At 44.7% G+C, this 71,809-nt stretch overlaps 3 protein-coding genes across 4 annotated transcripts; 2 read left to right on the top strand and 1 right to left on the bottom strand.

Moving 5' to 3' along the window:
- Positions 1-3,306: 3,306 nt before the first annotated feature.
- On the bottom strand, positions 3,307-3,759 carry LOC142013518 (late histone H2A.2.2-like). Its single transcript, XM_074995046.1, has one exon. It carries the CDS (start codon positions 3,757-3,759, stop codon positions 3,307-3,309), a length of 453 nt encoding a protein of 150 aa, XP_074851147.1.
- Positions 3,760-16,096: 12,337 nt separating this feature from the next.
- Positions 16,097-50,827, top strand: LOC142007097 (C-type lectin domain family 12 member B-like). Of its 2 annotated transcripts, none has more exons than XM_074983632.1 (7): positions 16,097-16,187; positions 25,274-25,372; positions 25,982-26,128; positions 29,406-29,560; positions 35,144-35,259; positions 36,077-36,193; positions 50,709-50,827. In XM_074983632.1, exons 1-7 carry the CDS (start codon positions 16,097-16,099, stop codon positions 50,725-50,727), a joined length of 744 nt encoding a protein of 247 aa, XP_074839733.1. In that variant the 3' UTR covers positions 50,728-50,827. The 2 variants fall into 2 exon arrangements, with proteins under 2 accessions (XP_074839733.1, XP_074839732.1); XM_074983631.1 differs by lacking the exon at positions 50,709-50,827 and adding an exon at positions 37,489-38,042.
- A 3,434-nt stretch (positions 50,828-54,261) lies between these two features.
- On the top strand, positions 54,262-58,671 carry TMEM52B (transmembrane protein 52B). Its single transcript, XM_075002247.1, has 5 exons — positions 54,262-54,807; positions 55,451-55,494; positions 56,295-56,333; positions 56,776-56,939; positions 57,490-58,671. The coding sequence occupies exons 1-5, from the start codon at positions 54,754-54,756 to the stop codon at positions 57,732-57,734; spliced, it is 546 nt and encodes a 181-aa protein (XP_074858348.1). The 5' UTR covers positions 54,262-54,753; the 3' UTR covers positions 57,735-58,671.
- Positions 58,672-71,809: the final 13,138 nt, after the last annotated feature.

The raw sequence follows: 71,809 nt of genomic DNA, 5'->3' as shown, positions 1-71,809 counted from the left end.
ATTAAGCCAGTGGGTCCATCTGACAGCCCAGCAGGAACCTGGGCAGAGCTCTCTGTCTGTCTCACCCCCACACACCACTCAGCATGACCATCTGAGGGATTATATGCTTCACTGAGGTCAGCCATGGTGGGGTGAGGAAAGAGGCTTTATGCCTTGCCCCCACCCCAGCACAGTCTCACAGCTCCCAATGGCCCATTTTTGCCTGAGCTGTGTTTGCCGGGCAGGCAGCCACACAACCCCGCCCCCTAACCCCACATACATATGCCTCCCAGGGCTCATGACCCTCAAAGAAGCACATGGCCCCTGCAGTCAGCTTCTTTGAGCAACATGTGGGGACATGGAAGGCAGGGACCTAAGCAAGTGCCTCCTGGCCAGAGCCTGCCTCTGGTACCCCTGCCTCTCACTTCCCTCAACACTGCACACACCCCCTCCTGCACCCTACCCCATGTAACCAAAACCCTCTGCACTTACACTCCTAAACTCATACCCCCTACCAGATCCTGAACACCAATCCTCTGCCTCAGCTTATAAGCCCCACCTCAGCCCCATCTCTTGTAATCACTGCCAGATCCTGCATCTCCTCCTAAGCCCCTTCTGCAGGTCAAAAATCCTCTCCTGCACCCATAATCCCTCATGGACACTGAGCCCCTTCCCATATCCCAATCTCCTGCCCCAGGTCACAAACCCCTCCTTCACCCAAATTCCCTCAGAGACCCCCATGCCCTCTCCTTTACCCCAATCCCTTCCCCTGATATTCTTTCTTCACCCAAGCTCCATCCCAGACCCCGCACCTCCTCCATTAATATCATGGAAGAGTGCAGCCCTTGACCACTTCACAAATTCTTGGAGTGTCCCTCCATCAAAAATGTTTGTTCATCATTCCTTTAAAAGGGTGATCAAAATGTATGTGAACCTCCCAGGGATTTAATAATTTCATATCGTCTGGGTCTAATATAATTTATTCTGGTATAAATCTGATTTTCTTGTAAAGAAATCAATGGTTTTATAATGGGGCAGCTAAAAAAAAGCAAAAGACAAAGAGCAAAAGTAACAACCAATCTCATAGGCTGTATCCTGTGCATGTAGTAGATTAACTTTTTCTATCATGAGTTTATTCTTTTCCTCTTTTCATTAAATATTCAATACAACACAACTTGACTATGAGGAGAATGTTTCTAATGTTCAGTCTGTTGGGGAACTGTATGAACAAACACAGAATCATCCCCCAGAACCTACACCATGTAGATAATTAGCATGATGCACCCCTAGTCAAGGTTTATGGGAAATGGGCTGTAAGTATAAATATGCATAACTCAGAAATGCCGTGGACGCCATGTGGCTTGTGACCTATCATTTTAATGGTATAATTCGCTGGATCTATAAATCCTACTTTTGAGTGTGCGCATCATTTTGTAGTTCAAGTTAGAGGCATTATCAACATATTTGCGTTCCAAATGTTTGTCTCAAAGGGAGGTATGGCTGTGCTGCTGTGGGAGCATGGCGTGTGAGGGGAATAGCAATACTTGGCCAACTTAATGTGTGTGAAGCCACATCTAAAGAACTTGGCTGTAAGCATCCAATACAAAAGGCAGGCAATGGCTGATTGCCTTAAAAGGACATGGACAAGTGAACAGCTCATGTCTCCATCTTGGAGTATACTCTCACAATGGAATTCCCTCCATGGGGAAAGATATAAATAGCACCCTGAGGTTCCTCCATCTTTGTCCTCAGCCTGCCTTGGAAACTGCCTGACACACCTTAAGAAATACACAGAACTATACTGGAGACCCAAGTCAGGATCAGATCAATACCGATATAATATATTGGTATATTATATATATGATATAAGCCGTGTCTACACGTGCACGCTACTTCGAAGTAGCGGCACTAACTTCGAAATAGCGCCCGTCACGGCTACATGCGCCGGGCGCTATTTCGAAGTTAACTTCGACGTTAGGCGGCGAGACGTCGAAGTCGCTAACCCCATGAGGGATAGGAATAGCGCCCTACTTCGACGTTCAACGTCAAAGTATGGACCGTGTAGTCGTTGCGCGTCCTGCAACTTCGAAATAGCGGGGTCCGCCATGGCGACCATCAGCTGAGGGGTTGAGAGACGCTCTCTCTCGAGCCCCTGCGGGGCTCTATGGTCACCATGGGCAGCAGCCCTTAGCCCAGGGCTTCTGGCTGCTGCTGCGGCAGCTGGGGATCCATGCTGCAGGCACAGGGTCTGCAACCAGTTGTCAGCTCTGTGTATTTTGTGTTGTTTAGTGCAACTGTGTCTGGGAGGGGCCCTTTAAGGGAGCGGCTTGCTGTTGAGTCCGCCCTGTGACCCTGTCTGCAGCTGTGCCTGGCACCCTTATTTCGATGTGCGCTACTTTGGCTTGTAGACGTTCCCTCGCAGCGCCTATTTCGATGTGGTGCCGTGCAACGTCGAAGTTGAACATCGACGTTGCCAGCCCTGGAGGACGTGTAGAAATAAGCTATTTCGATGTAGGCTTCACGTGTAGACGTAGTCATAAAGGCCTCTGTTTAGAGTAAGCACTCAGAATCCACCAAATTTTTAGGAGAACAGAATTAGCAACTCATTTGCTCTTTTGTTTGATTTGGTAACTCATTTTGATCTACTTGTTCTTGTTTATAACCACTTAAATCCTGCTGTTTTGCTTAATAAAAACTCTGTTAATTATAATCAAACTTCATATAAATTGCTATTACCTGGCAAGAGCTACTACCGTGCACATTTATCTCCCTTTCATTGATAAAGGAGGCTTACCTAGTGAGCCTTCCATATGAAAATCTTTTGCACAGAGAGAGACAAATGTATTTGGGATTCGGTCCCTTCTGTGGTTTAACAGCGTCTGCATTGCTCTGCAGGAGGGAGGTTACTCCAGCTCTGTGTTTGGCTGGAAAAGACCAGAGGATATGGCCTTAGAGGAGAGTGTGATGGGGCAGCTACAGGGAGCAAGGTGGGGGCTAGTGGCTTTATCAGCACACCAGGGAACATTCCAAGGGGTCTTCCGTGACCACAACCCATCACAATTTGATACAAACTTCTTAATGAAATGACTGAGTTCTGTCTTCCTGTGTTTTCATATTGCCTTGCCAATGCAACTACCTGATCCACCCCAAAACTGAAAGATACCTTACCACTGGAGGAGTGCAAAAGATGAAATGAACTCAGAAACCAACATTGGGCATTTTAACTGCTTTTATTAGACCATACTGGGGCATTTGAAGAGAGCCTTGCAATCAAGTTTTTGTCATTTCACCCAAATCTGGGGCAGCAGTCTCCCTTTTGTTCTGTTCTCACTTAACGGGCACAGAGGCAGGGGCGACTCTTGTCTTGGTGGCTCTCCTGCCATTCCTCTTCTTGGAAGGTAAAGCCGCAGGCTGATTTAAGGGCAGGGCCCCACCCTGGGAGATGGTGACGCCTCCCAGCAGTTTCTTGAGCTCCGAATCGCTGTGGAAGGCCAGCTGCAAGTGCCGTGGGGAAATCCGACGCTTCTTGCTGCGTGCAGCCACTTCCCCAGCAATATCCATAATCTCGTGTGTCAGGTATTGAAGCACCGCAGCCATATAGACTGGAGCTCCAGCTCCAACACGGTCTGCAAATTGCCCTCTGCGGAGTAGCCTGTCTATGCGACTGACAGAGAACAGCAGCCCAGCCCGGGAAGAACGGGTGACTTTGGCTTTAGCCACCTTGGGGTTTGAAGTCTCACCAGAGTGCTCGGATTCAGCCTCAGACTCCATCTCAGACATGTTGCACACTTCTCCTCTAGCAACACTTGTGTAGCTTGTCTGAATTATTACTTCCTTGGCTTGCCTTGCCTGGTTTTCTTTCCTTTCTTGATTGGTTTGTCAAAATATTTCTTTCCTTGTCTTGTTTGGCTTTGTAAACTTACTTGCCTATGTTCACCTGATCTTTCCTTCCTTGTTTTGCCTCCTTTGCTCACTTCCTTATCTGGCTTGGTGAAGTGTAGCTTGGGTAAGCCAACTCTTGAAAAGCAGGCAGATTATCTACTGACCTTGTCTGAGCTCAGGACCTTTTATAACCTTGGCAGAAGTGAAAACCTACTTTCTGATTGGTTGGTAGTGAGCCAATGGGAAGCTTGATTCTTTATTATCCAAGCAGGTGGAAACATGTCATCCTTTATGATATCATTGACTCTCCCTTTAACTGAAGCTTTAACCAACTACTTAAGATATTTATGTCCAAAACAGGCTGTGAAGAGCTACAAAATATCTCACAAGACTGGGTTACTGGGCAGCAAATGACAGATAAAACTCAATGTTGATCAATGCAGAGTAATGCACCCTGGACATCACAAACCCATCTATACAATACAATTATTGCATTGCTAAATTATCTGTTACCACTTATGAAAAAGATCTTGGAGTCCTTGTGGATAACTCTCTGAAAAAAATTCACTCAATGTTCAGCAGCAATCAAAAAAGTCAACAGAATGTTGGGAATCACTGGGAGAGGGATAACTAAAACAAAAGATCTCATATTGCACTCTGTAAATTCATAGTACACCCACAACCTGAACACTGTGTGCAGAGATAATAGATATGAAAGATATATTGGATTTGTCCAAGGCTTAGAAAGGAAAAAAGGTATTAGGGATATTCAACAGAAGGTCATCAAGTCCAGCCCTCTGCCCTCTTGGGAGAGCCAAGCATGATCCCTTTTTTTTTCAATCTATTTGCCCCAGATCCCTAAATGGGCCCCTCAAGGACTGAGCTCACAACCCTGGATTTAGCAGGCCAATACTCAAACCCCTTTCAGCTCTGTGAGAGGTGTAATGGTTGCCATATAAGAAGTGATTAATCATACTGTGACTTTTCATCTTAAGGGATATGATGAAGATATATAAAATCATGATGAGTGGAAAAATAAAAAAGGATTTTTTTATTTCAACAAAAGGACTAGAGGGTCGCCAAATGAAATTAATAGGCAGTGGGTTTAAAACAAAAGAAAGTATATTTTTCACACACCATGAAGTCAGCTCCTTGCCAGAGGACACTGTGAAAACCAAGACCATAACAGAGTTCAAAAAAGGACTAGATAATTTCTGGGAAGATAGATCTAGGGGTATTAGACAGGATGGGCTGGGATGCTAGCCCTACACTCTGTTTGCAAGAACCTGGAAATAAGCAACCAGATGGATGACTTAATCATTGCCTGTTTTGTCCCCTCTCTCAGGAACACTTAACATTGGCCACTGTTGGAAGACAGGATACTGAGCTAAATGAACCTTTGGTCTGACTCAGTATAGTATGGACCTTCTTATGCTCATCACATCCACTCCTAGACACATTCATTTGTAATTTTTTTTTAATTTCCTAAATTACCAATGTGGTTTAACGCTTTAATATTATTAAACAGACCAGGGTGGATAAAAATGAATGGCCACATCTACACTTGGGCAAAACTTCAAAATGGCCATACTAATGGTCAAATCGGAGAATGCTAACGGGGCGCTGAAATGCATATTCAGCACCTCATTGACATGCCACTGGCTGTGGCACTTAGAAAGTGTCACGTTTCGCTTGCGTGCGGCTCATCTACACGGGGGTCCTTTTCAAAAGGACCCTGAAAATGTCAAAATCCTCTTATTCCTATCAGCTGGCCACAGCAGGGTGCCCTGGGGGCCTGGAGGCCCTTTAACTCAAAATAACCCTTATTCCCTGGATAAACATAGATGTCTATTTTGAACTAAGTGCTATTCCTTGTGGAATGAAGGTTAAAGAGTTCAAAATAATGTACCTGCTATTTCAAAGTTATTTCAAAATAGAGCATGCATAGTCTAGATGACCGCAAAGTTATTCTGAGATAACAAGCATGCTCTGAGTGCCTCTGTGTAACTGCCACTCTGATCCAGCAACTCTGATCCTAGCTGCCTTTCTCACTGCAACCTCCACAGCTCTGGACTTTTCACCACTTTTCACCTCCACTAGGTCATCTGGGTAACCATCTGGTTGGGTTCCTTCATGCCCTGTTGAATAAAAAGGAATCTCTCTCTCTGACCCCTGGCTTGGAGAAGGGGCACATCCTGCTATATGGCCTATGATTGCAGCATGGTTATTATCTCTAACATCTTCTGAACTGCTGCTGAGAGACCTCACTCGGCACAAAACTCCTCCCACTGATTTTTGGTAAGCTCAGCATCTGGTTCTTTGCCTCTTCTGCCACTTACTGATCTGTACGCTTCCCTTTGTTATTATGTCTCTGTCCTGAAATAAACAAATAGAAAATATTAAAACTCTAGCTTTTCACAGGCTGTTCCTTGCCTTTCTGCTTGAGAACCACCTAAAGCTATTTTAAAACAAAAAAGCAGTAAAGTAGCACTTTAACAAAATAATTTATTAGGTGAGCTTTCGTGGGACAGACCCACTTCTTCAGACCATAGCCATACCAGAACAGACTCAATATTTAAGGCACAAATAACCAAAAATAGTAATCAAGGTTGACAAATCAGAAAAAAAAATATCAAGGTGAGCAAATCAGAGAGTGGGAGGCGGAGGGCAGGGGAGTCAAGAATTAGATTAAGCCAAGTATACAAAAGAGCCCCTATAATGACCCAGAAAATTTCCATCCTGGTTCAAACCATGTGTTAATGTGTCAAATTTGAATATAAAAGAGAGTTCAGCAGCTTTTCTTTCCAAAGTAGTATGAAAATTCCTCTTCAGTAAGATGCAAACTCTTAAGTCATTAACAGAATGGCCCACTCCATTAAAATGTTGGCTGACCAGTTTGTGGATCAGGAGTGTTTTATGTATGTTTTGTGCCCATTAACTCTTTGTCTAAGAGAGTTTGAAGTCTGTTCAATATACAAAGCATCTGAGCATTGTTGGCACATGATGGCATATATGATATTAGTTGAGGAACATGAGAATGTGCCTGTGATTCTGTGACAAACCTGGTTAGATCCAGTGAGGGTATCCCCAGAATAGATACGTGGACACAGCTGGCAGCGACCTTTGTTGCAAGAAAAAGTCCCAGGACTAGTGTGCCTGTGGTATAGACTGTGTCTGTTGGTGAGAATCCTCATAAGGTTGGGAGGTTGTCTGTAGGAGAAAACAGACCTGTCATCTAGGGTCTTCTGGAGTGTGGCGTCCTGATTAAGGATAGGTTGTAGGTCTTTAATAATGCGTTGCAGTGGTTTGAGTTGGGGGCTGTAGGTAATGACCAGTGGTGTTCTGTTCTTGGCTTTTTTGGGCCTATCTTGGAGTAGCTGGTCTCTGGGTATTCGTCTGGCCCTGTTGGTTTGCCCTGTAGTGCCCAGGAAATGTATTTTTTGTGTGGAGTAATTGAGGCATAAATTGATGGTGGGGTGCAGATTGTTAAAGTCTCTATGGAATTCTTCTAGAGTCTCTATACCATGAGTCCAAATCATAAAGATGTCATCAATATATCTTAAGTAGAGGAGGGATAATAGGGGACAAGAACAGAATGCTAATGGTCATTACCTACAGCCCCCAACTCAAACCACTGCAATGCATTATTAAAGACCTACAACCTATCCTTAATCAAGATGTCACACTCCAGAAGGCCTGAGGTGACAGGCCTGTTCTCTCCAACAGACAACCTCCCAGCCTTATGAGGATTCTCACCAACAATCACAGTCTGTACGTCAGGAACACCAGTCCTGGGACTTTTCCTTGCAACAAAGGTCACTGCCAGCTGTGTCCACATATCTATTCTGGGGATATCCTCACTGGACCTAACCAGATTAGTCACAGAATCATGGGCACATTCTCATGTTCCTCATCTAACATCATATATGCCAACAATGCCCAGATGCGTCATATATTGGACAGACTTCAAACTCTCTTAGACAAAGAGTTAAAGGGCACAAAACAGACATAAAAACACTCCTGATCCACAAACCAGTCAGCCAACATTTTAATGGAGTGGCCATTCTGTTAATGACCTGAAAGTTTGCATCTTACTGAAGAGGAATTTTCACAACACTTTGGAAAGAGAGGCTGCTGAATTCTCTTTTATATTCAAATTCGACACATTAACACATGGTTTGAACCAGGATGGGAATTTTCGAGGTCATTATAGGGGCTCTTATGCATACGTGGCTTTATCTAATTCTTGACTTCCTCCGCCCCCTCCTTCCCCTCTACTCTCTGATTTGCTCACCTTGAAAATATTTTTCTGATTTGTCAACCTTGATTACTATTTTTGGTTCTCTGTGCCTCAAATGTTGAACCTGTTCTGGTACGGCTATGGTCTGAAGAAGTGGGTCTGTCCCACGAAAGCTCACCTAATAAATTATTTTGTTAGTCTTTAAAGCGCTGCTTGACTGCTTTTTTGTTTTGATAGTATATAGACTAGCATGGCTTTCTCTCTGTTACTAAATCTATTTTAGCAGTACTTGGCCTCCATTAAAATAGCAAATGGTGTGTAAATCATGTGTTAATCTAGATAGAACTGGAGGCCAGGTGTCTGGGCCAGAAAGCAGAGCTGCAGTAGCTGAAGTTTGCTAACCATGACAAACACAGGCAGCCTGTGCAGAAGAGGATTGACAAATCACTCCCATGACTGGGAATTGGCAGACTACCACCTGTGGATATGGTGGATCCCAGCATTCTTTCTGTAGTTTGAGGAAGTGTGTGAAAGGTTGTTCTGGGCTTAAGTGGGAAGTGCTTTGTTTTTTCCTTCAGGTGTTACCTGCTGTAATTTGTGTAAGGGTTGAGGCTGAGGATCGTGGTACTGGTCTGCCATAGAGATTCAGTTAACCATCACCAGGAAAACTGAGTGTTGAATATGACTCTTGCATACCAACTAAAGCTGTGGGTCAGAAACTGAGTCACAGATGGATGGTACTCTGATACAAAAGCTGTGGAGTGCAGAGAGACAGTGTCACAGTTGATGATAGTTGTGGAGACAACTGTGCTGGAAGCAGGGCCAACTCAGATTGGCAAGGGGTCTGGTTTCATGTGTTAGGGGTTGACAACACTTCACTGCTATAGGTGAAGGAAACTGAGCCAAAGCTGGAGAAGCTCTGATTCAGGTTCTGCTAGGACCACCGCAAGTCCTCAACAGCTTGATAATAGCTATGCACCAGAACTCCACAAAGAGCATGGCAAACTGCCAGTAGCGAGTCTCTGGAACAGCGAGGAAAGTTGTGGGCCAGAATTCCACTGAAAGCAGGGGAGACTCAGAGTGGTAAGCAAGCTGAGTAAACTCTCAGGAGGGACAGAACTCCTTATTGGCCTGGGTGACTCTGACAGCCTCTACTCCAGTGTTCGCTACATTGGCTTTGTGTGATATAATTTGAAAACTCATAATCCGCTGACCATTATTATTCTGGTAAAATGTTTGTGGTAACATTGTGCATAAAATTATAAGATTCTACTCTAGAGTATTAAGGAAGGTGGAGGTGTAACACTGGAAAGAGACATGATAGAATTTCCATCCTTAAAGGCTTGACAATGTCCTGGCTGGAATGATTTAGTTAGCGTTGATCCTGCGTCGAGAAGGGAGCTGAAATAGATAGCCTCCCAAGATCTCTTCCAATCCTAATCATGTATGATTCTGTGATTTAAAAGACACATTCAAAGTCTGGTAGGCAGTCATAGACCACTGACCTGGAGACAAAAAATAAGCTTAGGCCTCAAATAGATCATCACCTGCTTAAGTGGCTGTTCTTTGGTAGAAAAGAGAGTGTGGATGAAAATATACTTATTGACAAAGAAAAATTTTGGTGTTCCCATCCACAAACATTTTCTGTCAAATGTGCCTCAGCTAGAGATGATTCAAGAAGGGAAATAACTAAGATTAGGGAAAGCAGATGCCATTAAATGATTCCTCTCTTTCACTCTACCCAAGGCACCTCCACCAACTGAAGAACAAAAGAAGTGAGACTGGACTGAGGGAGGGATCCTATATCAAAGAAGTTCAGCCAGTAAAACTGCTGAAACGTGGTAAGAGCGATTATGCTTTGAATTACTGACCTTGAAAAGTTAGGGGAGATTTGTTATCATGTCCCCTCTCTCTTCTCTTTTCCATACTGAGCACATCCCCTTCTCTTTCAATCTCACTGATGGGCTGCATCTACACGTGCACGCTACTTTGAAGTAGCGGCGCCAACTTCGAAATAGTGCCCGTCATAGCTACACGTGCTGGGCGCTATTTAGAAGTTGAAATTGACGTTAGGCGGTGAGACATCGAAGTCACTAACCCCATGAGGGGATGGGAATAGCGCCCTACTTCGAAGTTGAACGTCGAAGTAGGGCACGTGTAGACGATCCGCGTCCCGCAAGATCGAAATAGTGGGGTCCGCCATGGCGGCCATCAGCTGAGGTGTTGAGAGACGCTCTCTCTCCAGCCCCTGCGGGGCTCTATGGTCACCGTGTGCAGCAGCCCTTAGCCCAGGGCTTCTGGCTGCTGCTGAGGCAGCTGGGGATCCATGCTGCATGCACAGGGTCTGCAACCAGTTGTCGGCTCTGTGGATCTTGTGGTGTTTAGTGCAACTGTGTCTGGGAGGGGCCCTTTAAGGGAGCGACTTGCTGTTGAGTCCACCCTGTGACCCTTTCTGCAGCTGTTCCTGGCACCCTTATTTCGATGTGTGCTACTTTGGCATGTAGACGTTCCCTCGCAGCGCCTATTTCGATGTGGTGCTGCCCAACGTCGAAGTTGAACGTCGATGTTGCCAGCCCTGGAGGATGTGTAGACATTATTCATCGAAATAGACTATTTCGATGTAGCGTGCATGTGTAGACGTAGCCATGGAGAGACGGCCGCCATCCATATCCACTGCAGTCTGAAGCAGGCCTGCCCCCTCAGCCCTACAATGTTCACCTGGCCATGGAACCACTCCTGCATACCATCTTGCAAAACCCAAACAGGCTCAATCTCCAGAGCAAGACGGTCGATGTCTTGGCCTATGTGGATCAGTGATAGGTTGAGAAGGGTCTGTGGGAATGACCTGCTGCTGTACTTGGTCCTGCTCACCAACATCATGGAGGACCTTCAGCAGATGTTGGACATTGCCAGATGGGCCGCCAAATGGATGGACCTCCGTTTCACTGCCAGGAAGTGCATCTCCCTTCATGTGGATGGTGGCATCAGGAACCTGGTGAATCCCAGGGAGTTCCAGATCTACACAAAGCTTGTGAGTGCACATGGGACTCCAGTAATGAAGCAGTGCTGGAAGTCTGCTGCATTGGTCAGCACTATACCTGTCTCCAACACCATCAGGTGGTCACAGGACATCTAGATAGAGCATGTCACAGGCCACCACCAGTAACAGAAGTGACAGACACTGCCCACCAGAGACCCAGCTGAGGAGCTGCCCAACTCTTCTAACATCACAGACCTCTCACCCTGCCATATTAGACCCACCATACGACCTACCTATCCCAGACACACCCAGGACTTTTCCCTTTCCTGACATAGACTACATAAGACAAGCAGGATTGCCCACCAAAGAGGGACATGGTCAGATACGTCACCTGCTTTCTCCCCTACACACTGCCTCCCCCTACAGATGCTGGATGAGACTACCAATGAGGGATACCGATGAGCCACAGAGACTATTGCCAAGGAATACATTCAGGGAATGCTCCCACTGCCTTCCCTGAAGGACTATGGACTCTGCTATTAAAGACTCATGCATGGTCACCCACCAAGGAGGATGCAGCCAGGGCATTGCCCACTTCTTCTCTCTGCCCCCAGGCTTTGCTTCTCTCCACAGGTGCCAGAGGAAACCATCTGCTTCCTTTTCCGATGGACTATGCTTTTACTGTTGCAGGAAGACCACCAGACCAAAGAGGACCCAATGCATCATGGGGCACAATCCATGAACTTTGCTAGAGACTAGCACTCTTTGCTTTATGGGTGGCACCCCCCAGGACATTTAATGACTGAGTTTGAAATACCCACTCTCCTTCACCCAGGACAAGGAGGGTTACACTTATTGTTTTTAATGCATGTTATGCTTCTTGTTTTCCCCTTAATCCCCCCTTGACTCCCACCCCCGATCCACTTTGCCGTTTATTGTAAACTCAAATATGCCTTAACTTTGTTTCAAACATTCATTTCAATAAAACTTTTCTACCCATATCATTCTTGACATGTGTTTATCTAAGCTTCTCAAACTCCAAAGAGAGGGATTCCACACCCTGCAGAAGCAACCTGTTCAAGTGTCTGACTATCCACTTAGGTGACTCCAGAGAACTTGTGAGCTGGTTTGTGTAGCTCTGACCACACTGAACTAAAAGATAACACTAAGAGATTTTCCAAGCTTTTCATGGAGGACCTGAAAAGCATATCCACAAAAGAGTTATATTTGTTTCCCTGTCCTGTCCTTCCCTACCACAGACAGACAACATTACGCAGGCAGAGAAGAAAATGTTAAAAACAGATGAGGAAGGCTGCAACAGCACGCAATAATAGTTTTGAAGAAATGTTAAACTTCAGTCCCTTTAGGGCATGCAGTTAAGTCCTCCCCACAGCAGATGCAGCCAGATGAGAAGTGCCTCTCCATGGCTGCTGCAGCTCCAGAGCAGTGTCTACACGTGCACGCTACTTCGAAGTAGCGGCACTAACTTCGACGTTAGGCGGTGAGACGTCGAAGTCGCTAACCTCATGAGGGGATCGGAATAGCACCCTACTTTGACGTTCAACGTCGAAGTAGGGACCGTGTAGACGATCCGCGTCCCGCAACGTCGAAATTGCCGGGTCCTCCATGGCGGCCATCAGCTGGGGGGTTGAGAGATGCTCTTTCTCCAGCCCCTGCGGGGCTCTGTGGTCACCGTGGGCAGCAGCCCTTAGCCCAGGGCTTCTGGCTGCTGCTGAGGCAGCTGGGGATCCATGCTGCATGCACAGGGTCTGCAACCAGTTGTCGGCTCTGTGGATCTTGTGTTGTTTAGTGCAACTGTGTCTGGGAGGGGCCCTTTAAGGGAGCGGCTTGCTGTTGAGTCCGCCCTGTGACCCTTTTTGCAGCTGTGCCTGGCACCCTTATTTCGATGTGTGCTACTTTGGCGTGTAGACGTACCCTCGCAGCGCCTATTTCGATGTGGTGCTGCGCAACTTCGAAGTTGAACATCGACGTTGCCAGCCCTGGAGGACGTGTAGACGTTATTCATCGAAATAGCCTATTTTGATGTTGCTACATCGAAATAAGCTATTTCGATGTTGGCTTCACGTGTAGACGTAGCCCAGTAGGCACAGACAGGGGAGAGGTGCATGTCCCCTAGCTGGGACAGGTCCAGGTTCTGCTGCCCCCTGCACCTCTGGGCCAAAGTAAGGAATGCAGCAAATTGTGCAGCTTCCCTTCACTCCCTGATGAAGGGGAACAGACAGCAATGTTCCCACAGAAATTAGGGGGAGCTTCAGCCTTTCCCCATCCTCCCTAATGGGCACCTGGGATTTGGGTGGCTTGAGGCTGAGGCAGTCCTGGGGGGAGCATCCCCCAGCCAACCCCTTGTAGCTGGTGACTCTTGTCCACATGGTTTTACGAAAAGCAATCTCATCCCAGGCACATCACATTTTCCTGGTACACCGAAACCCCGATCTTGCTTAAGTACACCGAATTTGGGCTCTTCCTTCTTACTGTATGAGGAGTTTTTGAACAAACAGACCAACACAAACAGACTAACTTCCTCAAATATTTAGTAAATAACTTCAATGAATTACATTTAGGTAGTTACAAACCCAGACTTCGCCAAAGAAGGAACTGTAGATCCATGCATCATACTGTTCCTGTTCATATCAGGGCAAGAAAACATATTGATTTTCCAGATTCACCCAGGAGCATCTTCCCAGCGTTTATGATGAGCATTTGCAAATAGCAAGAAAAGCTGGCGATCTGCAAGACCTTCACAACACGTTAGGACTCGCCATTTTTGATATACAGCACACCTATAATTTTTCATTCTCTGTGTTACAAATAACTTAGATTATGAAAGCTCAGTATTTTAGACAATATCTTCCTTCCATTAAACACACTATTGGTTTCTTTTGTGAACTAATATAAATGTTAATGTTTATAATTTTTTTTTCAGTTTACTGGGAATAAGATAGAAACTCCACGTTAGGACTTGATTCTGAGGTTTTGTCTATGTTACTGTGAGCTGTTGACCTAAGTTACGAACATTCAGGCATGTGAATTATATGGCTGGAGTTCACATAGTTAGGTCTGCTTACCATGATATCTTTTCCATGGTAAACTGACAGATGATTCTCTCTCATCAACTCTGCATACTCTGGACAGATTGCTCCCAACTGACCCAAGCCATAAGGAAAGCAAGCCCTCATTCACGTGAAGGCTTGTTTGTACCACCCTGGCAGTGCAATTGAGAATAAATTGCTTTACATTAGCAATTCAAATTTTAAAACCTATGTGCAATCCACATCATGTGACACTTAGTTCATTTCACAACGGTGTAAGGCACACAGGAAACCTGCACGTCAGACATGCAATCTCCATTGTGTGTGGTTTGGGTTTCAAAAAAAAAAAAGTTGTGTGTGTCAGCAGAGTTTGAGGGTGACACAAAATCATGAAATATCTGGGCTTAAAAGATCCATAGGTCATCTGGTCTGATCTCCTGCCCCCCTGTACCTAGGGTGACCATCTGTCCCGGGACAGTCTTTTATTTAAGCTGTTTCATAGGTGTTCCGACGTTTTTAAGGAAATGGGCAAATTGTCCCATATTTTGTGGGGCTCCTGTTCCCTGGTATTCGCTCTTTAGAGGTGGCATCACTGCTGCCAGGTAGCTCCTCTGCTGGGTGGCTGCCCCATTCCCTGGCACCTCACAGGGGCAGTCCCCACTGCTGGTGAGCTCTGTCAAGGGGTTGCCTCTTCATTCACTGGTGACCCCCTGCTGGGAGGTTGTGGAGCCCCCATCCTCCACTTCTCCTCATCAAGAGGCTGTGGTGCCCCCATCCCTGCTGCCTCACTGTGGGACATCCACCCCTACCACTGAGAAGCCCTGACATGGAACAGCAGCCCTGGAGGCCAGTGTCCCATATTTGCTGTGGGGCAATGTGGTCACCCTACCTGTACGTCACAGGACTATGCCTGCTTGGAGTCCCACGTCTCATCCAAACTCTCTGGAATCTCTCTGCATCTCCAGCCCATTGTTTCAGGAGCTCTGGCTATTACAAAGTTTGTTTGCATATTGGAAGACAGGGGTGAAGAATGAGCCAGACATGGTTCTCAAGTCAGCCCTTGACAGGCCAACAGCACTTTATTTACCTGAAGGTACAGCTGCTTGCAGCTTCTGTTGTCCATATTACCATTCCTGGCCAATGGGAGTTGCAGGATATGGTACAGACTGGGATTCTGCCTCCTGCAGCTCCCATTGGTTGGGAACAGCAACCTGTTCCTCCTGGTGTTCAAAGATGAAGCTAAAGAGGCTCCATTAGCATCAGCTCAAATGAGAGCTGAACTCACTGGAGATGGAGCAGTGTTTCTGCCCAGCTTGAAAAAAAGCTGAAAATCACTATGAGGCTGATAGGCAGAGGTCACAGCAAAGAGGCAGGTGGCAGAAGGTGACTGATAGCTGGTGAGGGAACAAGTGGAAGGAGTGACCAGGTGGCAGGGAACTGTGGCTAGCAGGGCGGCCAGCCAAAGCAAGTGCTCAGCTGGCAGAGGAAACAAGGTGCTGTCTCACCCGGGTGGGAAACGAACTCAAACAGATACACCTCTGAACCCTGTGTCCTCACTGACAAGGACAACCACTGTGAATAGGACATGGTGAGGGAACACAGAAGGGCACAGTAAGGGAGACAGCAGTGGGTGTCCTGATCATAGTTTTATGATTGTGAACCTGCTGGTGGACTTTTCTCTCTAATTAATGATGCGTGACTTCCCTGCTTTCATTAAAAGAAAACTGAGGAAGCAAGAGAGAGGGACAAATCCTCAGTCAAAAGGGAACATTTCTCTGTTGTAACATTTAAGAGGAAGTTTCAGGCCCCTTTGCTCTGACATCTGAATTGCATCATTTGTATCTACCATGGCATTAAAAGGAGCCCTCTGTAAAACAGCAGCTCTTGTTCCTTATTCATTTGCTACAGAACCTCAAATGTCCCTTAACTTTTTGACTTGAAATAAAGCTTCCTTCTTCATCAGATATGACAGAGGAAATAACATATGCAGAACTGGAATTTAATACATCATATGCACTGGAAAATATGCCAAGGCCTGCCACTTCTGAGGAAAAAGGTAAAATTTCTATGGGCCTTTATTTAGTTATTGTGGTTAAATTAGCTGGGCTGGGAAGTGCTCTCAGCCTGATCTTAGGCTGACTGAGCCAAATCACTCCTGTATCGCCACCCTTCTCAGAAGAGTCACACCCGTGGTGAATTTGATCTGTTTTACTGGGATTAGTGTAGAAGCATGCACAGTGGTTTCAAAACGTGACATGAGATGGCTAGCCAAGTATGATTTTATTATGTAGAGACCCAGTCCTGCGAGCACTGACTCCTGAGACCTGTATTCACTACCATGAATAATACTATTAAATTCATTAGGATAGCCCATGGGAGTTAGCAGAGTGCAAGGTAGTAAATGTTTGATGATCAGACTCTACAGTTTGACTGGCTAGAAGCCATATTGTGCCAGCAGTTCATAACAAATTCTGTGGGGATTTCTGAGATGCATCCATGGCATAATTCGGCCCTGAGTTAGGATTTTATAACTGCCAAACTCCCATCCACAGGAAAATGAAGATCTCTGGTTTTGTTTATGTTTGACTGCTCCAAATTGCTTCTTTTCCATAAGAGATTGTAACACTTGGTGCCAACTGATAACTTGATTTCCTGGTACGGAGCATTTGCAGTGTCTCCATATGAGAGAGTAAACACAGCCAGAGAAGAGTGAAATAGGTCCTTTAAAAAGTTATAGGTCCCTTTAAAAAAATACACCAAGGGCACATTAGTAAGCATAAGAAAAACCGTTTCCAAAATGCAAACCTGATTCAGGGAACCTATTTCCTGAACAAAGAATGAAATGATTATTTTTAGAAAAGGACTGATCATCCTGGCCTGTTGTTTGCTCTGTGTCCCTGACCATTTCAGATAACACAGTCCTGCTGTCCTCCACAACAGGATTTGCATTTATCCAGGGAAACCACAGACCTAAGTGAATCAAACTGAAAACCACTTTCCCCTTTTTTGCTTAATTTCTGCAGAGCACCTCGTGTGATTCCTTCAGGCTCCAGCCTGGAGCTCTCCCACAGTAGGGAAGGCAACAGGTTATTTTGCCTTCTCATTCAGGTTAGTCCTTTGGTGTCAGAGCAGTCTGAAAGCTGCTCCAACTTGCTCCAGCTGCTAGTGATCATAAACATCCATTAACAGCACTTGGGGATCTTCAGACTTCAGAGAAGCCCTGGCTCTGCCTTCTTTACCAGAGCCACTGCTTTATACCTGTAATAGGAAAGAAAGTTAGCACAAGGGCACCTAATCTGGCATGATCCCCCTAGACCAGCTATGTCACCATGTCCTAGATGTGCTGTGCTGGGGGGTTCCTAAGCATATTTAATGATCTGGAGCATTGAAGTGTTGTTAAGTGCCTAGAACCTGGGCTGGAAAAACAAAGAAAAAGACTGAAATCCTGTTTCTGACACTGACCAGTGGCACAGGATGTAGAGGAAGATTTAACAGTATGGCCTAGGAGGATGTTATAAGGTGACACACAGATCTTTCAGGGCACTCTGGACACACACTGATTGCAGCAGCTGCTTTGCAGTGTCTACTGAGAAGGGCTTTGCAACTCTTTGAGTATGTTCCCTCATTCTCAAACCAGCCTGCTGCGAGATTTAATGTGAACTTGTCCCAGAAAGGCACTGGCCACTGACACTTAACATAACTAGTTCCAGGAGCTTGACAGTGTTCTGTCTTTCTAGCAGTCTCCTTGCATTGAATTCAGTGGAGGTAAACCTGGTTTGCACCAGGACCTGTGAAAGAAGAAGAGCCACAATTGTCCTCAATAAAAGTAAAAGGTTTTTTTTGCCAATGGTAGAGACTGAAGAGTAAAGTTACGAAGTAAATATAATGGGCCATATTCTCAGTTGTGCTGAAGCTCCATTCAGTGCGGTTAAAGGGAAGAAGATAGAAGGGAGTTTAAGTCATTTCTGCTGTTTGCTGATCCTGAGGCCAAATGGGGCTATGTGATGGGGCTTAGCCTCCACCATCCACAAGTTAAGGGAAATAACTCCAATTAGTCAGATCCACACCTAGGAGTAATTAACTAATTGCCTTCTAGCCAGACCAGATGAAGCTAGATCTTATAAGTAGACTCACTTAGTGGAACAGGTTACAAAGCAGGCAGGTCTCTTTTGCAGAGAGAATTGCTGGAATAAGTTTTAAAAGATAGGCTACAGTGGTAGAGGAAAGGTATAGAGATAGGTGAGGTTCCTGAAGGTAAAGGCCTGTGTGAAGACCAACAAGGGAGCTATGGAGAAGTTGAGAAGAACAGAGGGGCTGTTAGTTCAAGTATCTGTTTGAAATTGTCTGCCCTACTTTGGAAGGGAATAAACTCATGTGAATTGGTCAGAGGGCTGAGATATAGAAGATCCAGATAGGGAGAAGACATTGGCTGAGACTGGTTCTCATGCCCCATGTGGTGATGATATTTTTGTCCGTCATGGCCAAAGTCTTCTGCAGTGTTGGATTGAGGAATCAGGGAGGATAGGTGCAAAAGATGAAGACACTTCCTAACTGGCTGACTCATTTCATCAGCATAATTTGGAGCAGCCTCAGGCCTGCTTGCACTTGTGGCTGGCTACAGCAGTCTCCAAGGAGTTCCTTCACCAGGGATGATCACTGGAGGATGAGGGCACTTTGGCCATGACCGCTTCCTTAACTGCATCCTAGACACCTGCCTTATGTTATGGCCAGTGGTGCAGAGTTGGGATTTCCTGGTGGGGATTCCCATGTAGATAGTTAAATAGACTTTCTTTCCACTTTGCATTGTCAGAGCAGTGCAAAGCAGGCACACTACAGGGAAAAGGACCTGGATTAATAAAACTAGAAACACAGCTAGATTAAAATCACACTTGCTGTTAACTACAGAGGATATTCACTAAGCAAGATGAAAACTTTAAATGCCAGAAAGTCCTTTTGTTTCTTCCCAATACACCAAGTTGTATCTTTTTCCAGGGTCAAACTTTCTCTGTAAGCATGTGGGTCATGGGCCTATTTACATTACAGAAACATCCTCATAGGGAGGCCCATTTACACAACTGGTTACATCACTAATCTAGTTTGAAGTTAAGTTGGGAATGAACCTGGAGTTAACTGGTCTTCAGTCTGTGCTCCCGCCTTGGACTTGTGCAAAGTGTTAAAATGAAGCTGCTACACGATTAATGCCCCATCTACACACCAAGTTGGATCTGGATTGTAATTGGTTGTAGAGTTAAGTCACTTGTAGCTAGAAATGGTCAAAATTTGATGTCACTATACAGGATGGATCATTTCACAGTTTACCCCAGCTGAGGATCCAGTACAAGAGCATTATATCCAATCTCAGAGTTCAGAAAACTGAGTTCTAACACCTTGTTTCTCTACGAAAGGGCTTGACACCTAGTTCAATTTGTGGTATCTGTGTAAACATCCATTTCTAGTACCTTACAATATTAGCAAGTTAAAATCATTATCACCTGAGGTTTCTTTATTATAAGATAGCATAATTAATAGAACAATATGTTAAACTCACTAAAGCAGATTCAAAGAATACAATTCATAAGGCAACAAAATAGCAGCCACCACTGTGTAGTACTATCCCTTAGGGATGGAAATGAAACCTTCCTTAATCTAGCTGAATTTATTCCATGAAGCATAAAGATCAATAAGTCTTTTAATTTCACCCCATCTAGTGTCACAGCAGATTCCTTTTTATATAAATTTCTAACAGTTTGTCATCCCCATTTTGTTTAGGTATTTCTGCTCTGGTTTTCTATACTTTTGTTCGCTCTTTAAATCCCTTCTGTCTAAAACCAGATTCTAAAATATTTTGTCATTAAAACTTGTCATTAAGAAGAACAAAAAGTAGACAAGATCATGTGTGGAGAGAGAGGGAACATACCATTATGAGAAGAGGGGGATGGAACCTAATGGTGTAAGGAAGGACACACCATTGCTGGAGAAGAAGGAGGCAAATGGCTATATAGGTTGGAGAACATCAGGGCTGAGTGGTGGGTGGACTTCTTGTTTCCCCAGGTGCCATAGTGTTGACCAATAAGGAGGAGAGCCAGGAAATGGCACCAAGTCTGAACTGCTCTACAGTTATGCACCGTGGGCTCAATACATCCCCACACTTATAACTAGAGCAGAAGACAACTCCTTTCACCAGCAAGGGCTGCTGCTGCTGCCACCTGGGAATGATTTACCCCAGGGATGGCAAGTAATATTTCTAGTTTTTCTTGCAAGATATTTATATTCCAGATGCACTAAAGAGGCATGTGTCCTTTCATGCTTCAACCACCATTCCAGAGGGCATGCATCCATGCTGATGGCAGTTTCTGCTCAGCAACAATCCAAAGCAGGGTAGACCAATACATGTTCATTTTCTTCACCATTAGATGCCACCAGAGGAAGGTTGTTTTTTTCCCCTTTTCCTGGGTCAGCTTCTGCAGTTTTCACGTTGGAGTGCTGCTCTTTAAAAACTCCTAAAAGCAAGTTCCATAACCCATTTCAATCAGATTTTTGAGGACACTTCAGTTTCTTAAGGCTTGGCTCAAATGCTCTTGCTGTCTTTAGAAATCTCACATTTTTATCTCTGCGTTGTGTAAAAAGTGTTCTTAAAACAAATAAAATGCCAAATTATTATCTGAGACTACCATAACATACATGGCAAAATGCATGTAAAACATAGAGCGGGTAAAACACTCCTCCAAGGAGTTCAACGACATATTAAACTAATGTACTATTTTGAACATGTATGGTGTCATGATCATGAGGGTTAGCCAGCAGCCTGGGAGAAAAAAGGTTAACCTCCTTAGCCAGGTGGGATTGGCCTGTAGGAATGTAGGTAAGAATTGAATTTTTTGGCTCCTCCCTTTTTCTGTCCTCTGTTGCTTCTTCTTCTTTCCAGCCATGAGGGAGACAGACACAGAATATCTCCCTCCAAGAACAGGCCCTTCTTCCAATCTTCTGCAAGTAGGGTAAAGTTTAGATAGATCCATTAGGCTTTATTGTTTTATGGTTTGGGAAGTGGGATCTGATGTCTGTGCACTTTTTAGAAATGTTCTTTTACGCTCCTTGTAACTAAGTTCTAGGCCCATGGTGGAGACTCCCCATGTGTTTTACTTTGTGACTTTTCCATCTAGTCATGAAGCTTGCAACATAAATATTGTTGTAATAATAAAAGTCCTCTCTTTTTCTTTTTATTAACTTGGTTTTGGTTAATGTTTGTGTCCTGGTTTTTACTTTTGGGGCTGAGATTTCCCAAGTAGTCTCTCCCTGGTTTCTTTATTATTACTTGGGTGGTGGCAGTGAATTTTATCCCCAAAATCTGAGGTTTTTAGGATTTTTTGGGGGGGGAGTTTATACCAAAACCTGGTAGATAAGGTTTTGGAGGTACTTTTTCTGGCCCCCACTTCTGAATTTATCTTGCTAGAGTGGGGAAGGAGCCATGACATATGGTCAGCATGAAAGTATGTCCTCTGGAATGGTGGCCAAAGCATGAAGGGGCATATGAATGTTTAGCATGTTTTGTCCTGTAAATACTTGGCAATGTAAGCTAAAAAAGTGCCATTCTAACATCTGTTCTCTCTTCAGGTGACATTGTGACCAAGAGGTGAGAAGCATTATCTCCTGTAAATGTGAACAAACTTTTCTCTCTCTGCAATTGGCTAAATAAGAATTAGGGCTGACTGGACTTGTGCACTTACATTGCTTTACATTGTTTACAGGGTTTACATTGTTTATGTTTTGAGTGCAGTTATGTAAAAAAAATCAACATGAAAGTGCAATTACATATGATAATGACATTGCAGTACTCTACTTGCATGAGGTGAACTGAAAAACAACTTCTTTTTTCATCAAGATTCAAGCTAGGCCTGAAATACCCAGGGTCCCAGGGGAACCAGCTGAGGTGACTCAGAGTGCACTGCAAGAAATGGGATGGCCAATCCTCAAAGCTCTTGGATATTCTAATATTTATATTTACCAAGCCAGCACAAAACTCCTTCTTTATCACCTTATTGGTCAATCACAAGTAAAAACCATATAGTTCCCTCAAAGTACCCAGCCTCAGGCTTCTACCAAGGCACCCAGTCAAAGTTCTACCAATTCCAAAAAATCAGACACATTATCTTTCATGTCAAGGAATATTCCACATCTTATCCCGGATATACACTAACAGCCAATTCTTATTAACTAGGCTAAACTTTATTTTAAAAGAAAAGAGTATTGGTTAAAACCTCAGTATACATACAGACATGAGTTCAATTCTGAAGATTCAGATACATAATAGAGATGGTGACCTTGTGGTTGCAGATGGATCTCTTCAGATCAATGCAGAATTATTAAATCAATGTCCATTATTAGGAAACCAGGATCTCCTGGGATTTCCTCTTTTATGGCTTGCAGCTTCCCATGTGAGTATCCAAGCATATACAAGATGAAAAAGGATCCTGTCCAAAGGCACTGTCTACCTTTGCAGCAGCCTCTTAGCCTCGGACAGCACAACAGGCTTTTGATGTAACTTTCTGTCTCCCAAACCTCATGGCAATTAGCGTTAGATAATTTATCCATTAGACAATTCACATGCAGTTTACCACAACCTTCAAAAGGAACATACAGATAGTAACACTAGTTCAATCAAGTTTCATCATAAATGTTAATGTAACCCTTCTGCCAGGTGGAGCCAACAGCAGCCAGGGCCAGGATCAATATCTAGGGTTCCTCTCCATCCATCCAACACAGAATTGGCTCCAACTCCCACCCAGTAACTTGACAAGTTTACACACCTCTGGGCACCTCTGAGAGTTAATGCTTTCCCACTCACAGGCTGTGTCTACACTAGCCCCAAACTTCGAAATGGCCATGTAAATGGCCATTTCGAAGTTTACTCATGAAGCGCTGAAATACATATTCAGCGCCTCATTAGCATGCGGGTGGCCGCGGCACATCAAAATTGACGCGTCTCGCCGCCGTGTGGCTCGTCCCAACGGGGCTCCTTTTCGAAAGGACCCCGCCTACTTCGAAGTCCCCTTATTCCTATGAGCAGATGGGAATAAGGGGACTTTGAAGTAGGTGGGGTCCTTTCGAAAAGAAGTTCCATCAGGACGAGCCGCGCGGTGGCGAGATGCGTCAATTTGGAAGTGCCGCTGCCGCCCGCATGCTAATGAGGCGCTGAATATGTATTTCAGCACTTCATGAGTAAACTTCGAAATGGCCATTTACATGGTCATTTCGAAGTTTGGAGCTAGCGTAGACACGGCCACAAGCACAGAGCCTGAGTGCAGAAAAGGAAGTTTCAATGAAAAAGAAGGGAAGTGACTTGATGTTAATTTGGGGAAACAGGAGAGTTTATAAATAAAATCATAAGAAAAATCCCGCCCAATGAGACAATTGGGCAATTGGTTGGGCAATGTCCCCTTCCTCTCAGGTTCTCAAGTCCAGCAAGCCAAATGTTCACTTCACATGACCATCCTACCTTTGCACCCCACTCACAGTTGCAGCCCTGGGTCAGAGCAAATCCTGGGTTCAGTGTTGCATCTGCAGGGCTCACCGCCCATGCTGAGTAGGGGAGGTGAAGCAGCATCTTACTCACTCCACTGGTCACCTTCCATCTGCCTGTTCACTACTGTCCTCTACCACCCTTCCGGGTGCCATTGGGCCACCAGTGCAGTGCTCCTCTCACCGACTGCCCTGCTGGCCACGCTGCTGCTCCCACTGGATAACTGCTCACTACCTCCACTAGGATTTGGGTCTGGACAAAGTGTGGTGATTTCACCTCTTGGCCCAAAGCACAGTCCAGCCACGAGCAATCTCCAGCGTCCACTGGAATAAATTTAAAATCATAAAGAGGCTCCTCATGGAGCCTGTTTTGGCTCCATCATGGAACAGTGGGGAGAGCAGGTTAAACCAGTGCTACAACTCACACTTGGACGTCATGTAGCCTGCTGGCTCAGAGCCCTGCCCTCCCACTCTGGTTTCACAGAATTCTAACGAGTATCCCTTGTCTCCCAAGGGAGTTTAAAATGACAGTGTCTCTCTCTTTGAGATGGAGATTAAACACAGTTGGCCTTTTTCGTATTCCCACAGTAATTGCAAGCATGGAGGATCACATTTCCCAACCCCTGCATTCAGCATTAACTTACAATAACCAAACTGATTACAGCAGGCCAGGAGTCAGCAACCCCTGGCGTGGATGCCAAGAGTGGCAAGTGGGCTGATTTTTCATTGGCACACGAGGTAGGTGCTCAGCCCCACCCCTCCTCCCCCGTGCAGCTGGGAGCTTGCTCAAAGCCATGCCACCTGTGAATTAACAAAAGACCAGCTAACACTACCAACTGCCACCTAAACGGTAAAGGCCTGCATCTTCATTTATTTATTAATGAAACTGTTGTAATTAGGACTATTAGTGACTTTAAAAGGTATCACCAGCACTAGGACAGAACACAGACGTCAAAAAGTCAAAGGTATTAAGCTATTTAACAGGCATGTATCAACCCGGAATTCACTGAGAAAAAGAGTAGTGCATTGCTATGTCTCCAGACATAGGCCAGGTCTATACTAGACTTTAAAGTCAATCGTAGATGTGCATAGCTCTAATTGACCTATCTGTGATTGACTTACCTGGTCATCCTTACTGAGAAAAGTTGACAGGAAAAACACTCCTGTCAACCTCCCGTACTTCTCATGAGATTGATGAGTAAAGGGGTTGACAGTTGACCCCTCATAGTTCGATTTCATGCATTCGCCACTAGGCAGACAAAATCAAACCCCAGAAGATCGATCCTGACTGGCTCGATCTACCAGGTCGTGTAGATGTACCCAAAGATATAGATATAATTGTATAGCTTCCTTCAATTCTTTTCTAAACCATATTGCTTTTTTTCACCACAGCCTAACTTCTGAATGGGGGATGTGAGGACTCTTTGAACATCTAATAAAGTATGAAACGATTCCCAATTACCATTCACATTTTTCAAATTAAATTCTTCCTCCCAGTTATGGTTGGGCCCATAATTGTTTTCAGCTTTGTACATTTGGTCTTGTTAAAGCACCAAACATATTAAAGTACCAAGCATAAATACATAGACATTACTCGTCTGAACTTTAACCTGCTGTTTTTACCAGGGCACCGTACTACATCCCCTACATGGCGTTTGGCTGCCCTGACTTTCCTCACGCTGTGTTTGGTATTGCTACTAGGGCTGTTATTCTTTGGGATTGTGTGTAAGTATAAATAGTTTATTCATTAATTTGCCACTTGTAAAAAATACCAGATTGATGTTGCGTCTTTCTAGTCTGAAGTTGATGATTTAGCTGTGGTAAAGATACAAAATGGGCACTAGTAATGCAAGTTTCCCAAACATGCTTCTTCATTAATGAACTTAACCTTGGCTCTGCTCGACTAGAATTATTGCTCTAAATGGTAATCTCTGTAACACACTCATGCTCATTAAATTGCTAAAGAGATGCCTTCTTCTGCCAGTTATGGTGATGCTGGGTTTTTTTTATGTAGAAACCTGTCTTATTAGGAACTGGAGAGACTTCCACCTACTTCTTGTTTGGAGATATCTTGGTTAATACTGACCTGTGCTGGATACAAATTGGTGACAGAAAGTAAAAGACTCTGTACTCTATTAACAGACCAGCTTATTTTATATTGTTTTTAACAGGAAAATGACAGTGAGCCTGTGATATCATCACTAATCCTTTCTACATGAAAAAATGTACAGCAATTGCATTAGATTAATAGAATCACCAAAGTGAATAGGACCAAGACAGGAATAATTTTGATTTGTAAATGATCAAAATGATAAACTCTTTTGCGAACTTCAGTTTTTCAGGTTTCCAGAGACTTCAAGGAAGAGATTGGGAATCTCATGAAGAACCAGGAAACTCTACAAACAAATTTCTCAAAAAGGTTACAAGACATGAAAGATAATTTGTGTCTTGAAGGGGAGGAGGAAAAGAATAAGAATAATGGTAAAAAAATAGACTCATGTCCTGTGTTCACAAATAGATATAGGTTGAGCAATGGTTGTACAATTTTCTCCATTCTCATAAAGTTGCTTATCTAGTCACTCTACCCTTGCATTGGAAGGAGCACAACTGGGTATGTGCAGGTAGTGGAGAGATGTGATACAAGGGGATGCCCCCTTTATGCTAGTGATTGTGATTCATTGGCAGTGTTGACACCTGTCTCCTAGTAACTGGATTTCTGCTAACTGATTTCACAAGGGCCATAGAACAGAGCAAGCAGTAACTGTTTGCTACTCTTGTTTCTCAGTGGTTTTCAGAACGATGTGGATGATTAGGATTAACTTTTAAATTAGTCCAGGGATTCCCAGCCTATGGGCCGGGACACAAACAGGGGTCACAATTAGATTTGTTAAGGGTTTCCAGCAGCTCGGAGATGCATGTGGCTCTTAAAGGAACCACCGGCAGCTCCTTAACACTGCCACTTCCAGCAGCTATGTCTATCAATAGAGAAGTAATTACACATTACAATGACAGCTTCTCAACCTTTGATATTCGTAGTCATCCCAGGCAAGCCACTTAATAGACTCTTGCAGTAAGTAATTTTTGCTCCCCCTCCTCCCTTACCCCCCTTTTGCCCCCTTTCTGTTCTATGTAGCTGATTTGTCAGATTTCATTTTCTCATTTGTATCTCCCCACCCCAGCCACTGAGTGTGACTCCCCTCAGCCCTTCCAGCCTCTGAGTGTGGGGTTTAAGCTGGAGAAGCTGGGGTGGAGAGCAGTTTGGGAATGAGAATCTTTCCCCCACCACAACTCAGATCAACTATAATAATAAAATAATAATTAACTTTAATAAAAGCAGTGCATTTTATTATTATTATTATTATTATTATTATTATTATTATAATATAAATATATATTTTTACATTGTATTTATATTATATATATATATATATATATAAAACGTATTTCCTTTTTTCTATAAAATAACTACTATGAATATACAAGCATGAGGGGACGCAATTTTATATTTTTGCCTCAGGAGCAAAATTAGCTAATTACAGCACTGCTCCCCCCACCCCCTTCTGTTTTTGAATTGTCTCAGGTCACCAAATCTTCCTGCATTGTCAAAATAGGTCCCTGCCTGGAAGAGGTTGGGAACCGCTGAATTAGTCCCTCTGGGACTGGGGTAGCATAATGAATGGCAAAAGAAGCAGCATGTTCAGTCTCTGGGGAAGTGGGAGTACTTTGTGTTATTCCATGTAGAGCTAGGCTGGCTTTTTTTTTTTTTTTTTTTTTGTTAATAGTAAATGTTCAAGTTGGCTACCAAAACTATTTTGTGAATTTGGTCAGAATTCAGCCAAATAAAAATAAGGGAAAAATTCTCTGAGGGGAACATGATTTGTTGTGATATTTTAAATGAACCATTTCAACATTTAGCTTCTAATAACCTTGTTTCTTTTGACCCCCATGAACAGATGAATGGGTTTCAGTGAGGAAAAGAATTCTCAATTAGTGTGAAATTACAGGGTGTGGGGGAGACATAGTCATTTTTTTTCTTCAGGTGCTCAACAAAGATAAACCAAATGTTTGCTTCACTCTGCTCAGCAGTGGCATCAAGAAAGGAGCAATATGGATGGATTCTGTAGTGAATTCACTATGGAACATCAAGGGTAGATCTGGGCAATTACATTTCAAACCAGAAGAAATAAGATGGGTTGGAAAGAACGCCACAGTGTTCAGCTGTGGTGCATAGAATCATGGGACGTGAGGAAAGTTAAATATTAACCTAAGTTACTGACGCTATTGCTGAGTGGCTAGCGCTGCTCTGAGACATGGGGAGCCAAAGGCTCATTGACAGATGTGGTGAAGGTACGTCGGTTTTCATGGCACAAGGGAGTGATGTGGCCATCACCGTGTCCGACCTCACTGAAAGTCGTGTTCTAGGGGGAGGGCTAGTCAGGCTCAGTTTGACAAACTTCCAAGCCATAATCCATAATAGTTGCTGTCCTGTTGAGATGACTGTCTCTGGTTTGAGGAGTAGATGGTATTCGCTTTTCATTTTCTTGCTTTTATGGTTTTGCTTTAGGTGAGTTATGCATCAATCTCCCTAACTGATAGCTTAGGACCTTGTTCTCCTTTACCCTCTGATGACAGCCATTTACACTGTTTCCAAGGGCCATTACACTTCCATGGTGGTACAAGAAGTTCCTACTGAGAGGGCACTTAAATCAATAGTAATTTTGTTGATAAGATGGAAAAAGACTAGTTCCTCATGGTTCATATCTTGTGCATCTGCTTACTGTGGCTTCTGTAGGATTGTTCATTAAAATATATTATTGCTGAATGGCAGCAGTTTTCAAGGCCTGGTAGGTCAGTTTCCCACAGGAGGAGAAATTGGTAACAAGTAGTTCAGCATTCAGTTGGTTACTATACACCTTGGCTGGGTCTACACAGCGCGGCTTTCCCTTCAGATCCATGCTAATGAGCAGCCTCGAAATTGCAAATGGCTGCTCATTAGCATGGTCCTGTAGCTCATTAGCGTAGCCGCACAAGAGCTCAGTCTCGGCAGAGCGGGGTGCCGGCAATAAGGAGGCCATGTGGACGTGCCTGGCCAGCAAAAAGCCCCTCTGCCTCCAGACCCTTATGCCTGAATTTCAGAGGGGCTTTTGGCCAGCAGGGGCACATCCACACAGCCTCTTTACTGCCGGCACCCACCTCTGCCGAGATGGAGCTCTCATGCGGCTATGCTAATGAGCCATGGAAACATGCTAATGCATGGCCATTTGCAATTTCGAGGCTGCTCATTAGCATGGATCTGCTGGGAAAGCCATGCCGTGTAGACCCAGCCCCTGATTACGGGAATTCCAACCTGAACGCTAATGCCTGATTTCTAGGAGGTAGCTCTGTCCCAGGAATGAACTCTGATTACAGAGAACAAGAAAAAGATCAAATTCTCTGGTTGCTTATAACAAAAAATCAGCATAATATTGCTTCAGCCATTTCACCCTGTTCACCTGCAGAGGAACAGAACTTCTACTGCCAAGTTTAAAATTTCTCACCAATGAAAAACCCACTTCTGAATGGCCATCATGCCATGTTGTAACTCCACAGCTCACTTCACACAGGCCAGTGAGGATCTCCAGTTTGGCCCATGGGGAATTAGTGTCAGGTACATTATGGCTCTGCAACTTCTGTGTGTACTCCAGTCATTGGTGTGGCACCTGTATTCTCTGCTGAATTGCTTAAGGTGAGAAATGGTGACCATGTCTCTCGTTTGTAGGACCCATTTGTACACTCTGCCCTACAAACTGGAAATGGACGGGAGGTGACACCTGCTTCTACGTTTCAACAAAGAAGAAGTCCTGGGCAGACAGCCAAAAGTTCTGTTCTTTGCAGAATTCCACCCTCCTCATGATAAAAGACAGAGATAAACTGGTACGGTCCCTCTCCCAGACTGCTTTGTTTTAGCTGCACAGCAGAACTTCAGCGTTACGGACATTTTGGGACTATAGATTGTTCATAATTTAAAATATTGGTAACTTTGAACACTGTTACGAGATGCTTCTCAGGGTAGACAGCTCAGAGGAGGGGCTCACAACCATCCAGTGGCTGCCTGGTAAATGGGGATGAGGAAAAGCAGCTGATTCTACTTCCCTGGCTTCAAGAGTGAGAGCGAGGCAAAGTGGGGAACTGTGGCATCAGTGGGCATGTAGTGAAGGCTGGGGCCCTTTAAAACTGAGCTGCTCCTCCAGGCTACGTCTACACGTGCACCCAACTTCGAAATAGCTTATTTCGATGTTGCGACATCGAAATAGGCTATTTCGATGAATAACGTCTACACGTCCTCCAGGGCTGGCAACGTCGATGTTCATCTTCGACGTTGCTCAGCCCAACATCGAAATAGGCACAGCGAGGGAATGTCTACACGCCAAAGTAGCACACATCGAAATAAGGGAGCCAGGCACAGCTGCAGACAGGGTCACGGGGCGGACTCAACAGCAAGTCGCTCCCTTAAAGGGCCCCTCCCAGACACACTTTCATTAAACAGTGCAAGATACACAGAGCCAACAACTAGTTGCAGACCCTGTATATGCAGCACGGACCCCCAGCTGCAGCAGCAGCAGCCAGAAGCCCTGGGCTAAGGGCTGCTGCCCACGGTGACCACAGAGCCCCGCAAGGGCTGGAGAGAGAGTCTCTCTCAACCCCCCAGCTGATGGCCGCCATGGAGGACCCCGCTATTTCGATGTTGCGGGACGCGGATCGTCTACACGTCCCTACTTCGATGTTGAACGTCGAAGTAGGGCGCTATTCCCATCCCCTCATGGGGTTAGCGACTTCGACGTCTTGCCGCCTAACGTCGATTTCAACTTCGAAATAGCGCCCAACACGTGTAGACGTGACGGGCACTATTTCGAAGTTACTGCCGCTACTTCGAAGTAGCGTGCACGTGTAGACGCAGCTCCAGAGTGCAGACAGGACCTCAGGCTCCAAGCCCAGCAGCTAACTCTCCAGGCCAGGTTTCCGTAGCAACTTTAAAAAGTGGAAGTCAAATCCTAGTGAGGAAAATAGAAAGGAACATAAACACTGCCAAATTAAGTGTAAAAATGTAATACGAAAAGCCAAAAAAGATTTTGAGGAAGGAGTTAGCCATAAATTCAAAAAACAATAGTAAAATGTTTTTTAAGTACATTAGAAGCAGGAAGCCCGCTAAAAAAGCAGTGGGACCCCTGGACGATAGAGATATAAAAGGAGCAATCAAAAAAGATAATGCCATTGCAGAGAAACTAAATGATTTCTTTGCTTCAGTCTTCACGGCTGAGGATATTACAGAGGTTCCCAAATCTGAGCCGTCCTTTGTAGGCGACAAATCTGAGGAACTGTCCCAGATCGAAGTGTCAGTAGAAGAAGTTTTGGATATAATTGGTAAGCTAAACAGTAACAAGTCTCCAGGACCAGATGACATTCACCCAAGGGTTCTGAAAGAACTCAAATGTGAAATTGCAGAGCTATTAATGGTGGTTTGTAACCTATCCTTTAAATCAGCTTCGGTACCCAATGACTGGAAGACAGCTCATATAACGCCAATATTTAAAAAGGGCTCTAGAGGAGACCCTGGCAATTACAGACCGGTAAGTCTAACGTCAGTACCAGGCAAATTAGTAGAAACAATAGTAAAGAATAAAATTGTCAGACATGTAGAAGAACATGATTTGTTGTGCAAAAGTCAGCATGGTTTCTGTAGAGGGAAGTCGTGTCTTACTAATCTATTAGAGCTCTGTGAATGGGGTTAACAAACATGCAGATGGCGGGATCCAGTGGACATAACATACTTAGATTTCCAGAAAGCCTTTGACAAGGTCCCTCACCAAAAGCTCTTATGTAAATTAGGTGGTCATGGGATAGAAGGAAAGATCCTTTCATGGATTGGAAACTGGTTAAAAGACAGGAAACAAAGGGTTGGAATAAAGGGTAAATTTTCACAATGGAGTGGGGTAACTAGTGGTGTTCCCCAAGGGTCGGTCCTGGGACCAATCCTGTTCAACTTGTTCATCAATGATCTAGAGAAAGGGGTAAGCAGTGAGGTGGCAAAGTTTGCAGATGATACAAAGCTGTTCAAGATAGTCAAAACCAAAGTAGATTGTGAAGAACTTCAAAAAGATCTCAGCAAACTGAGTGATTGGTCAGCAAAATGGCAAATGAAATTTAATGTGGGTAAGTGTAAGGTAATGCACATTGGGAAAAATAACCCCAATTATACATACAATGTGAGGGGGGCAAATTTAGATACAACAGATCAGGAAAGGGATTTTGGAATTATAGTGGATAGTTCTCTGAAAACATCCACGCAGTGTGCAACGGCAGTCAGTAAAGCAAATAGGATGTTAGGAATTATTTAAAAAGGGATAGAGAATAAGACGAAGAATATCATACTTCCCCATATAAAACTATGGTACACCCACATCTTGAGTACTGCGTGCTCCTCAAAAAAGACATACTGGAATTAGAAAAAATTCAGAAAAGGGCAACTACAATGATTAAGGGTTTGGAAAGGGCCCCATATAAGGAGAGGCTAGAGAGACTGGGACTTTTCAGTCTAGAAAAGAGGAGATAGAGGGGTGATATGATAGAGGTACATAAGATCATGAATGGTGTGGAGAAAGTGAATATTGAAAAGTTATTTACTTGTTCCCATAATATAAGAACTAAAGGACACCAAATGAAATTAATGGGTAGTAGGTTCAAAACTAATAAAAGAAAATTTTTCTTCACACAGCACACGGTCAACCTGTGGAACTCCTTGCCAGAGGAGGCTGTGAAGGCCAGCACTCTAACAGAGTTTAAAAAAGAGCTTGATAAATTTTTGGAGGTTAGGTCCATAAATGGCTATTCGCCAAGGGTAAAGTATGGTGCCCCTAGCCTTTAGTCAAAGGCTGGAGACAGATGGCACGAGACAAATCGCTTGATCATTGTCTTCGGTTCACCTCCTCTGGGGTACCTGGCACTGGCCTCTGTCAGCAGACAGGATACCGGGCTGGATGGACCTTTGGTCTGACCCAGTATGGCCATTCCTGTGTTATGTTCTTAACTTGGGAATTTTTTTTCTTGGGTTCTGAGTTTACAAGCTTGCCCCCCTCACTGACAGGGGCAGGAAGAGAGGAAACCTGCATTCACCACCCCCTGCCTGTAAGTGGCTCCTGTGCTGAGCTGTGGTGAAGTGGGGGGGGGGGACAGGCAGCCCAGATGCATCTACCTTTAAGGGGCAATAGAGGCACTGTGCAATGTTAGTGTGGGTTGTTGTTTTTTGCTGTTGTTGTAGTTTTTTGTCTCTGCTCTTGCCTATTGGTTAATACAGATCTTTATGGTGTCTGGTTGTCAGGTCTCTAACTCTGTGTTCCTATCTTTAAGCCTTTACTGAGTGTAACTTTTCAGAACCCTTTTCAAGTCAAATTACTTTTTGGTTCCTATGACTCTGTTGCATCCATAGCCTCACAATGCAGAACAATGCAGAATACAGTGCACCTGTCAATCACCAGATAAAAAGGGTTTGGCACTTACTGCCACAATCAAAGAAAAGACATATGTCTCTCAGACTCCCCTGTGAGCAATGGGTTTTCCACAGGGGTACGGCCTTCTGTCTCTTTTCAGGACTACACTGATCTGTGTCACTGAGGTAACATTTGCTTTGCTCTTCTGTGCTGCCTGTACATTAGCAAGTTCTTTTGAAAGAGTTTTCAAAAAAAGGGGGCTCTTTCAAAAGATCCCATGGAGCTTCTACACACAAAAACTGTTCTTTCGAAAGTAAATGAAAAGAATGCAATGCTCCTTTTGAAATTGCTCTTCCTTTCCCATTTCAAGAAGAGCACCCCCTTTCCAAAGAAAAAAAAGTGCATAGATGCTCCGCAGGCCACTTTTTTCGAAACAGCAGTCTTCTTGCCACCTGATTTTTCCATCCCTGGCCTGCTCTTTCGAAAGAGCAGAGGCTGTGTGGACACTCCCTTTCAAAAGAGCAGATCACTTTTTTGATCTCCTTTTTTGTGTGTGGACAAACTCTTTTGAAAGAAGTTCTTTCAGAAGACATCTTCCAGAAGGGCTTCTTCCAAAAGTCTCTGTAGTGTAGACATAGTCCCAGTTGCTATTGAGATTCCAGGGAAGGATACTCATACTTCCATAGACCTGGATTCAACATGGTCCTGAAATTTTGTTGATTTGTTTATACTGGGATTAAGTTGCCATCCGATGGCGGCACTCTAATCTGATAGGTGTTACATCCACTTAATCCTGGTGCAAATAACAACACAAGATGCAGGACAGGAGGGAAGCAGAACCCTGATCTCCTGTTGCTCAGAATCTGTTGTGAGGACTGTATTAGGTTTCAGATTTTACTTACCCATTTTGTTATTTTTCCCTTTCCTCCACGGTAACTGTAATTTCTTGCTTTCTTGCCAGGATCTCACTTTCCTTCTTTGTCTTATTTCCTCTGTCTATGTTCGCATAGAGACTTTTAAATAGAAATCTCTTTCCTAAAAGTCTTCAGATAACATTCTGTCAATGTTGGGAACAAGCCTGGCCAAAATCTAACTAAGCAGCAGGTCTCAGATCTTCAATTCTGTCATTAAATTCTGATTATGTATTTGCTTCAGAGAAAAGAAAAAAAATGCACTCACAAAAGGAGGTGTGGGGAAGAAAAGAACAGGAAATGAAAGGGTGAGAGACCCTCTGTCTGATTTGCTGGCAGGTATTGAAAGGCTAGTGGCTCGGCTACAGTCCATGACCCAGCTAAACACTGCTGGATCTCACTTAAAATGTGTTGGCTCTGGAAAACGTCTGACTGGGTTATCCTGACTCTAATTCTTTAGGGAGCAAAATTCCTATGGAATCATGTTACTCTGATATTATCTACAGCTTGCCAGATCTGTTACAGCCAAGTGCTCTCCTGGCTGGCTAAGTCAGCCTTTAGAAGACAGAATGTAAGAATGGAGAATAAAGCTGGGATGGAAATTGCATGTGAGGAAAGAAACAACAGGAATATTTGGGGCACATCTCAGGAACTGCTCCCCACACAGTCATGGAGAGGGTGTGTCCAGTTACAGCTCATACCCAATCCAATCAAAATGTATTTTGCAATCAGAGTAAAGGCCTAATGGGCTAGTAAATTTCTGCATTCAAAGAGCTCTGCCTGTCAATTTCCACTTTGGTGTACTGCTGCATCTTTGGACATCTAATAGAACATTAAAAATTGCCTGGGCACCTGACTGCTATTGATTTTAATGGGGGCTAGGCATCTTCAAACACCATCTGCATCTTTAGACACCTAGTCCCTGGCACTCATAAATCCGTCCTGCAACATGTCAATAGCCTGAGACATTTAAACAGTCCCTGAGCAGTCCCAGTTCATGCCATGCCCCTGCCCAGGATTTGTCCTTTCACTGAGTCAGACTGGTTATGTTTTAACCTACACAACTGTGAAAGATAAGAGTGTGGTCTCTTTTTGGAAATAATATTGTGATTTCCTCACAGGGCCACCTACCTCCAAGAGACATGAGACAATATTTCTGGATTGGTTTACATAAGTCCAGTAATAACAGCTGGTATTGGGAAGACGGCTCAGCTCTTTTGAGAAAGAAAGCAGACTGGTAAGTTACAAATATTTAGGACCAAATTGTGGTGTCTCCTGTGCAGAGGGAAGGGACTTAGTAGGAGAAGCTGAGAGATTTGGGGCTTATTTAGCCTACAGAAGAGAAGAATGAAGGAGGATTTGATAACAGCCTTTAACTATCTGAAGGGTGACTGTGAAGAGGATGGAGAGAGGCTGTTTTCAATAGTGACAGATGGTGGAACAAGGAGCCATGGTCTCAAGTTACAATGGGGAAGGTGTAGGTTGGATATCAGGAACAACTATTTGCCCAGGAGGGTGGTGTAGCACTGGAATGGGTTACCTAGAAACATGACTTAGTGGGGGTTAATCCTGCTTCAAGCAGGGGGCTGGACTAAATCACTTCCTGAGGTCCCTTCCAGCCCTATGAGTCTATGATAAAAATTTCCTTCTCTAGAGGTCCCGAGTTGACAAAGTCCTGGCTGGGATGATTAGATGGGGCTGGTCCTGCTTTCAGCGGGGAGTTGGACTTGGTGACGCCCTGAGTTCTTTTCCAACTCTGTGATTCTGTGGTGTTCCTTTACACTTGTGCACTGTCTATATTGTGACCAGAAGCACAGAGACAATAGCAGCTAGTCATTGGGCTTCTGTGGGTGAGGAGGGAGTTGGCCAGCAGCAGTGGAGCATAGATTGGCACTCACAGTGCAGCTGAGGTGGCATGAAGGGGGAAGCAATCTGAATCAATGGTAGGGCACATGCACATTACTTACCCCAGAGGAATGGGCAAATACGCAGTGTCCCAAATACGTGTAGAGGGCCAATGTCGAGACACAACAAAATGCTGCTTCCTTTTCTAGGATTGATGTGTATGAATACTATACCTGTGGCCACCTCTATGAATTGAACATTCGCACCTATGACCACTGCCATTCAGAGTATTTTTGGATCTGTGAGAAAGCAGCTCTCAAACTCAGGTATGGCCACATCATCACACCGGGCACTGGCCCAAGCAATAGGAGAACGTAAACTGAATGTATTACGTTGTCTTGTACGTAGTTCTTGTTTTTATGATTCAATCTAAGATGGGCTCCTAGCCTCTTATTCAAAGCCTGGGGAGAGACAGGCACCTTAGAAGGGGACTCAGAAAAGGCAGAATACTAGGCAGGGTACTCTCTAAGCTAGCCACTGGGAGATGCTGAGGAGAGGTATGAGCAAGCCCTGCTCTTCTCACAGAAACAGGCACCTAAATACAGGCTGTAGGGGAGGCGCTTAGCCCTGTGACTCCTTCTTAGCTCGAAACCCTCTTTGGTGTTAAGTGTCTATGCCATGTTTGCAAGGAGCCCAGTAAGTGGGATGACTTCCTTTGTAAATTGTAACCCAGTGACTAGGGTAGTCAATTGGTGTTGCTTCACTCTCCACCCGTTAGGCTAGTGAACACTGCCAAACAACTGGGATGTGGGGAAACACCCACTTTATGTCCCCTTTCACTGGGGAGGAGGAGGAGTTTTAATAGGGGTCTCCCACATCCAGATAAGTGTCATATAGGCTACGTCTACACGAGCCCCAAACTTCGAAATGGCCACGCAAATGGCCATTTCAAAGTTTACTAATGAAGCGCTGAAATGCATATTCAGCACTTCATTAGCAAGCGGGCGGCCACGGCACTTTGAAATTGACGCGCCTTGCCACCGCGTGTCTCGTCCCGACGGGGCTCCTTTTCAAAAGGACCCCGCCTACTTCGAAGTCCCCTTATTCCCATCAGCTCATGGGAATAAGGGGACTTCGAAGTAGGCGGGGTCCTTTCGTAAAGGAGCCCCATCGGGACGAGCTGCGTGGCGGCGAGGTGCGTCAATTTCAAAGCGCCGCGGCCGCCCGCATGCTAATGAAGCGCTGAATATGCATTTCAGTGCTTCATTAGTAAACTTTGAAATGGCCATTTGCGTGGCCATTTCGAAGTTTGGGGCTCATGTAGACGTAGCCCGGGAGTGCAAACTAGGCCAGCTGAAGAGATTTACCCCCTGTTTTCACTTTCCAGATTCTTGCAGTGAGAGGTTTAGGGTCACCCTCAGCATGAGATTACATCCCTGACCACCTTGGCTAATAGACATTGAGGGACCTATCTAGTTCCTTTTTGGCCATCACAATATCCCACGACTATTTTCAAAGCCTATTTTCAGAATCTCACAGATTTTACTTTTACTTTTTTTTTGACATCCAGCTTGAAAGTTTTTCATTTTCCCAATATTAACATATTTCATTTGTACCCTAGACAACCACAAACAATTTCGCCTTGATGATTTGCTCAACAGACACTTGTACAGAGTTACTTCTGTTCCAGACGGTCAGTTCTATAGCTACAGTACATAGCGGAAACAAAAATACCTTATTTACAGAGTATGGGAACTCATGCGAAGGAATGACTTCAAGAAATCATCAGTCCTATGCACTGGATTATCAAAATGCACTGAATTATTCCATTATCATAATCTTTGGAATTGTTTCTGCAATATAGTCTAATTGTGGCTACACTTGAAAGCCACTCAAAATGTGAGGAAGCAGAATGCAGCTGCTTCATTATTTAGCTGTGTTCCTGAAATGTATCTACATAGTATAACTTACATCATCCTCCAGATGCATTTCAAGTTGTTGGTACTGATTAAAAATTTGAAATTAAAAGTAATCTTGAATAATAGCATGATTTTAAAAAAATCTCAATTAATTACACTGTTTAACAACAATAAAAATCCTTCATTTAAATATTTTGGATTTTTTTTATGTTTTCAGATATATTGATTTCAATTACAACACAGAATACAAAGTGTACAGTGCTCCCTTAATAAGTTTATTACAAATATTTGCACCATAAAAAGCAATAAATAGTACTTTTCAATCTTCCTAGTACAAGTATTGTGATGCAATCTCTTTGTCATGAAAAGTGAACTTACAAACATAGAATTATGTTTGGAACACTTCATTTAAAAACAGGGTGACCGTATTGCCCTATGCCAAATATGGGACACCTGATAAATTGCTCAGATCTAAGTGAGTTCAACTGCAGTCAGTCAGAACTATGCCACCAGTGATGGGGACCGCTGTCCCACGGCAAGGGCTGCCAGTGATGGGGGAGTTGCAGCCTCCTGGCGGGGGCCATGGGGAATGAGGGGATAGGGCCCCACAACTTTTGCTGAAGGTGATGGGGGGTACTGTCCCATGGTGGGGTTCCCGGGCAATGGGGGCTGTAGTCCAGCAGCAAGGGACACTGGGACTACAGCCCTGCAATGGGGACCGCCAAGAGTTGAGGCTGCAGACCCATGGTGGAATTCACTAGAGAGCAAGATTGCTGTGATACTGGGGCTTGCTGGCAATGGGAGCCAGCACCTGGTGCTGCTGGGTACCAGTGACTGGGGCCTCAGCCCTGTGTTTAGCAGACCTCCTCTCTCCCGACTGAGAAATCCTGTGGGAGCACATGGAAACGACACACACTAACTTACTCTTCTATATTAAGACCCTGCCACCTCTTCTACTACTGCATGCCGGCACCCAGCTGCAGACAGCACATGCCGGCTGCTGCCTGCCTACACTTACCTGCCAGCCACAAACAAGTGGCTGCTGTGGCTGTGCTGACCAGGGGACTGACAGACCAGCAGTGGGGAGACAACATATGGGATATTTTTTTAAAAAAGACAAGACACCTGCAAAAGGGCTTAAATAAGGGACTGTCCCAATAATAAAGGGATGGATGGTCACCTTATGTAAAAACAGTGTAAAGCTTTAGACCCTACAAATTTACCCAGCCCTACTTCTTGTTTACCCAATTGCTCAGACAAACAAGTTTGGTTACAATTTCCCGGAGAAAATTCTGCCTATAATGTCACCTGAAAGTGAGAACAGGAAGTCTCATGGCTCCTTTGTAGCTAGTAACAGAGAGAAAGCTGTGCTAGTCTATATACTATCAAAACAAAAAAGCAATCCAGTTGCAGAACACCACTGGTCATTACCTACAGCCCCCAACTCAAACCACTGCAACACATTATTAAAGACCTACAACCTATCCTTAATCAGGATGTCACACTCCAGAAGGTCCTAGGTGACAGGCCTGTTCTCTCCCACAGACAACCTCCCAACCTTATGAGGATTCTCACCCACAACCACAGCCCATACCGCAGGAACACCAGTCATGGGACTATTCCTTACAACAAACCCCGTTGTCAACTTTGTCCACTTATCTATTGTGGAGGTACCATCACTGGACCTAACCAGGTTATTCACAGAATCACAGGCACATTCTCATGTTCCTCAACTAACATCATATATGCCATCATGTGCCAACAATGCCCAGATGCTTTGTATATTGGACAGACTTCAAACTCTCTTAGACAAAGAATTAATGGGCACAAAACATACATAAAACACTCCTGATTCACAAACCAGTCAGCCAGCATTTTAATGGAGTGGGCCATTCTGTTAATGACCTGAAAGTTTGCATCTTACTGAAGAGGAATTTTCACAACAGTTTGGAAAGAGAGGCTGCTGAATTCTCTTTTATATTCAAATTCGACACATTAACACATGGTTTGAACCAGGATGGGAATTTTCGAGGTCATTATAGGGGCTTTTATGCATACGTGGCTTTATCTAATTCTTGACTTCCTCCGCCCCCTCCTTCCCCTCTACTCTCTGATTTGCTCACCTTGAAAATATTTTTCTGATTTGTCAACCTTGATTACTGTTTTTGGTTCTCTGTGCCTTAAACATTGAGTCTGTTTAGGTATGGCTATGGTCTGAAGAAGTGGGTCCGTCCCACAAAAGCTCATCACCTAATAAATTACTTTGTAGCTAGTGTTACAAGTTATTTATGTGCCAGATGCACTAAACATTCCTATGCACCTTCATGCCTCAACCACCATTCCAGTGGAAATGCATCCAGGCAGGTGATGGGTTCTGCATGACCTTAGGAGCTCTTAAAGTCAACAGAATGTCCCCTGTAGTGTGGACTGATTACTCTGAAATTCAACCTAAGTCACCTAAATTTGACCTAATCTCCTAGTGTAGGCCAAGCCTGAGACTCATTCAGCCCCTGCTGGAGCAGGAAGGCAGGAAACATTGGATCTGAGCCTGACTGCAGAAGATCTGATTGCAGCTGTATGCAAGCTACCCATAGGAAGAGCTCATCTGCAACAGCACCTGTGCATCAGCTGATCCACAGCTACCAACAGTTGGTCTTCCCAGTGGGGGCTCAGCACCCCCTATATTTTTCGAAATACCTATGTAGTTTGTGCCTGTGGTCTTAGCAGCTGGCTGCAAAAGAAGTAGGACTGAGTGGACTTGTAGGCTCTAAAGAACTCCACACTTTTGTGTTTAACTGCAATTACAAAAAACAGTCTATATTTCTAAGTTACACTTTCATGATAAAGAGATTGCACTCCAGTCAAAAATAATCATCATTGCAGCCATTCATAAACTTTCCTTTGCAGCTCCCATTCATAAACTGTCCTCATGTGCATAACTATGTCTGTATAGTAGCAGACAAAAGGTACTGGATTGCTTTATCATATAAAAGCAGCTATGAATCTCCAACCTGAATGTCTCTGTTTCCCCCAGGTTTTTTTCTCTCCCATCAATTAAACTCTTTAACAACTCTAAACAAATTCCTCTGATGATATTGCCACCTTGTACACATCCATACAAGGTGGCAGCATCCCCACTACTCCATCATCACTTAGTCAAATTATGTAATAACAAGAAGTCTTGTGGCACCTTATAGAGTAACAGGTATTTTGGAGCATAAGCTTTAGTGGGCAAAGACCTGCTTCATCAGATGCAACATCTGATGAAGCGGGTCTTTACCCACTAAAGCTTATGCTCCAAAATATCTGTTAGCCTATAAGGTGCCACAAGACTTCTTGTTGTTCTCAAAGCTACAGACTAATACGGCTACCGCTCTGATACTTGTCAAATTATGTAGACATAGCTCTGTCACAGCTGAGTCCCCATTTTGGCATCTCGAGTTCAGGTCATGGGGGACAGTTGGCCAAATCTCTGCAGTTGCCAGGGACAGAAAAGTTTTCCTGATTTCAGTTTTCCCTGCAATCAATCAGTTGCTACCACCACCAAGTGTACAAAATCCCCTTTCCGGGAAAGAAATCACTTGGAATCTCTTCCCTGTGGGCAGAACCCCCACCCTCCTCATTTTTCCAAAGGAGTTGGAATGAAAACAACAACAACAACAAAAAATCCCTCAAAACCGTGCAGGGTCTGCACCCAGGCATGTAGTTTTAAATGCCTGAAGGACATGAAAAATCAACCACTACTTGTTAACAAAGAAATGAAAAACACTTTTATTATTAAAACAAGAATATTTTTGCAACTATTGTACATATCTTTAAAAAAACACAAATTAAAGGAAAATAGAGATTTCTCCCTGTGTGTGATTCTTGGTTACAGGAGAGAACAAATAACCAGCTCAGACATCATTTCCAAACCCCCCAAACAATGAAAATAATAAACTTTATGTGACTATATAAACTTTTCCCTACTCACACATTCTGATGTGCCCAGGGTATCTGTTCTGGAAGAGCTAATTTCTTCCCCTATTTCTCTGTTTTATCACAAAGTAAGGATGCTGCTGTGATTCAGTTTCAGGTTTGCAATTTTCCTCTAGCTCCTCTGGGCTCATTGCCGTCTTCCCTAAGAGCTCCCCACCCCACCCCATCTCCCCCAAGCAGGTTAGCTCAGGGGTTTCCTAGCTCTTCAGTTTAGGCTTTCCTTTGCAATTCCCATTCATAACAAGGTCCTTTAAACTTTGTTTATCAATCAACCCATAAAGAATCTTAAGCATTTGATGGGAAATTAAGATTTAGCAAGGGGTCTGATATTCATTTTCAGCTGATTGGCTACGTCTACACGTGAAGCCTACATCGAAGTAGCCTATTCTGATGTGGCGACATCGAAATAGGCTATTTCGATGAATAACGTCTACACGTCCTCCAGGGTTGGCAACGTCGATGTTCAACATCGACGTTGCGCAGCAACACATCGAAATAGACGCTGCGAGGGAACGTCTACACGCCACAGTAGCACACATCGAAATAAGGGTGCCAGGCACAGCTGCAGACAGGGTCACAGGGCGGACTCAACAGCAAGCCGCTCCCTTAAAGGGCCCCTCCCAGACACACTTGCACTAAACAGCACAAGATCCACAGAGCCGACAATGAGTTGCAGACCCTGTGCCTGCAGCATGAATCCCCCGCTGCAGCAGCAGCAGCCAGAAGCCCTGGGCTAAAGGCTGCTGCACACGGTGACCATAGAGCCCCGCACAGGCTGGAGAGACAGCGTCTCTCAACCCCCCAGCTGATGGCCGCCATGGAGGACCCGGCAATTTCGATGTTGCGGGACGCGGATCGTCTACACGGTCCCTACTTCGACGTTGAAAGTCGAAGTAGGGCGCTATTCCTATCTCCTCATGAGGTTAGCGACTTCGACGTCTCGCCGCCTAACGTCGAAGTTAACTTCGAAATAGCGCCCGACGCGTGTAGACGTGACGGGCGCTATTTCGAAGTTGGTGCTGCTACTTCGAAGTAGCGTGCACGTGTAGACGCAGCCATTAGGTCTTTATTTTACACCCTGTAATATTGTAGAATATATCAAAGGGCCATTTTAATTGAGTGAATAGAAAACCTCGGTAACTCACTGCTTCAGTATAAAAGGGTTAAATGTTGTGACTGGATTTTAAAACAAATTGGATAGTTTTAGGGTTATCATAATGCTCACACTTATGTAACTGGAGCAGACTGGATTTCTGTAAGGCATGATTCTTAGGTTACTCCTGAAGACCAGGCAGAAATTTCAGGCAGTGAAGAATGTAGCTGCTGTCTCACATGATGTTGATTCTTCAATGGAATAAGTACACACAGTTCCTAAGGGCGCAAAAGACTGCACTCGGTTTCAGGCTCCACTCAAAGTGTTGGTGTTTGTCCAAAAGGATGATTGTGGGGTGGGTGATTTGTACAATACTGACTTTTTTGTGTGTGTGTGTGTGTGTTTTTAATCCCAGCATATGACAGAGTGAACTTGTGAGGTGACAGATCCTGCATGAATTCTTCTTGATTTTCAGGATCCTCACTGGCGGGCTCTGCTTTCTGAAATGTACTGCCTTGCTGACCTCACCAAGCGCCCCTCTCCACAGATGTTGCGTTAGTGTAACTGGAACAGAGTGGCCTTATATGACATCCTGTTTTCCAAATTTGTGGGTGTTTTAAATGCAGATTTTAGTTCAGTTGAATTTAGTACATTTTATATTATACACTTTTTTAAAATGTATGTTTTATCCACTGTATTTATTTATATTATTGCATGTGGGTAAAACATGGTAGGGGCTTTTTTCTGTATTGTACATGCACTTTGAACTTTGGTGAGGTATCATTTAAAATTGGAATAAAAATTGTATCTGTTACTTCCATGGCACCCTGTGTCTGAGGAACAGAAAACTCTTGTGTATTCTTGTTAACAGGGAAACCAGATGGGGTGCACCATGTAAGAGTCCTTGGTTCCACCTGCATTTGGGTGATAGCAGGGGAATTTTGATTCTGGATGTCAGATCCCATTTCCTTGAGCAGACAGAGCAGTGCTCCCCTTGGATTGGTCACCTCCCGCTCACCCCAGGATTCTTACTATGTGACAGAATCTACCTTGCAGTACATTTTACTTCTTGATATAGTGAACTTTAACTATGGGGTCCAAATTTTCTTTTCATTGACTTTTAGACAAACAAAACTGCAGGCTCAGAAAAGGAAGAGAAAGAGGCATAAACAAGGCTGAGTAGATGCATGGCTCGGCATTTGCAAGCATTGCCATGAATACATTTATCATTGTTGGTCATTGGTAACTACTATAATTTTGAAAATTCCACTTCCAGCAGACATGGGGATCACTAGGATTAGGGCATATCCATCATACTCATTATGTGGACAGCACAGAATTCCAGTTGTTATTGTGGTACATGGACAGTATACACATTTAAGACTTCAAACATCATCTCTCAACCCATACTGGAGCTCCCACTGCTGTCACAGAGAGCTGGTCAGGAACGGTTTGGTGAAAACAGTTTTTTTTTTTAATGTCAATATTGAAACTGCTGAAAATGGTGATCTTTCATTGGAAGGGATCTTGGGTCTAGGATGGGATTTCTGGTCAAAGCCATAGTATAGATAGTCGAGAAGGCTTGGTCCCCGAAAATAACCAACATAGGGCTGGTGGTGCAGGAGAGGAAGGTGATTCAAATCCTGTAGGGCATGGGAGCTCGAGGTTCAAATAGTCACTGAGATACAAGGCACAAGAGGACACACACACACATCCTGAGAAAAAATAAGTATCGTAAAAGAAAAGATTGATGTCGTTACACATATTGTAACACAGCAAAACCTCAATCTTTCACAATACACAAAAAGAAACAAAGAAGGCCCTCGTGTTTTGTATAAAATTCTGTATGAGGGTCTTGTGACATCTCCTTTCCTGAGATGCTCTCAGGATAACAGGCTTGCAGGGGTCAGATGAAAAGTACGATTCTCGCATCCAAAATCTATTTCCATCCCAAAGTCATGACTTACTTATGTGGTCTGACCACATAAAGACAGTTTCTGTTCAATAAATGCAGCTTTTACAGATTTTTTCCACCAGCTGCTGATGGCTGTGTCTGAGCTGAGCTCATGTTTATTCCCTCTACCTGTCTTACTTCCTGCTTTTTGGCATTTTCATTCTGAACAATATAATTCTACTGGAGAAATACGTTATTGTTCCCTTTTCTTACCAGCAGCAAACAAAATAAGTTTATATTTAATCAGTATTGCCACTATATTGTTTTTGTAACACAAGGTTAGTTCTCTTAAAACAAGTGCCTGCTCCGAAGAGCTCTGCTACTTGCGCATATTCAGAGTCCAGGCAGCTGCTCTGAGGGGCAAACATCAGTCTCTATGAATTTGTGCAGCTGTTTGCCTTGCAGAAGAGAAGGGAGCTGCTCCCTTTGTGCATCAGCGGAACTGCTGCTCCAAAAAGTTACTACTGTGAAGTGAAGCTCATGGGCTTGCACAGGCCTGCCCAAGTGTTTCAGTCTAACACAGAGGATCCCTTCATTAAGGATGAATCCATTCATTAAGATCATTCATGGATCCATTCATTAAGAAAACATTCCGTGGTACTGGGGTATTTTTCACCAAACTTTGTATCCTAGTTCCCGTGAAGCACACCAGTCTGCATCAGGCTGAACTTTTGGGGGAAGTCCTTTATTAGATCAGAAAAGTTCACTTTCCACTGACAGAGAGCCATGAGATGGCTTTCATTTAACTGAAACCCAGTCAGATTACTGTCAGCACTCAGACTGTGACAGCCACTGTCAAGCTGCCACGACACTTGTTTCATTTCCCAGTGACGTAAGTCACACAGGAAATCTGAATACCGCACATCCAGACTTCCAACACACGTTTTGGGTTTCATAGAAGGGTTGTTTGAGTCTCAGGGTAGTGTGGGGTGACACTGAATCATGACAAATAGGGGACCCCAGGGTCATGCAGCCTGTATCTCACAGGAGTCCCTTCTGCATCCCTGCATCTCACCCAAAATCTCTGGATTCTCTCAGCATTGCTGAGTGCTTGACCGCTTGCCTTGGGGAGCTCGTTCTGGGGTCTCAGTTGCTCTGGATGTCACAAAGCTTGCCCTAATGTTGTACGGTCAGGAGCAGGAGGAATTACTGCAGCCCAGCAAAGTGCAATGCCTTCTGGATCTCTCTAGGGCACTGTGTAAGAAACCTGAAAGGATTCCAAGCTTAGCTGGTTCATTCCCTTCTTCCTGTCCCCTTTCAAAACTTTACACCCCTAAGGGCTTGTCTACACCACCACCCTCCTTCGAAGGAAGGATGGTAATTAGGGTGTTGGGAATTTACTAATGAAGTGCTACAGTGCATATGCAGCACTTCATTAAGCAAATCCCCCCTCACCCCCGCCGGCGGCAACGTCGAAGTACCGGCATTGACACTGTCCCCTATGTGTCATCCCATAAGCCATCCCAATGTGGGCTTCAGCTCCACCTGTCCATGCCATCCTCCCACCTTGCCATCCCTATCGCCTTTCCCAATGACACAATAAAGACAAGTTTTTGTGGCAAAATAAATGAACTTTATTGACTACAATGGGATGGTCGAGGCAACTGGGGAGAGGGAGCGGGAGTGGAAGGAATGGAGGGGGTCGGAGGCAGGGTGGAAGGGGGATGGAAACCATGGAAGAGGGGGAGAGCTGCAGCAGAGGGGGCAGGAGGTGGGAAGGCTCAAGGCATGGGCTGCAAGTTGTGTCAGCCTCAGCATGTCCCACTGACATGGGTGTGGGGGGCTTGGCATCCCTGGAGGAAGAGGGGGTGTGGTGGGAGACGGAAAGTGAACGGGAGGAGGAGCAACGGTGTGTGAAGGTGTCAAGTGCTGGACCAGGATGTGGCGGCATGTTCTGGACTAGGGAGTGGCCCTGCGCCAACTGCACCTGCCGGCTCTCCCACCGGAGCCGCAGGTCTTCTTGGACCTAGCCTTGCACTGTGTGGTGCATGGCCCAGAGTGCCACCAGGTGCTGCTGCTGGTACTCCGTGGTATCCGGGGCTCTGGGAGGCTGTGCTGGGGGATGTGGACTGCCCTCCCCTCACAGCTGGTCTGGCTGGGGAGCCAGGTCATGTGCACTCCAGACAGTGGCCCCGAGGTCCCTACAAGTGGAGGCTGACATGATAGTGGGCGTGCCTGTGTGCCGCGTGAGGGACTGTTGGGCATGTATGTGTTCCGCTGTCCCCTGCCTCCTTCCTGAGGTGGCATGTGGAGGGAGGGTGTCCCACTGCAGAGTCAGGATCATGGTGAGCCTCTCCAGTTACTCTGTGCACAACGGGCCAAGGTTCCCTGTGGCAGCCTCTCAGGTCCGCGTGCCCAGGAGCAGCCTGGCACATGGGCCCTCCTGTACTGACTGCTCTGTGCTCTGTGGTCAGTGAGGGCCAGACGTGGAGCACCCAGTCCCTCACACAAGCTGCCCAGCCAGCCCCTCCGCCACTTGTATGGGGCACAGTGACGGCACTCACATGATCATCCCTCGTCTGCCTCAGACGACTTTGGAATGGCTCCACTGGCTGGCCTCAGGTCCCCTGGGTCTCCTGCGTACCCTGGCTGGCTACATCCAGGTCCTGCTCATCATCCCATTTCCCTCCTCCTCACCATCATCTCGATGATGATAGGTGTTTCCCAGCCAGAGTTGATGACCTGGGAGATGGGACTGTCCAGCTCATCATAGTAGGGGCACCTGATAAGCACTTCCTCAGACTGGCACCTGCCCACCTAGGCATAGGCCTGGCATGGTTCCTTGACTTTCATCTGTACCTATTCCTGGGTGTGGATGTGGCCCCTTCTGGCCAGGCCATTGGCCATGTGGCCATAGATGTCCATATTCCACTATCGGGTGTGGAGATCTTGGAGGTTGGTCTCATCCCTCCAGACCTCAATGAGGTCCTGGATCTCTGACCCCAACCAGGAAGATGCACACCTCTTTGTATGCCCAGGAAGGCTCCTGGAGTGCTTAGGCATGCTCCTGGGGAGCTGTGAAGGCCTGGTCGAACCCCTCCAGGTAGCTCATGCTGTGGTTCGAGGGTTCTGAGGAGCAGCAGCAGGGTGCCTCAGGCTGTGGGGCCTGCTCCAAAGCACAAAGCCTGTCTGCACAGTGTGTGCCTTTAAGGGTTTTGGGGTAAGAGGGGGGTATCATGGAGTTTCCCTGTGTGTGACAAAGTGGCCACCAGGGCATCCTGGGAAGGGCTGGAGACCCCTTATTTTGATTTAGCCCTTATTCCCTGTCTTAACTGTGCTTGCTGTGTAGTGTAGATGTCGCTAAAGTTATTTCAGCATCACTGTTATCTCGAAATAACTTGGCTATGTGGCCTCTGAGAGCAAGTGGGTGATGGGTCTGGCTACATCACCAAAGCAACCCTGTAAGAGTTCCCTTTACATGACTAGTTACAACATACATTTAGTTTGAAGTGAAGATGAGACCTAACCAGGATTTACTCTGGTCTTCAGTTTGTGCTCAAGCCTTGAACCTGTGCAAATTTTTAATCTGAATTGCTGACAGAGTTATAACTCCATCCACCCTAGAACCTGAAACTGGACTGTAACTGGTTGGGCAGCTAACTGACCTATAATGAGAGCTGGTAAAAACACCACAGTTATTGCAATGGCACCATGCCATTTTGCAACAGTTCACAATACCCAATCTTAAAATTGATTCTATCATAATTTTACTTTCTAAAGGGGCTCACACCCTCGTTGCCTTTGTGATGCCAAAGTAACCAACCTTCTATGGGAGATGGACCTTTTATCAAATTTCCTGGCTGATTATCAGATAGTATAATGAATGGAAGACAATATTAAACTCACTAAAATTTATTTAAAATACAACTCATATAAGAAAGCAAAATGTTTACCACAGAGCAGTTCTATCCCACAACATCTATCTTCACAGCATGGCTACGTCTACACGTGAAGCCAACATCGATATAGCTTATTTAGATGTAGCAACATCGAAATAGGCTATTTCGATGAATAACGTCTACACGTCCTCCAGGGCTGGCAACATCGATGTTCGACTTCGACGTTGCACGGCACCACATCGAAATAGGCGCTGCGAGGGTACGTCTACACGCCAAAGTAGCACACATCGAAATAAGGGTGCCAGGCACAGCTGCAGACAGGGTCACAGGGCGGACTCAACAGCAAGCCGCTCCCTTAAAGGGCCCCTCCCAGACACAGTTGCACTAAACAACACAAGATACACAGAGCCAACAACTGGTTGCAGACCCTGTGCCTGCAGCATGGATCCCCAGCTGCCGCAGCAGCAGCCAGAAGCCCTGGGTTAAGGGCTGCTGCCCACGGTGACCATACAGCCCCGCAGGGGCTGGAGAGAGAGCATCTCTCAACCCCTCAGCTGATGGCCACCATGGAGGACCTGGCAATTTCGACGTTGCGGGACGCGGATCGTCTACACGGTCCCTACTTCGACGTTGAACGTCGAAGTAGGGCGCTATTCTGATCCCCTCATGAGGTTAGCGACTTCGACGTCTCGCCGCCTAACGTCGAAGTTAGTGCCGCTACTTCGAAGTAGCGTGCACGTGTAGACACAGCTCATAACATACGGGGCCTGCAAGAATTTTTCCCTTCAAACTCTGCATACAGCAGTCAGAAGGGAAATGAAAAGCTTTAGCCTCTGAGATGAGCTTGTCTGGTGGTGGTGTTGGCAGTGACAGATGGCAGAACAAAGAGCAATGGTCTCAAGTTACAGAGCTGGTGGTTGAGGTTGGATAATAGGAAAAACTATTTCAGCAGGAGAGTGGTGAAGCACTGGAATGCCTTACCTAGAGAGGTGGTGGAATCTCCATCACCAGAAGGGTAGTGAAGCACTGGAATGGGTTACGTAGAGAGGTGATAAAATCTCCATCCTTAGAGGTAAATAAGTCCCAGCTTGACAAAGTCCTGGCTGGGAGGATTTAGTTAGGGTTGATCCTGCTTTGGGCAGGGGGCTGCAACTGATGACTTCCTGAGGTCCCTTACAGCCCACCTTGCTGGGCCAGAAGCTCACATTTCCTCCCAAGAAAGGCACAGACTTGGGATAGCAGACCCTCACCACCACACACCCAGCAGAGCAACACCACATGCTGAACCAACTCATCTCTGGTAGACTCAACTATGGAGCCTTGACAGCATCCAGGAGCACCATCCTCAAAAAGGACCAAATCCCCAAATAAATCTGTCTTATTCTTTATAAAAGTTTTGTACAAAAGTTCATAAAATTCACTGTCTCTATCAATTAAAGAGAGGTATGAAAATCTGTGGTTCCCCTCTCACCTCAAGCCAAAGCTAGTTGTTATCTGGTCCAGGTCTAATAGCTCCTTGCATCCTTAGAGTTCTTTATTTTCAGGTTTCCTCATGTATATTGACTTAAGGTGGGAGGCCATTTCAAAGGACAGGTGAAGATTATATTATTTCCTTAAACAGAACTTCCTGTGTTTTCCTCCATATTCCCATGGAAAAATACCAGATTAAAGATGGATTCCAGCACCAGATGGCATGGTCACATGACCTTGTTCTTGCTGTAAACCTAAACTGTGGCTGATCCTACAAAGACATTTACAGATTGTGACCCTGAGCACTGGTGTGTTGAGCTCTTAAGCAACACTTATGGCTCTCATTATAAAATGCAGATACACTTCATATTTCCACCTTCACATACAAGAATGACACTACTACTACTACTACTACTTAACCCCTGCACTCCTCATGGAGCACAGGTCATCTACAAGTCTTCCGCACTTCACTCTGTCTTGGTGCAAAACTTCTAGCTGGCCCCAGGAGTACCCCAGTTGTTGTCCTTCAATCTCAGTAGATCATCTCCAGGTTATCTGAGATCTTCCTCTTTTGCGTTTTCCTTGCAGGTTCCATGTGAGAGCTTGACGGACTATACTGGATGAGGGTTTTTTGAATGCGTGGCCTCGCCATCCCCACTTTCTTCTCTTGATTTCAATGTCAGTTGGTTCTTGTCCTTCGCTGTTCCAAAGCTCCTCATCTGTGACCAACTCTTGCCATTTGATGTGAAGGAGGTACCTCAGGCATCTGTTTATTAATGTCTGTAGCTTGTGGTTTAACAACTTTTTAGTACGCCAGGTCTCACATTCATACAAGAGCACACACTTCACATTTGTGTTGAAGGACCGGGAGAGCTATACCAGCTGGAGCTACAGCTCCTGGAAGACTCAAAGGGTAGAGACCAGACAAATTTGGATCACTTCTCCACGAGGTAAAAGGGATTGGCTTAGGGTTAACAACTCTATCCATAAAAAACAAAAGTTAAAGAAACTTCCACAAAGAAACCTACAAGAATGATGCATGCACCTAAATAGAATATACCCATTCCAGGGATCGTAGGCTCTTGAACGATAGGTTATGTGATCTGTTTTGCATAAAGTGTATTCAAGTTATGCATATTCATATTCAAAAACATATTTCCATAAAAATATGGGGACATAGTGTTACTCACCTCCACATTTTTAACAGTTTAGCTCCTCTTCCTCTATTTTATCAATGGATTTTTGGTCCTGGTCCCATCAGTATCATACACAGTGGGACATCACTGAATGCTGGATTCTAAGCAAACAAGCTCACCCTGAAAGGATCTACTTCACTCTGTTACCTTTCACTTTGCCTTCATGGGCCTCCCATTTCCTGGGCTGCGTCAGGGTCCCAAACTTCAGATCTGCATAGGTCACTTTAGCTTTTTTTTGGCAAGGTTCTGAGAGAAATCTAAGTTATTGCTCTGCATAGAGAGGGAGAAAGAGACATACAGAGGTTTAGTTCTGAGTGTGATCATTTGAATGGTCAGAGTCACTAGAAATGAGAGAGTGACTCATCTACAAATCGGCAGGACAATGGCTCATGCCAGAGTTTTCTAAAACAAATTCTGGGGCTCTTGGAGACTTGGCTTTATACAGTGTATGAGTTTTTTAAATAGATTCATTGACTGTGGAGCAACACAGCAGCTGGCTCTGCGCTCTGCCATCTCCCGGCTGGGTCGCTCTGCTTCTCTATGGCGGCAGGGAGAGGAGCAACCCACCCCAGACCAACTCCACTTCCCTGGGGGATGTGGGCTTGGGCGAGTGGAGCAGGGGAAAGGACCAGGTTGCTCCATTTCCTGCTGTGACAGTGAAGCAGAGCGACCCAACTAGGACACAGGTGGGGAGCAGAGCAGCCAGCTGGGTTACTCTCTTTCTCATGACTCCTGCCACCATGGTGAGTATGGGGGTGACACCTGCTGTCACTGCACACCAGGCCCTTTGGTAATCCCCTGAGCTCACATCACACAAGGGAGGAGATCTCAAGGAAGGAGTGCAATGGGGGCAGAAAAGGGGCAGGAAGAGGTGGGGTGGGGCCAAGCAGGGGTGGGGGCTTTGGGAAAGTGTTGGAGAGGAGGTGTAGTGGGGACAGAACAGCGTGGGAAGAGGTGGTGTATGGGTGTGGGCTGGGGGTGATAGTAGAGGTGACGTAGGCTCTTCACCCCACAGAAACTGCCCTGACTATCTGAACAGCCTGAGAAAATCATCACTGGTTTGGAAGTTACTAACAGTTCATGCTTTTCTGGGGCCGGTAAGCTATACCAGCACCTCAGCAGCCCCAACCACCGGAACCTGACTGAGTGGAAGGGGGACCCCACCAGCCCCACAGCTGAAAGCCAGCTGGGGCGCAGAGCCCTGCTGGCGGCCCCAGCCATGGTAACCCTGGCAGGGGTGGGGGAGGGAGCAAGGTGCCAGCTAAGTACCAGCTCCTCTTTTTTATTTATTTATTTATTTTATTTTTACAAAAAAAAAAAAAAAAAGCATTGTTCTTAACTTTCCTTTGGTGGGAATGTGTGTATTATGTTCACGAACCCATTGGTTCTGCTCTTTGCCTCTAATAGCCATGACAAGGGCTAATGATTCACTGGCCTAATGTGGATGCAATGTGATTGCAACATGGAGTAACAAGTTCCACTAATCTCTGTGCTTCTCACTTCTTCAAATGCATATCCATGTGCCAGTGCTGGATGGTTGCAGGGCAGAAATAATAATGCATTACTGAGGAGCAATTTTTCTGTTTCAGTTACTGAAAAGAGTGAGTTGGAGAGAGAGACGCTAATTACATGGATGAAAGCAATTCATAGATACCCGTGAGCATGAATGTAATAGAAATCTAACGTGGTTATACAACAGGGAAAACAGCAGGTCATTAAAAAAAGTCTATTAAATAAAATAGCTGGAGGGAGAACTATAGTGTGTGTAGGAGGAAAAGCAACAACATATTTTCTACTATTGTAAAGGGGTAGTGGGGCACTGGTAGAGCTGTGTGGGGAGCCCAGGGCTGGAATAGCAGGGGGGCTGCAGGGCAGGGCTGAGGGGCACTGGCAGAGCTGTGTGGGGAGCCCAGGGCTGGAATAGCAGAGGGGCTGCAGGGCAGGGCTGAGGGGCACTGGCAGAGCTGTGTGGGGAGCCCAGTGCTGGAATAGCAGAAGGGCTGCAGGGCAGGACTGAGGGGCAGTGGCAGAGCTGAGAGGGGAGCCCAGGGCTGGAATAGCAGAGGGGCTGCAGGGCAGGGCTGAGGGGCACTGGCAGAGCTGTGAGGGGAGCCCAGGGCTGGAATAGCAGAGGGGCTGCAGGGCAGGGCTGAGGGGCACTGGCAGAGCTGTGAGGGTGAGCCCAGGGCTGGGATAGCAGAGGGGCTGCAGGGCACGACTGAGGGGCACTGGCAGAGCTGTGAGGGGAACTTGGGACTTAAATGGCAGTATTTTCTGCAGGTCAAGAGTCTCTGCTGTGGTAGAGATGGAATAGAAGGGGGCTAGCATAACAACAGCAGAGAATTCTGCATATGATGACTGAGGTGATCATCAGAGCAGAAGGGAAGGCACCAGCTGAGTAGAAGGCAGCGCTGCATACCAAGAGTGAGACTGTGTGAAGTTTTAAGGTATACCATAATGCACCCAGGTGCCTGGGGCAGATAGGGAAGAGGCTCTCGGCCCCAGGAAGGGGCAGGACTAGAACTTTGCCCCTCCCAGGCAACCCTTCATCGTTACCTGGCCTGCACCACCTAGGGCTCCACAGCAGTCATTTAAAGGACCCTGGTTAGTTGCCCCTCCCCCCATCAGCAGTCCTCAGTATACCACCTTGCTGCTGGCCAGGCCAGTGATCAAATCATCACAATTTAAAGCAGCAGGAACTCCCAGGTGCTGCTAATGTGGCGGCATATGTGGCCCTCCTGGATCCCCGGGCCCTTTTAAGATGTCCAGGCCCCTAAGCAATTGCTTCTTTTGTCTGCCCTGTTCTGCCCACTGTGACCCTGGGCTTCTGGTTAGACTCAGAAGGTCAGAATAGCAAATGTGTAACAAGGGGAGGGTCACGGAAGGGGAATCACAGCAGAAGTAAAGCAGGTTAACAAATGACCTTCAAACTGCACCGTACTCACTGGGCAAGGGGGCGGGGAGAGAAGTAGCTGGAAATGAAGGAGGTCAGAGCAGCTTTCCCTCCACAGAAGAGAGTTCTCCATTCTCAGTTCTCTTTGGAACCTGGGTACATTTTTCTCATTGATTCCCTGAGATAGCTCAGTTGGAGATAGCAAAGCTTAGTGACTGGCATCCTCAGCTCTTGTTCTGGGGACTGGATGGTGTTTGATTTCCCTTTTGAAAAGGGAGAAGGAGAGTAGCAGAGAAAGACGGACATGGGCACAGACAGATAGACGGACAAAGAGACAAAAAGGCAGACACTAAACCAGTGTGCAGGATAAGGAAAGACAAACCCAGAGGAGTGCAAAAAACAGTAGCAGGGAAAGGGACTCATCCTGCCAAGGGAGTTTCTCTGTTCTTCATCGCAGTGTGAGGACTGGCAAAGATGAACTGAAATTAGGAAGGAAGCACCAGCTCTGGGCTACGTGAGACAGCAGAACCAGCGCTATTTCCTCATGAGGATCTGCAGCCTGCTCATTACCCTCTCTGCTTTGGCAAGTCTCTTGTGGGTGAGTCACATCACAGGTTCCTCTTTGGCAGAGTTTGGCCTTTGTAGGGCAACGTATTACATCAGAAAGTTCAAGGGGATTTGAGCCAGGCATTAATCTGCCATAAGAATTTCCTGATATTTAAAAGCATTGAGGAAGTAAAGGGGAGTCCATGTGGGACTGAGGAGAATTCAAAGCTGGAAAGAAGTTAATAAGATGTAGAGCAGGTGAGGGTGAGTTCACTGCAGCAGGAGAATGAGGGGGTAACAAAATCTAAAGTGAGGAATGATAGCAAATAGAGTTACCAGAGTTCCCATCAAACAGTGTGGAATTCAGATTTGTAATGGGCTCAGCAAATAATAGAATATTGATGGGTCTACGTTTTTAAATATACAGGGGAATTCAGACCTGTAGAGGGAAGAGTGAATTTAGATTTATAATGTAGGCAGGAGAAGGTAAAATAAATTGCATGTTTGCCTGGAGGAGAAGAGGATGCAGATCAGTGACAGTGTGGGTGAGAAGGACAAAAGAGCATAGCTAAGGTGAGTGCACAAGGTAGGGGCTTAGGATTGGTATTGGAGCAGATGAGAGAGATGTTGAACACAGGACATCAAAGAGACAGAATGAGGACAATTCACTTTGAGTGCCTTTGCTCTCCTTGTAGTTTCCCCAAGTGAGATGTGAAGAGGGCTGTGTGAATGCTGAACAGTGAGTATATGCATGCATTCATTTCAGGAGAGGTTGAGGGAGGAGTGACAAACATGAGCAGAATCACAGATAATGGCCTTGTCTCTCACAGTAGCATTGGCAAACTGTGAGCAAGTATTGTCTGGGTCAGATTCTTTGTTTCTTAGATCTGAGTTACTCTGAACACATAACTGATTTGATATCTTTGACCTGTCTTTGTGCTTGCAAATTGTCTGCCTTTTATTTTTCCAGGGGCATTTGTTGTTTGAAAACTGTTGCCAAGAAATTTCTGGGGTTAATTTTTGGTCTATCGTTGATTTGCAAATATTTCATTGTAAGGACTCAATGCTCAGAATTCAAGCTGTCCTGCATATTGTTCCCTCAAGGAAAGAGTGCAAAATTTACTAAGTTTCTGGTGCAAGTAGTAAACATAAGGAATTTGAATGGGGTTTCTTTGAATATATTGTAAAGTTTGATGTGAACATTCTTACCAGAAACTCTTTGCATAACTATCAATAGAAAGCGAATGCAAAAGAAGTGTGAAAGCAGCCACAGAAAATTTGATCTTTTTTTTTGAAGAAAACTTTTTGTGATTTGTTTGATGAACTGATTATATGTAAAAATATAGAGCGCACTCAATTCCAGAAAGAGGCTGACATATTGAGAGAGAAGTTCAAAGAATAACAAAAATAATGGTGTTGGAAGGGGTGATTTCTGAGAAGAGTTGCGACAGTAGACAAGATTGGATTGAAAAGGGAGTTTTTCCATCCTAAATTTCTATGATGTTATGTTGTTAACTCTTTGCACCCTCTTTTCCTCAGCTGCTCGAGCACTGATTGGGTCCATATCTGGTACATCTGGTAAGTTTACACTTACATCTTATGGAAATATAAGTTGCTGTCATTTAAATTAATAAGCATTTGATAGAATTAAATCTATTTCTCATAAGTGCCAAAAGTCAAACAGCTCCTCCCTTCTTCTTTCCCTCTAGAGTTATAAAGGATGTATTGTAGTTTCCCATCCCTGCTAGATGCCATTAGCATTAGGCAGCACAATGTCTTTGAAAAAATGTAAATATATCTCTTTCTTCTACTCAGTCGTGCATTTTTATTAAATGCATTAGTTATGAGAAATTTAAGTATGACACAATTTCACAGCAAAGATGGCAACTGAGTGGTTGGTATTTTTTTAAGGCCTGTCTCTTTAAATGTGAGTAAAATTAGTGTGATCACTTCTTAGACTCCATTCAGTGTGTGTAAATAAAGAGCTATGACAGCACCTCTCTTCCCTCTCCCTCTACAGGCTGGTGGTAGCGATTGTTGGGTTGCTGCTTCTGTGCGCCCTGGTCTCAGCCTGTGTGAGGTGCTGCTGTAACAGGCAGGCAGCGGAGGAGTTGGGATCTCATCCCTGTGAGGTCACAGTCATCGCGTTTGATCATGACAGCACCCTTCAGAGCACAATCACTTGTGAGTGTGACCTTACAGAAGCCAAAAGTAGTTGTAGAGGAGGCTGAGTCCTGATTTACACCAGCTAAGGAGCAGTGCCCAAAAACCTAGACCCCATAACATACTTCAGAATGACAAATTCTCGTGCCCTAAAAGTTTCAGGGATCAAGACTGATTTTAGCTGCCTCAGGATCACCATGTCATTTGCTGAGGTAGTAGGGGAAGGCTCTTAATAGGTAGTGTATGGGCCCAGTTGCCTGATGCTGAAGAATGGGGATATCTGTGAGCTGCCATTGTGGAAGAGCTGGAGATCTGTCTGGAAGATCCAGCTAGCTGGGCAGTAGGGAATGAGGAAGGGGCAGCTTCTTTTGACAGGATAAGGACACGCCTTTGTGGGAGGCATGGTTAGAGGATTGGACTGGTGAGAAGGGTGACCTTGGAGCAGGAAGGCGAATGGCATGTAGCTGGGAAAACCATTGCACAGCAAGTATATTTGTGCTCTGTCTGGCTGATGTCTGGCATTTGATGGTCTCAGGTTTAGCTAAACCTTTCCCAATCTTCTCCCTTTCAGCTCTGCATTCCATGTTCGGTCCTGCTGCCAGGAGGATACTGGCTGTGGCACACTCCCACAGTGCAATGCTAGGAGCACCTCCCCCTTGTGGACTGGAGACCCCTCCAGTTTATGAGGAAGCCCTACACATGACCAGGTTCTCAGTAGCTCGGACTGGGCAGAGAGTCCCAGACCTGGCTCCAGTCCTAGAGGAAAAGCAAGAGGCATCAGCTGTGAAAGATGACTCTCAACAAGATCTCCCCTGATCTGAATGCTGCCAAGTTCCTTCTTCTTTTATTTTTTTAAACATTGACAATCATACAGAGTGCTAATGTTCAAGAGGGTGATCCCAAACCTGTTCCAAGTCGGCTCAGGAATATGGTTCAGGTTATTCTGAACACGGAAAGAAAATAACTCAATTTCTCAAAATTTTATGATCCATAATGTTTTCATGGATCTCTCTTTATACCTCTCAGGAGTCTACTATTGTTAATTATCAGAGAGGTAGCTGAGTGAGTCTGGATCTTCAAAAACATTAGCACATTAGCAACCGACAACGGGCCACATCCTCCCTGACTGAACTGACTTGATTTCTCCTCTCTTGATGTTCACAACTCCACATTAACTGCCGATAGTGGGCCTCATCCACCCTGACTGAATAGCCCTTGTCAGTTCTGGCCCTCCCCTTTACTGAGACTCCCTCTTTAAATCTTCCTGTGAACCCCCACCCCCACCCGCACTCATACATCTGATGAAGCGGGTCTTTGCCCACGAAAGCTGAAGCTCCAAAATTCTGTTAGGCTATAAAGTGCCGCAGGACTTCTTGTTATAGTTAATTAGTTATTATCATTCATTATTATTATTTATTACTTTTATTATACACACCAATAAGATGCCCTTCATCACAGTATCTAGTATCATAGTTAGTGCCTGTGGCAGGGTTATTTTGTCAGCCGGCTCTTATAGCTGGTGTTTGTGCCCTGGAGGAAGATGCTGATTCCTGAAGGCTCATTGCCGCAGGTATGGCTCAGTCACTTGGCTGTAAAGGAGCAGGAATGGTTATTCTGTTAGTGGAGACAGGCGTAGTACATAGAGATCTAATGGAAGAATACATAAGAACAATGAAGATTAGGGAAAGAGCATGAGGAGGAGTTTGTGTTGTGATATTAAGTACCTTAATAATAAAGAGTTTAACCTTAAAAAGTGTGTTTATATTTTGAAGCACGGTGGGAACGACATCTGCTTTTATATATAGTACATAATTTACTGCTTTATCTAGGCCCATACCCTGTAATAATATAACACTAAAGCTACATGTAGCGCTTTATAGACCATGCAGAAGAAGACAAAGGCCCAGTCCAGAAAAGTGTGTATTTGACCTAAAAAATGTTATGTGTGCAAAAACAGATCACATATTAGAAGGGGGACAAACACTTTGCTTGTAAAATAAAGCGCAGTTAATATTTATCTATGTACAGGTTGAACCCCTCTATTTCAGTACCTTCAGGAGCTGACTGGTGCCCAATCAGAGAACTTGCCAGACAACAGGAGGTCAATATTGTCTAGCAGCTTCACCAACACTTCCGCTGCTTACCAGGCTCATAGAAGACATTTGGGGTTAATTAGAGCAGGGGTGTCCAAACCAACACTTAGCAATTGCCACAGCCCCCACCACCACCCTAGCCAGGGGCCGCCTCCCTGAGCCAGGCACCCTCACCATCCCTCGCCCCACACACACTACTGGTGACTCACTGAAGCCATGCCACAGAAGCCGCCCTGCCACCCCGAGCGGCCCTGCCCTGGCACAAACCTCCCAGAGCCGTGCCGCCACACCACGCTAAGATGCCCCGGGCTGCCCCAAGCCACGCCACCCCAAGCTGCCCCAGCCACGCAAGACGTGCCAAGCCCCACCACCCCAAACTGCACCAAGCTGCACCACCCCCGCCACCATGAGCCGCAGGAGGAGCCGCCTCCACCGCTGACACCACACGCTTGTCCCACCAAGTGGTGGGGTTTATGCACAGAGGGGCAGAGGGTGATCCACGTGTGCAGCTGTAATGAGCCGCTTTGCCATGCCACGCTGTCCAGTTCTCCACATATGGTGAACAGACAGCATACTGGACACCACAGAATTAGGGCATTTAGGGATATCTAACAACACAGAATACTGACCATCAGGATGGGTGGCTATAAACAAACTTTATGGGATCACAGAAAACTTGGCCACACCCATGATAAGTGGACATCTGGCTAACTAAAATTATGCCAGACCAGAGATGTTCAACCTGTATTATTATTAGATTTGAAAAGATTAGATTTTTATCAGCGAATGTCACTAAACAGCAGTTTCTACATACACACACAAAGGGTCAACAAATTCCAGAGAGGCGAATCAAAATTTACGGATAAACAGAATAAGAAACATGCAGCATGAAAATTTATCAGAGTTTGATTAAAGCATATTTGTGTGCTTCGGTGTGATTTGACAATTTGTGGTTTAAGGCTCATGAAACTTTAACTGTTTACTCAAAGTCTGTCAACAAAAAATTGTTGTCTGACCTTCCTCCGAAAATTTAAATAGATAAAAGTAGGGGTGAAAAAATTATTCAGGTTGAATAATAATATTTATTAATATTAGTATTTAATAATATTTATCACAACTGAAGGCCATTTTTCAGGTCACAAATCAGTTGTGAATCTTTCCTGATTCCTACACAAATATAGGATTTATTTAGAATTATCCTCCAAACAGTTTGAATGAATAATTTTCATCCAGGAGACAGTTTGCAAGCTGTTCCTTGGAATAGTTGCTCTTCTTGGCAAGTGACTGATCATCTAAGTTACACGGTATTGCTTTCATTCACTAACTGGATGGCTGAAAAATATTAAAGATTATGGCAAACAGAAAATAATAGTAATAAATTAATGACACTTGGGTGTGAATATTCAGAAGAATACACATTCATTTGCCTATATGTATATGTATTTATGTATATATACACATTAAACTTAACTTCTGATCACTGCACAATCTTTAATGTATTTATCCTCAGAACACCTTTGTGGGACACTGCTCTTATCCCCATTGTGTACATGGGGAGCTGAGTCAAGGAAGACAAAATAACTGGCTCAAGGTCTTATAGGAAATCTGTTATAGAGCAGGAAAAAGAACCAGCATCTCAACTTACCAGACAAAATCCTTCACAGATCTGTGAGCATTTGCTTCTATTATCCACTGTTCAACTGTTTGCCACTTGTGAATTTTGAGACCCCACATGTAGCAGCAAACCAATGACTCATTAATACATTTGCAGATCTGTTTTCCTCTATTCAGTTAGGTCAAGTTATTATTAATTATTTGTGTTGCCTTGATAAATCATTTTAGTTGCTGGTCTTTAACATCCATTCAGGACACAATTAATCCATTATATTGTTTGTTAAATATTTCAAGTCAACTCAATAATAAAGGCCAGAAACAAACAGAGAGATGAGGATCTTCAGTCTGAATAATCGTCTACAAAGGGCAAAAAATTCCAGGAACCCTAGGTGATATTTTCCACTTGGAACATACCATTCCTTTGCTTGCTCCACCTATCTTCTACTCTGAATAGTACAGATAGTTCTTTTTTTTTATGTGGTTAAACAGACACTAGATGTCAGTCTTGCTCCACACGGCAGGAATGGGAATTGAACACATTGTAATTTCTATGTAGAACAATCACAGATTGACAGGAATGCATGGCTGGTTTGAGTAGCTGGGCCTTTTAGAGGTCATCTAATCCAGGCCCCACACTGAGACAGGGTTAAATAAACCTAGACCCTCCCTAACAGGTGTTTATCTTTTCACACCCTCCCTTAACCCTTGGAAGCCTGTTCCAGAGCTCAACTATTCTCCTACTTAGAAAGCTTTTCCTTGTATCTGACTTAATCTCCCTTGCTCCAGTTACCTGTCCTAGCTTTAATGGACATAATCAGTGGTCATCATCCTACTCTTTAACATACTTGAAGACTCTTCTCAAGTCCCACCTCAGTCTTTTACCTGATACCAACTCTGCTCACTTAGTAACCCTATTAGAGAAGGAAACAGTTTGGATTGATTTGTTCTTAACAAATCCATGTTGTCAGTTATAATTCTATTATCCCCCAAGTGCTTACAAACTGACAGTTTAAAAGATTAACAGATTCCAAGGACAGAAGGGACCATTATGATCTTGCAGTATGAGCTCCTATGTAACACAGACCATAGAATTTCCCCCAAAATAACTTTGAGAGCAGATAGTTTTTAAAAACACCAATTTTGGTTTAAACATTGCTAGTGATGGAGAAACTGCCATAACCCTTGGTAAATTGTTCCAGTGATTAATTACTCTCACAGTTCAAAAGTTATTCTGCATTTTCAGTCTGAATATGTCCAGCTTCAACTTTCAGCCACTGACTAGATCAGGGGTTCCCAACTTTTCAGCATGATGCCCCCCTTTTGATTTTTGAGAGACCCTCATGCCCCCCACCTCTTCTTTACTATCATCCAACCCACTCTTTTAACAAAAAATTAATTTGTATTTTAAAATAAACACAAGAACTTGATATAAAAATATTTAATATTAAAAATAAGCACAAATAGTTTTTCTTGGCCCCTTGCAGGTGCCTGGTGCAGCCCCAGGTGCCCAGCTGCCTGAACCCCATGCCAGCCACAAGAGCTGCCTGCACCAGCCGCCCGCACACCTGAGCCTTGCGCTGCCAGAACCGCCCACCTGAGCCACCTGCGTCCCCTGTCACCTGCACCCCCAGCCGCTAGGGACCCCACCACCAGAGCCAGCTGCCTGAGCCCCACACTGCCAGGACCAGCCACCCTCTGAGTCCTGCAAGCTATGAGCAGCCCAGCCAAGCCCCCCCTCTCCCGCAAAGTCAGGTGTCACCAGCCCCCTGCTCTTACCTTATCCTTTCCCCTGAGCCAGGCACCCCCAGCCTGCCATCTAACCCCATCCTCCTCCTCCCCCCACAACCCACTCTCACTCACCTTTGCAAGAAGCAGCTAGCTCCACATGGAACTTCGCTGGCTGCCTGCTTTTTACCTGGCTTCACTGGGTCGCCCACATAAAATGGCAGGATCTGAGAGCCATTAGCAAAAGCCAGCTCTTTCTTGGTGTAGGGGGAATGACGGGGAGGAAAGGGGGAGAGGGCCTGGGTTGCCTTGTGCCCCCCCCCAGGAATTTCTTCATGCACCCCGAGGGCACACCCCCCAGTTTGGTAAACCATGGATTAGATCATGTCTCAGAGGGGTACCCACGTTAATCTGTATCTGAAAAAACAGCAAGGAGCCTGTAGCTGCTTAAAACCAGATAATAGGCATAGATTCCTGAGTTAGTGTTTCTGTGGTGTGGTGTGACTGATGGCAAGTATTTGCTTCAATGTTTGCTTTGTTATGTTCCTTGTTGAGTCTGTCCTGTAACAGCTGACCTGCATCTTGTACAACAAACAGGAGAAAATCAAGAATGATCTCCCAAAACTAGAGGCTCATAAAAAACAACCTTCCACACAAACTTCCACATGGCTGGATATTACTCAGACAGGACAAACCATTTGCAATGCACACTTGACTTCCCTACAGAAGACAATAAATTATCTAAACTCCTACATACCACAGGCAGCTACAACAGTGGTACTCTTAAGCCACCAAACAACACCGTTAATCCACTTAGTAACATTCTAAGCCCAGCAGAAGAGTCTGTCCTATTTCCAGGACTCTTTTCTGCACCTCTCCACTCCCTCCCACATAGGATACTGTTCGGTGGTGATTTGGAAGCCTATTTTTACCATCTCCAACTCGGGGTATTTTCAACGTCACTGAACATTCCACTGATCCACAGGATCCCTCCGAGTCGACAAGAATAATTCTGCACGGACTCCTCCTGATGGTTGAAAAGACAGTCTGGACTGCTACATAGAGTACTTTTGCAGATGTGCACAAGCTGAAATCATGAACAAACAATATCACGTCTCAAAACCTCAGCTTTGTAGAATTCAATGTTAGCCACAGACTCAAAAAACAAAAAAACCCGCTGACATTATAATCAACGACGCTGACCAAGTCAGTATTGTAGTTGTTGTGAATTGGTCAGATTACAAGCAGGAGGCTTCCAGACAACTCTCCAACACCACATACTGCAGGCCACTATCCTCTGATCCCTCTGAGCAGTAAAAAAAATAAAAGAAAGTGAGCCATCTGCTCAAGACTCTCCCTGCAATGGAACAGGACCAAATCTACACAGGCAATTCTCTAGAGTCCCAACCAAGGGGTATTCTATCTGCTACGCAAGATCCATAAATTTGGAAATCCTTGTTGCCTCATAATGGCTACGTCTACACGTGAAGCCAACATCGAAATAGCTTATGTAGCAACATCGAAATAGGCTATTTCGATGAGTAACGTCTACCCGTCCTCCAGGGCTGGCAACGTCGATGTTCAACTTCAACGTTGCGTGGCACCACATCGAAATAGGCGCTGCGAGGGAACGTCTACACGCCAAAGTAGCACACATCAAAATAAGGGTGCCAGGCACAGCTGCAGACAGGGTCACAGGGCGGACTCAACAGCAAGCCGCTCCCTTAAAGGGCCCCTCCCAGACACACTTGCACTAAACAACACAAGATACACAGAGCCTACAACTGGTTGCAGACCCTGTGCCTGCAGCATGGATCCCCAGCTGCCGCAGCAACAGCCAGAAGCCCTGGGCTAAGGGCTGCTGCCCACGGTGACCATAGAGCCCCGCAGGGGCTGGAGAGAGAGCATCTCTCAACCCCTCAGCTGATGGCCGCCATGGAGGACCCTGCTATTTCGAAGTTGCGGGACGCGCAACGACTACACGGTCCCTACTTCGACGTTGAACGTCGAAGTAGGGCGCTATTCCTGTCCCCTCATGGGGTTAGCGACTTCGACATCTCGCCGCCTAATGTCGAAGTTAACTTCGAAATAGCGCCCGGCGTGTGTAGCCGTGACGGGCGCTATTTCGAAGTTAGTGACGCTACTTAGAAGTAGCGTGCACGTGTAGACACGGCTAATGTCAGGCATTGGCACTCTTACAGCAGGGCTCTCGGGATATGTGGACTCTCTCCTCAGACCCCGCCTCCCAGCTCTCCAAGCTATCTGTGGGACACCATTGACTTCCTCAGGAAACTAATTGCATCAGTGATCAACCTGAAAAAAAAGTACACCCTGGTAAGCCTGGATGTAGAAGCTCTCTATATCAATATCCATATGAGGATAGACTGCAAGCTATCAGGAACAGTATCCCTCGTGATGCCATAACACACCGGGTGTCTGAGCTTTAAGACTTTGTCCTCACCCACACCTATTTCCAATCTGGGGGCAATTTATAACTTCAAGTCAGCATCTTGAGGAGCCACACTGCCCTGCAGACCAGGGGGTGAATTTACTGATTCTGGCCATTAGTCTTCATTGCTCTGTAGCCTGGGGTGAATGTACTGACTATGAGTTTACTGACTCTGGCCATTGGGCCTTGCTGCGCTACACTCAGGGGCAATTTACTGACCTTTGAATAACTGACCACACAACTGCACCTCTGTGGGGGGGCCATATAGACTATGGAAGTACCTGCACACTCCATAAGGGAGATGGGTCCACCCATCCTGCAATGGGAGTGACCTTTCCTAAACATGTCACAAGGCCCTGGAAGCACTCCACTGAGATTTCAACAATTTTCACCACACCATCAATCTCAGTCTGGATCAGTTCACACAAGAGATTCACTTCCTGGACACTACAGTACAAATAAATGATGGGCACAGAAAACCCCCTATACTGGAAACCTACTGACCACTGTTCTTACCTACACACCTCTACATTCTATCTAGGCACATCACATGGTCTATTGACTACAGCTAAGCCCTAAGATACAACCAGATCTGCTCCAATCCCTCAAACACAGACAAATATGAACAAGAACTTTTATCAGCCATTCTTAAAGCTGAAATACCCTCTGGGGAAGTGAATAAACAGACAGACAGAGCCAAACAAGTACCCAGAAGTCACCTACCTTAGGACAGGCCCAACAAGGAAGACAACTGAACACCACTGGTTATCCCCTACAGCCCTCAGCTAAACCCCCTCTTGTGTATCACTGGCAATCCGCAGGCTATCCTGGAAAATGATCCCTCATTTTGCAGACTTTGGGAAACAAGCTAGTCCTCTCCCACAGATAGGCGCTCAGACTCAAGAAAATACTCACCACACCACAGAAACACTAACCCAGGAACGTATCCTTGCAACAAACCCCATTGCCAGCTCTGTCCATGTGCTTCTGTAAGTGACAACATCACAGGACCTAGCCATATAACCTACACCATCAGGTGCTCATTCACCTGCACTACTAGTAATGTGATATATGCCATCATGTGCCAGTAATGCCCCTCTGCCATATATATTGGCCAAACCAGACAGTCTCTGCACCAATGGATAAATGAGCACAAATCAGACATCAAGAAAAGTAACATACAAAAATCAGTGGGACACTTTAACCTACCTGGACATTTAGTAATGGACATAAAAGTAGCCTTGCTTCTTAAAAACAAAACATAAAACAAAAAGAAAACCACCTTCAAAACCAAACTGTTACGAAAAACAGCAGAACTGCAATTCATTTGCAAATTTAAATCAATCAGATTAGGACTGAATAAGGAGTCAGAAAGGTTATGTCACTACAAAGGCAACTTTCCCTATCTTGGTGTTCACAGCTCCCCATCTGCTGCTGGAAGTGAGCCACATCCAGCCTGACTGAATTGGCCTCGTTAACGCTGGGCCTACACTTGATAAGTAATTCTCTTCTTTTGATGTACTACGACATATATATCCCTGCCTCTGTAATTTCCACTCCAATGCATCTGACACAGTGGGTTTTATCCACAAAAGCTTATGACTAAGTAAATCTGATAGTATTTAAGGTGCCACAGGACTCCTCATGCTTGGATCACATTATATCTGTCTCCTTTAGACTCAAAAGCCCATTATCAAACAATTCAAGTTACCCTTTAACCTTCTCTTGCTTTTTAATAGATGAGGAGCGCCATGGGTGTAATGTGCTTTCTACACCTTTAAACACTCTCATGGCTCTTCTCTGAACACTCTCCAGTTGGCCAACATCCTGTTTGAATTATGGGCAGCAGAACCAGACAGTATTCCAGAAGCAGTCTCGCCAGTGCCAGACACAGAGATAACGTAACTCTGTACTTCTACTTAAGGTTCTCGTTTGTATATTCAAAGAGTTCACCGGCCCTTTTGACCACGGTGTGATGCTGACAAATACCAGAGAGATAGCCAAGTTAGTCTGTATCTTTAAAAACAGCAAGAAGTCCTGTGGCACCTTACAGAGTAACAGATATTTTGGAGCATAATCTTTTGTGGGCAAAGACCCACTGCATCAGATCTGACAAAGTGGATGAAGCGGGTCTTTGCCCATGAAAGCTCATGCTCCAAAATATCTGTTAGTCTATAAGGTGCCACAGGACTTCTTAGTGTTATGCTGGGAACTCATATCCAGCTGATTATCCATCAAAGCTACAAATCTCAGAGTGTCTGCTTGCCAAGATAAACTGTACTATCCTCTAAGTACGGCCCACACATTCTTTCATTTTAGAGCTACCTATTTATATTTAGCTGTATTAAATCACATGCTATTTGCTTGCATTCAGTTTAAGAAGTGATTCAGATTGCTGTGATTCAGTGATCTGTCTTCTTCATTATTTACCTCTCCCCTAGTTTTTACATCACCTGCAAATTTGTCCATATAGCTTTAACCTGTTTTTTCCCTCTTCCTGCTTGTGCTTCTTCTTTCTTGTTGTTAATACTGTGTTCAGTGTCTGGTCACATTCTTTTAGCATTCAGTAGCACTGTGATTTTTGATTCAATATGTTTTCATGGAGTGAAGGGGAAATTAACCTCACCTGTCATAAGGCTACATCTTATTACTAGACTATGTCTTCAGGTGAACAACATCAGAAATAATAACTAGACCATTCATAATGGACCACCTATTCAAGGCTCACCAGCACATGACAGTACAGCATGCTTCTATTTCAGCCCCTTTCAAATATGTTCAACCATTGAAAATACTTTATGAAACAAAACGTATGTGGAATAATGCTAGTGACTTAGAGAAAAAATGACCCCCCACTGAGTCACAACTCCCCTCAAAGTCCCATCCTGGTATTAGGGGGCGCTGTTCTTCAAGTAGTAACATGAGTGACCCAGCAAGGATTAGGTTTGTCTTTGAATCTATACTAACCTCAATAGCTCAGCCTAGGGATACTTCCTTCATGTAAAACTTAAAAATGAGAGCCTAGTCAGCAAAAATTCAGTAATAAAAGCAATCCTCATCTCCTACATAACACATTTCATCAGGTGGTCACAAAGCACCTTGCACAGGTAGGTTAGGATTATTATTCCCATTTTACAGACAGAGAAACTAAGGCCTTAAAGAGGAAAGGGATTTGCCTAAAGTCATCCAGCAATATACCTGAATCCAGATCTCCTGGGTCCCACTCCTCAGCAATATCTTTTAGGCCACACTTGCCTTCCTTTGTGAAGGAATAGCTTTATGCACTGCCAGTCATAATCTTATGCTCCAATGTTTTGCAGGACTGAATCCAGAAAACCACGGCAAAACACCTCATATTCATATTTGAAAATTCCCATTTGACTCTATGGATTTTACAATGTCATACTGCAATCACTATCTTTAAGTGGTGCAAATCTTGGCATTTCCCGTAGTTGTTCTTTGACTGTTATTGTCAGACTTCCCATTGTGATCTATTTGTCCTCTGTCTCACCCTTGAGGGTGTCTGAGGGTGGCTACCTGACTGCAAAATTTGCTAAAAGTGTGATGTTTCCTGATTACTCCTATGTTTCTCACTTCTTCTTGACTATCAAAACAAAAAAGCAGTCCAGTGGTACTTTAAAGACTAACAAAATAATTTATTTGGTGATGAGTTTTTGTTGGACAGATGTACTTCTTCAGACCATAGCCTTACCAGAACAGACTCAATATTTAAGGCACAGAGAACCAAAAATAGTAATCAAGGTTGACAAATCAGAAAAATATTTTCAAGGTGAGCAAATCAGAGAGTAGAGGGGCAGAAGGTGGAGGGAGTCAAGAATTAGATAAGGCCAAGTATGCATAAGAGCCCCTATAATGACCTAGAAAATCCCCATCCCGATTCAAACCACGTGTTAATGTGTCGAATTTGAATATAAAAGAGAGTTCAGCAGCATCTCTTTCCAAACTGCTTTGAAAATTCCTTTTCAGTAAAACGCAGACTTTCAGGTCATTAACAGAATGGCCCACTCCATTAAAGAGCTGGCTGACAGGTTGGTGAACCAGGAGTGTTTTTATGTCTGTTTTATGCCCTTTAATTCTTTGTCTAAGAGAGTTTGAAGTCTGTCCAATATACAAAGCATCTGGGCATCGTTAGCACATGATGGCGTATATGATGCTAGTTGAGGAACATGAGAATGTGCCCGTGATTCTGTGAATAACCTGGTTAGGTCCAGTGATGGTACCTCCAGAATAGATATGTGGACAAAGTTGGCAACAGGCCTTGTTGCCAGGAAAAGTTCCAGGACTGGTGTTCCTGAGGTATAGACTGTGGTTGCTGGTGAGAATCCTCAGAAGGTTGGGAGGTTGTCTGTAGGTGACAGGCCCAGCAACTTTGTCCACATATCTATTCTGGAGATACCATCACTGGACCTAACCAGGTTATTCACAGAATCACGGGCACATTCTCATGTTCCTCAACTAACATCATATACGCCATCAGGTGCCAACAATGCCAAGATGCTTTGTATATTGGACAGACTTCAAACTCTCTTAGGCAAAGAATTAATGGGCATAAAACTGACATAAAAACACTCCTGATTCACAAACCTGTCAGCCAGCACTAAATGGAGTGGGCCATTCTATTAATGACCTGAAAGTTTGCTTTTTACTGGAGAGGAATTCTCACAGCAGTTTGGAAAGAGAGGCTGCTGAACTCTCTTTTATATTCAAATTCAACACATTAACATGTGGTTTGAACCAGGATGGAAATTTTCTAGGTCATTATAGGGGCTCTTATGCATACTTGGCTTTATCTAATGCTTGACTCCCCACCCCCGCTTCTGCCCCCCTGCTCTCTGATTTGCTCACCTTGATAATATTTTTCTGATTTGTCAACCTTGATTTCTATTTTTGGTTCTCTGTGCCTTAAATATTGAGTCTGTTCTGGTATGGCTATGGTCTGAAGAAGTGGGTCTGTCCCATGAAATCTCATCTCCTAATAAATTGTTAGTCTTTAAACTTCTACTGGACTGCTTTTTTGTTTTGATAGTACATGGACTAGCATAGCTATCTCTCTGCTTCTTCTTCACTATGTGAACCTTTATGATGGCTTTCACACTTATCCTTAACTATGCACACATCTTCCATTCAAACCAAAAAAATGTGTGCTGGTCATGCCACTGAGACCACCTACCTGCCCTCTGGGACACCCCGTCACCCAATTCTAATTCAGCTAAATCCCCAAGCAGTATATATTACTCACTAATCAAATCCCTCTGGACTACAAAAAAAGTTTGCCCTGGTATCCCTCCATGTGTGGATGACTTGGCCATTCACCCGGACTGATTCCAAGTGTTTACTGCCAAGCTTTATAAATCCTGTGTGATAAGTAGCCATCTCTTGGAAGCAACTGTTACCCCAGCACTGTGCCTGGGCTAGTGGAGACCAGAGATTCTGGGCCAGCAGGGCAGGATGGCAGAGTATACATGAGAACACCTGTGATCCAGCCTGTCACCAAGCTCTTGAAAAGCCTTTGAGATTACAAGTTATATATAAATGTACAATATCATTAAAGATAGTGAGGGTTCTTTAATGGGATAACTAATAAAGGAATATGACGTTCAATCAAATACATTCTTAAGTGGTGACTTTTTCCTACACCTCTGAGTAATAATTGCAGCTATGATATGCATAACTCTTAAGTAAGCATAAGATGCATAAAGGAATTAGAATAATTGCTCTGGTAATCATTAAACAATTGTGTGACTTGGTGAACTGTTATGCAGTGTCACCGATACAGAATGGCTTCTTTACTCCACTCAAGAAATGGCTACATGTTCATACGTATACCCTCCACAATATTTCAGTATTCTTTAAAATGAAAATACAGTTATTAACCTTATTAATAAAATAATAAAATCAATATTCAAAATATCCATTCAAGACTTCAAAACAATTTATATGCATCAATCCATTAAGTATGTGACAGGTAAGCATTTACTATCCTCCATTTCTAATACACAGAGCCATTAAATGACTTGCCAAAGCCAGATACCCAGTGAGAAACAGAGACCAGACTCCCTACTCCCTGCTTAGCCATTTGGCAATGCCTCCATCCTTATAAGGAATTACTTATCCATTTTATTGGAGAATGGGCTGGAAGCAGAGTAAACACAGAGTAATTAATGTCAGAGCAGGGCCGAGGAAGGAGGAACACTTCACACAATTTTTAATTACCATTCCAGCCCATATTGCCCAATTGCAAGGACAACTGCTTAGCAGTTTCAGAAATTGTTTGTAGGACTTATACTTAAGTGGGAACTTTGAAGGAAAAGTGTGAATGAAGTAGGTGTAGCAACTGAGACAGACTAATATCCAAAATGCCCTGTTAGTGCACAGAGGCCCAAAGAGTGTGTAATCCCTTGGTACCTGTTGGACCAGAAATACAAATGGTACCCACCAACAAGCATAGCAGGGTGAACCATCAGACATGTGTGACCATCTTGGGTTTTGGTTTGTCCCCAGTAGTGCTGCTTCTTGTAATATAGGGAGATACTTTCAGAAGTCTGGTCATGGTTCTAACTGCAGATGTTTCAGCATCTGGAGCGTAGGCAGAATATTTAGATCAGTTTTGCAGATGTAGAAAGCTCTTTGGCAAAGGTAAGAAGCTTCAGAAAACAGAGTTGTCTCTAGGGCCTCAGCATGAGCACCATAAATCCATCACCAAACAGTAAAATGGAGTGGTTGGTATCTGCACAATTAGCCATTGTCAGCTGCAAGTGGCTAACTTTGTTCCCTAGCCCAAGGGCTAACAGGCCCACTGGTGCTCCAGGATAGCTAACAAACCCAGTGTTGAATGAAACTGGTGAGCAGTCATGAGTGATGCTGGTCTCCAAATGAGGACCTCCTGTGTCCCGCTAAGGGACAACACAGAGAGAAGAATTAAAAGGCACTTTGGCAGCAGTTTCTTTGCTTTAAAATACAGTGAAATCAATCTGAACACCCAGTATTTT

This window comes from Carettochelys insculpta, chromosome 1 (genome assembly GCF_033958435.1).
Source record: "Carettochelys insculpta isolate YL-2023 chromosome 1, ASM3395843v1, whole genome shotgun sequence".
In the NCBI taxonomy this organism is placed as follows: domain Eukaryota; kingdom Metazoa; phylum Chordata; order Testudines; family Carettochelyidae; genus Carettochelys; species Carettochelys insculpta.
The sequence above is the reverse complement of the archived record's forward strand: the minus strand, read 5'-3'. Positions and strand labels throughout refer to the sequence as shown.

Excerpts from the sequence above, each read along its gene's own strand:
- TMEM52B (XM_075002247.1), top strand. The coding sequence starts at position 54,754 with ATGAGGATCTGCAGCCTGCTCATTACCCTCTCTGCTTTGGCAAGTCTC. Across the intron at positions 54,808-55,450 it reads CTTTGGCAAGTCTCTTGTGG|TTTCCCCAAGTGAGATGTGA; the intron begins GTGAGTCACATC and ends CTCTCCTTGTAG. Across the intron at positions 56,940-57,489 it reads CCTTCAGAGCACAATCACTT|CTCTGCATTCCATGTTCGGT; the intron begins GTGAGTGTGACC and ends TCTCCCTTTCAG.
- LOC142007097 (XM_074983631.1), top strand. The coding sequence starts at position 16,097 with ATGACAGAGGAAATAACATATGCAGAACTGGAATTTAATACATCATAT. Across the intron at positions 16,188-25,273 it reads TGCCACTTCTGAGGAAAAAG|GGCACCGTACTACATCCCCT; the intron begins GTAAAATTTCTA and ends TGTTTTTACCAG. Across the intron at positions 35,260-36,076 it reads TTGAGAAAGAAAGCAGACTG|GATTGATGTGTATGAATACT; the intron begins GTAAGTTACAAA and ends TTCCTTTTCTAG.
- LOC142013518 (XM_074995046.1), bottom strand. The coding sequence starts at position 3,759 with ATGTCTGAGATGGAGTCTGAGGCTGAATCCGAGCACTCTGGTGAGACT.